This window comes from Triturus cristatus, chromosome 3_2 (assembly GCF_964204655.1).
Source record: "Triturus cristatus chromosome 3_2, aTriCri1.1, whole genome shotgun sequence".
In the NCBI taxonomy this organism is placed as follows: domain Eukaryota; kingdom Metazoa; phylum Chordata; class Amphibia; order Caudata; family Salamandridae; genus Triturus; species Triturus cristatus.
This window is the reverse complement of record NC_140584.1, coordinates 319,550,182-319,622,270: the sequence shown is the minus strand read 5'-3', so window position 1 is coordinate 319,622,270 and position 72,089 is coordinate 319,550,182. Positions and strand designations below refer to the sequence as shown.

General features: G+C 45.9%; 1 protein-coding gene across 2 annotated transcripts; it reads left to right on the top strand.

Moving 5' to 3' along the window:
- The first annotated feature begins 36,249 nt into the window (after window positions 1-36,249).
- FAM110D (family with sequence similarity 110 member D) lies at window positions 36,250-62,308 on the top strand. Of its 2 annotated transcripts, XR_014979885.1 has the most exons (3): window positions 36,250-36,506; window positions 56,704-60,881; window positions 61,035-62,308. XR_014979885.1 is itself a non-coding variant. In XM_085647781.1 (2 exons), exon 2 carries the CDS (start codon window positions 57,771-57,773, stop codon window positions 58,896-58,898), a length of 1,128 nt encoding a protein of 375 aa, XP_085503907.1. In that variant the 5' UTR covers window positions 36,250-36,506; window positions 56,704-57,770; the 3' UTR covers window positions 58,899-62,308. The 2 variants fall into 2 exon arrangements, 1 of the variants encoding a protein (XP_085503907.1); XM_085647781.1 differs by having other exon boundaries at window positions 56,704-62,308.
- The last annotated feature ends 9,781 nt before the right edge of the window (window positions 62,309-72,089 follow it).

The following is a 72,089-nucleotide window of genomic DNA, read 5'->3' as shown; positions in this document are numbered from 1 at the left end:
CTGTGATAGAGACCTCATTGTTGAGCAAGAAAACAGCAAAAGAAGGTTTCAGGAAAGGGGGTACACTACAAAGTGCTTAGATGCTGCAATCCTTAAAAGCAGGGCCAAAACTAGGGAATCCCTTCTCAACAAGAACTCAGACACTAACGATACAGTAACAGAAAATACAAATAAACAATAACAAGAAAAAGCGTTCAGGTTTATCTTTCAATTTAATAAACAAGAAAGAGAAATTAAAAAGTTGATTACTAAAAACTGGCCCCTGGTTCTAAGCGACCCTACTATCGGTCATCTGCTGCCAAAAAAAACAGCGATTACATACAGCAGGGCTATGTCTATGAAGGATATTTTGGTCCAGAATGACCCGTCTAGTCTCAATAAAAGTTCATGGCTAGCTCAAAAAAAGGGCTTCTTCAAATGTAAGGTGTGTAAAGCATGCAAACATGGCAGCAATTACACATCATACAAAACTCCTTTCAGTAATAAAGAAAATCCTATTACTAAGGCCCTCAATTGTAAATCTGACCATGTCGTCTATGTGCTGGAGCGCCCATGTGGGTTAAGCTACGTGGGTAGCACGATCCTACAAGGACAAAAGAGGGTACTCCAGCACATCAGAGCGATAAAGATCAGACATACCCAGTGGCCAGACACTTTAGTGAGGCACAGAATGCAGATCCCACTGGCCTGAGCTATTTCCTGATTGCTTCAGTCCCATTAAATAAGAGGGGAGGTGACAGGGAAAGAGCACTCAGGCTCATGGAAGCTAAATATATCATGAACCTAGATACTAAGCATCCAAAAGGTCTGAATGCCACTGAGGAACTCTACACGTGTCTATGAATGTCCCAGTTCTTAACATTCCAAAAATTTACTGAAAATTTACTGAAGATTAGTGTTACAAAATAACAATAAAAATATTGATATAGATAAATGCATTCTGTTTTACCTACTAGTTAATATATTATGCTAGCCGCCTCACCAACATATTACTCTATACACACATAGTTTTAACACATAGGGTGGGTCAACAGGTTTTTTACATAGGTATTTTACACAATTTTTTAAGCTGGGTTTTAGTAAGTTTAGGACGAATTTTAATAATTATATTGCACTTGCACTTTAAATTCACAACTTATAGGGAGTAGAACATAGTAAATTAAAGGTCCAGGAGACATATATACTGTCAAATGCGAAACTTGCATTTAATTGACAAAGTGTACATTTCAATGTAATTTTTCAGTTGACAGAATCAAGGTATTTAGAACGTGATGCATTATATGTCAAGATTTCATGCAATTTATTAATTCAGTCTATTTTAAATCCATAGGCATATCAACTGAACAAGTACAGCAAATTAGTATTAACTATAATTTGGTGATATATTAATACCGCTCTCTGAGATGTAACCAATTCAAGTATAATATTTTATAATTATTTTATAAATATTTTATAAATATTTTATTTGTATTTATGCAACCTTTAATAAGAACATCTGATTTGTATGGTTTTAATACTTATTTAACGTGTTCGTTTACCTTCATTTGATATTAATTTATGCACTGTCACTTTAAGCACTGGTTAAAGCATTATACAAAAAAAGCAAAAAAAGAGGAGAAAAAAAGTGTATAAAAAACCACCCACCTGACAGAGCGTGTCATGTGATCAAGGCCCGTAAAGGGCTGAAACGCGTCATTGCTGTAGAGGTCTCAGGGAAATAAAGAGTACATTTTGCTGCACTCATTTGTGGTCCGTGCTTCGTTGTCTCGAGGAGGTCGTACTTGCTGATGAAGTATATGCTAATATATATATATATAATTTTATGCTTAACATGTATGTAGGCTACTGCATAGTTTACATATAGGTTTTTTGATTATATGCCTATGGGTCTCTGTTCTATTTGATTTTATTGATCACAATGTGTAAATGTGATCATAACAATTGTATCGATAAGTGCTTCACTATTGAAATATTGGGGAAAAAATAAACCACAAATGAATAAATATAAATAAATTAAAAACAAGAAATTACCAAACATATTAATAAAAATAGATACATAAATACATTATTGATATGTACAATAACATAAAGATTATTTATTCATTTATTTACTTACCCAGTTTTGGCAACACTTGAAAACCTAAGTTTCTAAATACGTATTCATGCATGTACATATGGGACTTTATATAATACAATTTTGTATCGCTCTACTATTTTCCATATACATGTATACCTTTTCTATGTAGTTATGTATCTCTATATTTATTAATTTACTCCCACTGTAGATAAAAAGAATGATCAGCTCTCCCCAATTCACTAACCTATGTCTCATCGTATACCTCTTTCAATATATCCTCATATCCTCTACCTCCACTCTCTGCCTCATCCCAATCGTCATTTTACTACCATGATCTCCCAAATAAACCTTTCTAGTTTCTTCCCGCCTCTATTCCTCCTTCGACTCAACCAAAAACTCATTTTACTTCTATGACCTCCCAAATAGCCCTTTCTAGAGTCTTCCCTCCTCTATCCCTCCTTTATCTTATTCAATCCTACTAACAGTCTCACATGTCTACCACCCCAATGAACCATTTATATTTCACTACACAAATCCACCTTGGGGTCCGGAGTAGCGTGCTACTCGCCGAAAAGAGCCTCAATGCGTCGTCAGGGGTAGTAAGCCTATATAAATACAATTACAATTTCTCTCAGGTTCCTGAATATCATGTTCCACAAGACCTTTTTCACGCTCAGGTCTTCAACACTTCTGTGTGCTCCAATGTCTCCCGTTCACCAAGATGTGCCTGAAGCTCCTTTCTCTCTGTCATTCACTTGTCTCTCCTGACCCCTTTCAGGTGCTCAGAAACTCTTTACCGGGGACTTTGATCAATGAATCTCCTGCTCACCTTAGGCCTCCGAGGTCCCTGCTCTTCTCAGGCCATTAGAGCTCTTCCTCAATTTCACATCCTAAAAGTTCTTCCTGGTCACCCTGAGTTCCCCTGCAGGTTCTGCCCACTCTTAGATGATCAGAAAGCTCCCTGATAAACCTCAGGCTGACTGTACATATCTAAATGAGGAGATGTGGCCTAAGGACCAGAGCTGCCGACTTTGGAACTGGAGAACCAGGAATGTCAACTCAACATCCTGTGATTCTGGTCAAATCACAGAATGTAGCTGTGCCTACAAAAAAACCTGTGTGATGTAATCAGGTACTCACGTAAAGCACACCGATGCCTTTGGACCAACTTCGTGCTATATAAAAATGCAAAAAATGTCTTTCATGGATCCTCCTTTAACTTGTCACACAGACGCCTCTCTGCATTTGATGTCGTGGGGGTGAACACAGTTTTGTACTTGATGATTTTTATATTGTGAGAAGAGACATGATATGAATCGCCTTGACATGCTACAGGAAACCACTCCAATTGCAGACTTTCTTGTTCTATATATTATCTGTGCCCTTGCTCTCTCTTTTGTTCACTAACACATATGAACAGCGCTTCTCTCTTCTGTCTGCCATTTATCCTTCTCTGTCTGTCCTTTACTACTTTATTCTCACATTCTCACCCATTGCAACTATCCGATTGTCTATATTTTTTGTATGTCTATCCATCTATATCAACTTTTCATTCTCCGTCTACCTCACTCCTTCGTCCCCTCGATCTACATGACAATCGATCTAGTTTTCTTTCCCCCTTTATCACCTCCTGACTTTTCCCCCCTCTCTTTCATATGCTACCTCTTTTTCTGCCTCTTTCTCCACAATTAGTGCAACTAATTCTCACCATTTCCCTTACACCTGTCACACTTTCCCTCTCTCTGTCTTTTTTTTCTAAATCCATAAATTCCCGCAATCACTCTTTTGTCCCATGTGTAAACTCTATTTTGTTCTTTTCCTACCTCCTGCATCCTTACTCCCCACAATCTGCTTCAGTACTATTTTCTATCCCTCCATTCTTTAATTGTGTTTTCTTGTATCAGTCACAGCCATTTACATCTCCCCCGTGAACTCCTTTGTGTCCTGTTCTGTACCTAAAGTAATATATTTCTCTGCTTCCAGTGGCGTGCCTCGTGTATCGTGGGCCCAAATGCAAGGAAGAAGATTGGCCCCACAGTGTGTTTGAATTATAAAATATCCCAGCAATCAGGGTTTAGTGGCTCTTCGAGCACCTTGTCCCCTAGTGCCACTGCACCTGCTGCATCAGTGGAAGCTGTGGCCCTTTCTGTGTCCCTTTTATGTCCTTGATGCAGTAAGTAACTGCTTGCTTTAGCAAATCTCAACATTTGCATATGAGGACCATTCCCCATAGAAATTGAATGGACTCTGGTCCATGAGAGTGTTTTCAGTCCAGGGTGCTTCTAGGGGTGATTCGGGGAAGTGGAGGGGCCTTGCTCCGCCTCTGGCAGTGGACAGACTAGGGAGCCCTACTTAGCGTTGGATGGTAATGGAAAATCCATCCATTTCTGGAAGAAGTGTTGAAACAGAGGAAACGCTACTGGAGCATTTACTTTACGATACAATTCTTTTCTTGTATCCTGAAGGAAATTCTACTGGTGAATTATAACTCCAGATTTGACGCCATGGACTGCTGGACCATCAGAAAACTAAGGAGTGGGTTCAAGGCCCTAATCCCTCCTTTCCTTATTCTCACTGATCAGGAAACTTCTGACATCCTCTTCTCCATTTCTCCTTTGCATCGCCAACACTGTTCTCTCTTTGCCTCCCTTTGATATCTCATTTCTCTTCACTTTTGCTTCCCGCTCTTCACTCTCCTACTATACCAATCGTTCGTTCCATCCCCTCTCTACCGAATCTTTCCTCGTTTCATCTTCTACTTGCTCTCTTCCCTTTCTTTCTTCCTCTCTCACTCCCTCTGCTGATCCAGAATCCCTTTCTTCCCTCCTCTCTCTTCTCAACCACAATTGTTCTCTCTCTTTCCCTTACCCCCTAGTACGCCTCTCCACACCTCTCTCTCACCTTTCCACTGCTCTCGCCCCTAACCTTTTACACCAGGACGGTGGGTAAATAAGGTTTTTATAGCAACATTGTAAAAAAATATCAGTGCTTTACCGATTCTATTCATTTTTATCCTTAAGTGTAAAGTTATTGAAAATGTTTGGGGGTCTTAGTGTTTTTTCTGTTATTCCATTGCTCTTGAACCGTCCACAGCACCCTCCTCATTCATTAAGCAGGTGGAATTTCATTGAAATGAAATTCCCAATCTCAATCCGATAGGTCACTGAGTAGTTTTTAACACAAGATGGCCGACAGCAGGCAGCTGCAGCTTGTTTGTCTGATTGTGTGACCGGCCGCGTGGTACACAAGTTCACCCTGCCTTCCCAACCTAGGGGCAGATTTAGAAGCCCTGTACTCCACATTTGCGCCGCCGTTGCGTCACTTCTGTGACGCAGCGGCGGCATAAAGCCAGCGTCGTGCTGCGGGGTATTTACAATGTGACGCATCTAGGGAGATGGGTCACATTGTAAAGACCTGCGCCATATGAAACCTGCGTCAGGTTTCATGTGGGCATTTTGGCGCAGGGAGGGCGTTCCGGCGCAGGAACACCTTGGAAAAGTGGCTGAGTGAAATCTACAAGATTTCACTCAGTCACTTTTCCGACCCCCCTGCGTCAAAATCTTGCGCCTGCTTGAAGCAGGCGTAAGGCTTGACGCACCATGCGCCCGCGACACCACTCCAGCACTGCGCCAACCTTACTGCAGCAGATACGACACACATCTGCATTTCCTTGCGCCATGATGCACCGCATTGTAAATGCGGCGCATCCGTGGTGGCGCAAGGATTGAGATGTGTGTCGCAAGTTTCCTGGCGCATCCCTGCTGATTTGCAGGGATGCGCCAGGAAACGTAAATCTGCTCCCCAGGCTTGTTAATTGTGGTGCTCAAAAGCAGCAGAATCCGAAGGACGCGCAGTCACCTCCAGAGGCATTTTTTTGTCCCGGAGTTTTATATAGCGCAAACTTGACCCGAAGGTATTGGGTATCAGAACGCTTTACATAGCACCAGTTGCGTTACATAGGGACACATTCATTTTTGTCAGGCACGGGGAGATTAAGTGATTTGCCCAAAATCACAGAATGTTCAGCGTCATTGCAGAGAATTGAACTCAGTTCCCCAGATTCGAGGTCAAACGCCCAAGCCGTTAGGCCAACACCTTATTAAATTGGAGGTAGCCCACCACATGCTGTGCCTGTTGGGACCGGCCCATTGTCATTTTGAACGCGACAATCAACCGACTTAAGGCTTCCTCACACTAACACCTAAAGCTTCTGCAGCATGTTGGGTTCTGCACCAGCAGCAAATTCGGCCCAGGCATGTAGAGCGACTTTAACCACAACCAAATAAAAGCCCCACAGCTGGCCTCCACCACAGGTTTGTCGGGTAATGGCCAAATGCCCACCCTATGTATCCCACCCACATTGTAACCACAACTTTCTTTATCACCCTGTCCACTCAGGGCCAGATTTATGAAGATGTGATGCAGTGCAACACAGCAAGACAACTTTCTGAGCCACTTAACATGGAAAGGGCAGGAATACGCTTTATCTACTAAGATAAGGTGCATTCCTGCTGTTTCCCTGCGCCGTGCGCACACCTTCCTGCAAAAAAGCAGTCCTTGGAGGCTGTTTCCTCTTCTTATGTGTGCTACAGACTGCAGCACACACAGTGGAAAAAACAAAATAAAGTTATTTCTCCTAGTTGTTCCTCCCCTGGCAGTAAATCTGGGAATGCGCCAAAATCCGAGGGTAGATGCGTGGGAACATCCACACTCCACCTATAGAATGCCTTACCAGTGCAGAGTAACGCAAGGCAGCGACTTGTGCTGTGCTGCATTGTGTTACTCTAGATTTATTATGCCATGCAGAGTCACACAAGGTGGCTCTGCATGGCACAGTAGATCTCACTTAAGGCTTGCGTTGCTCTTGCGTCACCTTGCGTGATGCAAGGGCAACAATGTCCTTTCGTAAATCTGGCCCCCAGTATTTGAAACCCAGCATTCTACACTTTTCCGTCCTCTGCAACCAACCCAGGGACTCATTACCCTCCATCTCGTCATCGGTCTACTAAGGGACAAAGGGAGAGCAAGCAAGGTAGAGGAAGACGGCTAGCACTGTAGTAAAGCTTTATTTTCGGGCTTTATTTCAGAACTGGTGTGGCAATAGGAAGGTGTTTTACTTGCAGGGTGAGGGGCCTGGTACCATGGGAAATCAACATTTTGGGTCCTCCTCTCTTTTTTCTTGTCACCGGTTTGATAGATTGTTTGCTAAATTGACCCAAATAATTCTATGAAGGAGCTGAGGTGGATGACCTTTTTTATGGAAGGTTTTGTACAGATTGATCAAACAGTGTCAAAGGTATTATGAAAACAAAGAACACTCTTTCTATGGAAATTCGGGCCTACATATACCAACACAGTGCTGACCGCCACAATGATATACGAGCCACGAGTCAGAGTTATCATCATATGAAAAGCATTTTTTGATTTGCCAATAACTTTGATGTCTTTTGACGTATTTTCATCTTGAAAAGTTTTGGATGATCTTTCAAGTGGGGGCCAATAAAAAGGGGGGTCTCAAACTACTTTTTTCCACATGCTTTTTTTCATAGGAAATAATAAACAAGGATACAGAGAAAATGACTGAACAGATTTACACTAGACTTGGTAGAAAGTTAGATATTTATCCATAAAGGGTGCTTTCTGGTACTTGGTGTGAATCTGTTCATTCATTTTTTAGAAACTTTGGTTAAAAATGTATAGATCTATCGACAGTTGATCCCGCAAGATCGCACATTTAAAAATGTGAGCGTTCAGATTGACCAATAGGGTTTTTTTCCCATCGGGTGGCTTCCTCCTGTGGGACTCAAAGTCCAATGGGACAAGCGATCTGATTGGCTGTCTGCAACATGAAAGTTAATTACGCAAAAACAAATTATTAATTACTCGTTTTTGGTTAATTGTGGGATTGGTGTTAATTATGTAAATTATGTAATACTGATTTGTTTGATTTATATTTTAGGTGTGGGTTGCTATATTTGTAGGGGTATACGATGGGAAGTTAGTTAAGTAATAGTTAATTAACAATTTATTATTATTTTATTTATAATTATTTAATTAATTATTATTTATGTACATTATGTAATAGTTATATACTTTTGTTATGTTTTAGGTGTGGGCTGTTGGGTTATGGCGGGGGAAATAAATTAATTAACAATTAATTATTGTTAAGTCATTATTTAATTGATATCAATTATGTAAATTGTGCTATACTTATTTGAGTTACATTTTAGTTGTGGGATGCTGGGCTTGTAGGGGTATAGCGTGGGAAGGTAATTAATAAATAAATTATTAATTAATTATTATTTGTTAATTATCAAGTATTTACATTGTGCTATACCTATTTATTTGAGTTACATTTTAAGTGTTCGGATGTTGGGTTTGTAGGGCTCCCGGGTGATAAGTGAAATTAATAACAATTAATTTTTAATTAATTATTTAATGTATTTTAAATATGTAATTAATGGAATAGTTATTTTTTTTAGTTATATTGTAGGTGCTGACTGCTCGGTTTGTAGGGATACTGGGTGGTAAGTTAATTAATTAATAATTTAATAACAATTATTTATTATTTGATACACTTGTTTTTAACTAATTCTATAAATTGATTGTTTTTAGTTTCTTAAATACATATATGTGATTTTTTTGTTAATTGAAGTTTTTTTTATAAAGAGTGTATTATTTTTTCTACATTTATGGGATTACAAACATATATGATGTGTTTGAAGTGAAGTATTTTTCCTACTCTTCCTTAGACTGCAGTAGGAGTTATAAAATTACTGTCTTTGCTTATACAACATTTTTCCTACTGTTGCGTTGCTTGGAGTGGGAATAGTACATTTAACCCCTCTGAAATACAACACTTTCCCTACTGTTACAGAGAATGGAGTGGGAATAGTACATTTAACTCCTCCAAAATCTAACACAGTCACTACTGTTGCATTGACTGGACTTTTCCTATCTTTGTATTGTTTGGAGTGGGAATAGTAAATTTAACACCTCCAAAGTCCAACATTTCCCTGCTGCTGCTGTGGAGACTTGTGTGGGAATAGTAAATTTGACCCTTCCTGAATCCAATGCTTTTCACACTGTTATTTAGACTGGAGTGGAAATAGTACATTTCAGCCCTCTAAAGTCTAATGCTTTCCCTACTATGGCGCTGACTGGAGTAGGAATAGTAGATGTAACTCCTCCAAAGTCCAACAGTTAACCTATTATTGTGGTTACTGGAGTAGGAAAGGTAAATCTAACCACTAAATGTCAAGACTTTCCCTACTGTTGCATCAGCTAGAGTGGGAGTAGTATATTTAATATTCTTGGACTGCAATAGTTTTTATGATATTCATTAAATAAATGTTATAGCTTTAATTGTTTATTTGTATATTTTATATTATTTGTTTTTATTTGTAAATGTATGCTATTGTTTATAGTTTTTCTATATGTGTTTTGGGATTTTTAATATTTTATTTATTGTCAATCTGAATTGTAAAATAATTTCTTATTCAATTGTTCATAATTTCATGTGTATGTGTATTTATGTATGTATATATATATTCACAGAAAAAACCATAGGTTTCAGGCACGTTATAGTTAGGAATTAGCATTTAAAAAAACTCAGAAATTCACTGAAAAAAACATAGGTTTCAGGGATGTTATAGTTAGCTGGACTTTTCACTTGTACAAAACCATTGAAATTTCCCCGTTATAGTTAGTTCAGCTAACTATAACTCGCGCGCCCGCAATGCACTGCTGATGACGTCACATATTACATCACTCATGACATGGTCAGTGACATCACTCATGACATCACTGATGACATCTCAAATGACATCACTGATGATATCACTGATGACATCATCCAGTGAATGTGTGTTTTTCTGAAAATTAAATATGTTTTATATATGTATATCTCAAGGTCGATGGAAAATAAATGGGTATATAAGTGTCTAAATGGATGATTTGTTTTTGAAAAATTGATTGTGTAACTGACTGATTAAGTGTATCATAGTGAATACATGGCTTAGTGAGTAATGTTTAAATATGTAAATATCTGTATCAGTCTCTCACTTTGTGTATAAGTGGCTGCATGTGTTGGTGAGTAGCTACATGGGTGTCTATATAGGTTATTAGTTGTTTTTTTGAGTATCAGTCTCAGTGTCTGCATGGTTCGGTGGGGGGTATTACGTAGTGCATAATTGCATGAATGAGTGACTCACTGTTTGTATGTGTTGAAGACAGCATGTGTGCAGGACTGTATGGGTGGATGAGTGTGTGTATGGGTGTATTAGTGAGTGAATGACTGTCTCAATAGTGTCTTTATGAGTAACTACATATGTTTTAAACTAGTATATGTGACTATTGGTGTATATAAGTGAGTATATGTGAGAGTGAGAGATTGAAAGAGTTCCTGTATGAATAAGTATGTGTTTCTATAAGTGATTGTTTAAAAGACTAATTATGTGTAAGTTTCCGTAGAAGTAAGTGTGGTGGTGTGTGTATAACTGTATATGCAAGTAAATGTATGTTTGATTCTTTATTAGCATGAGTGACTATGTGTGTGAGTAACTCTATGGATGAGTGGCATTGTGTAACAGGATGTATAGGTGTATGAGTACATATGATGAGTGAGTACATGTATGAGTGACTGTATAGGACTGTTGGTGAATGAGTGGATGTGTATGTGGATCTTAGAATTACTGAAGAGGTTGTTGTAACTGGTATTGGTATGTCCTTTGTTTTGAAAATTGTAGTCTCTATTTTTGAATGTGTGTATCAAAGGTTATATTAGGGTGAGAGGAGGTCTGCCACTCTATCACAAGGATGATGTCATCAGTGATGTCATCAGTGATGTCATTTGAGATGTCATCAGTGATGTCATGAGTGATGTCACTGACCATGTCATGAGTGATGTAATATGTGACGTCATCAGCAGTGCATTGCGGGCGCGCGAGTTATAGTTAGCTGAACTAACTATAACGGGGGAATTTCAATGGTTTTGTACAAGTGAAAAGTCCAGCTAACTATAACATCCCTAAAACCTATGTTTTTTTCAGTGAATTTCTGAGTTTTTTTAAATGCTAATTCCTAACTATAACGTGCCTGAAACCTATCGTTTTTTCTGTGAATTTCAAAGGTTTTTTAAATGCTAATTTCTAACTATGCCTAAAGAGATAGGACATGTGAAGAAAGAAGAAAAGATGCACAGAAAGAAAAAAAAGAAGTGCAGAAAGAAGCAACAGAAGTCCTTAAAGACGAAGAAAAGTGCAGGAAGAAGGATAACGTGCAGAAAGAACAAAAAGAAGAGCAGAAAGAAGCCTTGTTGCAAAATCATCCTGTACCCTCAACTTTTTCAGACGGATACTGGTGGTAACTGAGTCTGACTAACCAGTCCTAGAGCCAGTGCTATGTTAAAAGACACTTAGAATACAGTGAAAACACCTACATACACTAGGGAACATTATGCGTTGGGGTCCCCCTGTGATTAGCATGACCTCCTCTGTAAGCCCCTAGTATATAATAGGGCAGGGGGATTAAAACTACCTCTTAAAACAGGCCACAAGGCATTTTTGCACACGTTAACTCAGGCCCCGTCCCCTCCCTTCACCACTGTGTAAACACGCCCTGTGTCCGTTTTTAGTTGGGAGATTAAGTTCATTTGAATCCTGAGGGTCCCTAGGGTCCAACTAGCCCACTAGGTACCTCCAGTAAGTGCCACAGAGCTGTGTTGCAGAGAGGTGTAAAAAGTGGCACGGCCTGGACCACCTCTCTGCAATGCAGCTCAGTGGCGCTTACTGGAAGCACTTGATGGGCTAGTTAGCCCCCAGGGGCCCTCAGTATTGAAGGGAAATTATATCCCCAATTTAAAACGTGCCATAGTGCGTGTTTGCACACGTCACCTCAGGCCCCGTCCCCTCCCTTCACCACTGTGTAAACGCGAACTGTGGCTGTTCTAAGTTGAGAGATTAAGTCCCCTTGAATCCTAAGGGTCCCTAGGGTCACTAGACCACTAGGTACCTCCAGTAAGCGCCACAGAGCTGCGTTGCAGAGAGGTGTAAAAAGGGGCTTGGCCTCAGAACACCTGTCTGCAGCGGAGCTCCCTGGCGCATACTGGAGATGCCTGTTGGGCTAGTTGGCCCTCAGGGACCCTCAGTATTGAAGAGGAATTAATTCCTCAACTTACAACTCACCAGGGGGCGCGTTTGCAGAGTGCTGCAAGGAGGGGGCGTCGCCTCCGGCACGATGCCAGTCTTTTATTTATTTTAATTTTTTAAGAAGGGGGGCTGTGTGGTTCCCCTTCTTATTCTAATTTATTGGCCCTGATGACCCCATCCCCCAGGGCCTGTCTCCTAATTATATTTTTTTGACCCCAATCCCCAGGGCCGGCCACTGTTTTTTATTATTTTTAAAACATATATATTTATAGACACACCTAGGACATGCTGGACAAACCGTACGTACCTATCACCATGACGATTTGCGTGATATTCATTAAAAGGCGACTATACATACAATGAATCCACTTGGAATGTATTTACACCACTAGTGAAGCTCTGACATGTCTGATGCCCTACCGTGCCTAATCCCGGTAGACACCCTTGTCGTTTATTTATACAAACATGGGTAGCTATTGACGGGCACATTTAATACACATGCACACCAAGCCATTCAAAGGGGATTCGACAAAAATTCGACCAAAACTATGCAAGAAACCCCCCTCACGATTAATTAAACACACATCCACTGCCGGATGTGTAATACTTTTTATTTTACTCTCTGGAAAGGGGACGTACATCACTTGAGAGTCACAGCGCGCTCCTGGCAGAGCCCAATGCTGTGTTACACCCACCATTGCCTGCTGAGTGCCACACACCTCTGTGTTGTATTCCACTAGCTAGTGCATATGCTATGACACTCTCTAGCCCATGTGCACTGTAACACCACCCCGTGAATATGTCATGCCACACTTGTCTTCGCACGGGTTATATTGCCCCATCTAACGTGCCTTCCTCGATGCCTATGTTATAACGCACAGTGCTATGCCATACATATTACAATCTGGGATCCATATCTTTGTCACAGTGCATATGCAACGTTACACTCCCCAGCACATATTTTATATTACAACTTTAGAGACTAGTTAGGTTACACAACACTGCCCTGTGCATATTACACTCCAAGGCGCATATCGCATAGCACGCGCTATTGCCTGTGCTATCTCGCGCTCTCCAATGAATCTGTCATTGCGCACAATGTATTGCATATTATATATCACGCCCGGTTCATCTTATATCACACTTTTTGGTGCATAGTTTATACCATACACTATATCTAGTTTTCATTTTCAATGGTGCTCTCAGGACTATGTTCTCTATAACACTGTGTTCACCTACCCTTTTCACGGGCATTACATTTTGCGATAGGGGGTGGAGGGTCAGGGAGTGTTTCTGCCAAGTGAGCCCGGAGTCACAGTCACAAACGTCCTCTTCTTCCTGAATAAAAGTGAGATTATGCTGCATACTTGTTCATATTTTAAGTAGTTCGCACAGACACACGTTTTAAAACAATAAAGTTCCTAATACCCGCCTTCTCTGAACAGTTAGCTTGCTGCCCCATCCCCCTCCTCCCTATCCTCTGTTATGTGAATCCATGGACTAGCCTCCTCCCTCCTGCCATGCATGGTCTGATGTGCTGCCACTGCCCTCAATTTAGTATGATGTACCAGTCCACTCCTCCTGCCCTCCATTGCCCAATTCTATGTCCCATCATTGACCTCCTGCTTAAACTCTTTGCTTAGCTTGCTGCCCCTATTCTCCTTCCCCCTGCCCTCCGATGTCTTTATGCATGCCCCTGCTCCATCCTTTTTGCCCACCATGTTCCATGGACCTGCCACTCCTATCTACTCTGAGTGTTCTGTTGAGCTGCCACTCCCCTCCCACCTACCTAGCATTGTCAGATGACTGTAACCTGTCCCTGCCACCTCCACCCTGCCGGTCCACATGCCATGCCCCTATCCTCTTCCTCCTGTCCACATGGTCCATTGTACTGCCACACCCTTCTGCCCTCCCTGGTCTGTTGTGCTGCAACTGCTCCTCCTGCCTGCCCCGTGCGGTCTGTTGTGAGGCCCCTTCCCCTGAACTTTCTTGTCTGTGCACAGGTCCTGACCCTCCCTTCTATCCTCCATCGTCCTTTGTGCATGCCCCTGCACCCTCCTTCTTGCCCATCATAGCCATTGTGCTGCCACTAACCCTCCCACTTGCCATGCATGGTCTTCTGTGCTGCCATGGCCAATCCCACCTTCCCTGTGTGGTCAGTTAGCTGCCCCTGACCCCCTCCCACCTTCCCTCCATGGTCTGTGTGTATGCCATCACAGTCTCACTGTTGCTCTTCATGGTGTGTCTTGCTTCTAGTGCCCATCCTGCCTGACCTCCATGGCTATCTTGCTGCTCCTGCCCTGCCCCCAGCCCTCTGTTTACATGTGCAGACCCCTACTCCCTCCCTCCTGGCTTGTCTGTTCCATTGTAATGCCCCTGATCAGTCCTTCCTGCCCTTTATGGTCTGTTATGCTGCAGCTTTCTCTCCTGTCTGTCCATTATGGTCAGCTAGCTACCATTGCCTCTTGCCCCTCTGTTGTCCATGTGCATGGTCCTGTCCCCTCCCTCTTGCTTTCTATGGATTGTTGTGCTGCACTCCCGTCCCGCATGCCCTGTGTGGTGTATTGTGCTGCTGCAAACCCTGATGCCTGCCCTGCAGGGTCAGTTTGGTGCACCTCTCCATGTCCCTCCTGTCCTCTGTTATCCAAGTCCATGTCCCTACCCCATTTCCTTCCATGATCCAATGTACCATACTTGCGAACATTTTGAACTTGGTAAGAGGGAGATTTTGAAAAAAAACTGGGGTATTGATTTTCCCCTTTGAGTTACATTGAAAAAGAGGAGATTGTAGACAGGAGACAGATCAAATAAAGCCCATTTGAGCTTAAAAACATTGGACGTTTCCTGGCTGAATCGGGTCTGTTGGCATGTATGGTTGTACTACCATTGCCTCTTCCTTCTGCCCACAATGGTCTATTACATTGCCACAGCCTCTCTTGCAAGTCCTGTATTGTTGGTTTGTTGCCCCTGCCCCCCTTTCCACTGCCCTCCATAGTCTGTTGTGCTGCCACGGCCCTTCCTGCCTCCTCAGTGTGTTTAAATTGTTGCCTTTGCACCCTCCTACCTGCCTTCAATTTTCAGAGTCCGTGCCCCTGGCCTCTGCCTCTCAACAGTATCCTAATGAACAACTAAATTGCTAACATTCTATATTTATTACAAAAGTGTGGAACGCCAGACGTCATCTTGATGTAATCAAAACTGTAATACCTAGAGCATTTCCTTTAGAAATGACATATATGAGAGGGTCTTATTGGCATCAAAATTATGGTTAGTGCTCTAAAAGACTAAAATAAGGACATATTTTCTGAGTTTTCAGATAGCGACAAAGCACTTTTAAATTATTTGTTATCTTTATGTTTTTTTATCCAGTTGACCACTTGATTAAATGTTGCACTTTGGGGAGAGGATGTGGTGTTACTTCCAGAACTGCAGACTTTGCAACTGGGGACCAGGTTGGAGTTTCTGCTTCAGCTCGACATTCTGTGATTCTGGTCAAATCACTTAGTCTCCCCATGTCTACAACCAAAATGAATTTGTTCTTGTGTGATGTAACCAATGCTCATGTAAAGCACTCCAATACCTGACACGTCTGCACTATATAACACTGCAAAAACACAAAATAATACGTGTTTTGCACACTTCTGTCATTGGGCTATATTTGGGCTACATCTGGGTGATTTTGGGCTACATTTGGGCTCTTTTGTCTCCGGTGGCCATTTTGGGAGATTTATTTGTTATGAAGTTTCCTAATTTCCTCGTGTACTGCAGTCTCCTCAGTAGGAAATGCTTTCAGTTTTTTACTTTGATTCCATCATGAAGGTATTCAGATATGTCACACATTTGCCATAAATTCTGAATGTTAGCACTCTAGTTGCTCATTAGATCACTGTAGTAAAACTACTGTTCACCATGGAAGTCTGCTTAAAAGTGCATGTTTCAGTCTGCATGTCAGAATTTTTTAATGAAATAGAAGAGGATTTGAGAAGTCACTCAAAATGTGCCCTCATTTTCTTTCTTCAGTATTAATCATAATTTCTATTGCAAAATGAATCCCCTCATTGTGTTCCTTTTTAAATTAAATGTTTTATGTGTTACCAGTATATTCCAATCAAGATGGCTTCAGGTGTGCCATACTTTTGTCATAATGAAGACAGTAAGCGCTCTAGTTGTTTTTAAGAACACACTGGGACATTCTGTCATTGGGCTATACTTGGGCTACATCTGGGTGATATTTGGGCTCTTTTGTCTCTGGTGGCCATCTTGGGAGACTTATTTGTTATGAAGTTTCCTAATTTCCTCATTTACTGCAGTCTCCTCAGTAGGAAATACTTTCAGTTTATTACTTTGATTCCATCAAGAAGGGATTCAGATGTGTCACACATTTGCCATAAATTCAGAATGTTAGCACTCTTTTTGCTCATTAGATCACTGTAGTAAAGCTACTGCTCACCAGGGAAAACTGCTGCTGGTATTGAAAGTGCATGTTTTAGTCTGCATGTCAGAATTTTTTAATGAAATAGAAGAGGATTTAAGAAGTCACTCAAAATGTGCCCTAATTGTTCTTTCTGCAGCACTAATCATAATTTTTATGGAAAAATGAACCCCCTCATTTTGTTCCTTTTTAAATTAAATGTTTTAAGAGTTACCACTTTACTCCAAGCAAGATGGCTTCAGGTGTGCCATACGTTTATCATAAGTAGGACTGTTAGCGCTCTAGTTGTTCTTTGGAACACTCTGGGAAGCTGCAGTAGAACACTAAGGAATCAACTGACAGTCTCTGCCCTTGTTGGATGTACATGTTTTACTGAGAATGTCAGACTTCATTCTCAAATGACTGAGAAAGATAATGTGAATTTACAGAAAATATGCTCTCAGTTTAGCTTATAGATCACCTTCCAAACCTCTGTGGGAAAAGCATGAGAAAATATTTTTCTCTCAATCATGATATCCCAGCAGAAGGCTTTTTCACATGGTGAAATCACCTTAGAACATACCACAATTCCTAAAATGAGTATGGTACCATCAACAAATGATTTATAATGTAACTAAAGTCTTAAAACCTTCTATTAACTGCAATGCTTTTTAATGAGGTGCTATCATGTATATTGGTCCCAAGATGGCTGCCAACACTTCTTGGATGAAGTGCTGACAGCCAATCAGATCTCAGGATGAGATGTGTGGTTAGGCTCCGCCCACATATATATATGATTTTACTTTTGATTTTCTCAGGAACTACTGAACAGATTGACACCAGACCTGCAAAAGGCACTTCCCTGACCTGAGGACTACCTCTCTGCCAAATTTCAAGTAATTCTGTTCAGCCGTTCGGGCTGTACCTTGGACTAAAGGGCCCTATGGAAAAATGCATGGGGAAAACGCGTTTTCGGACCCCCCTTTTTTCTCGGCCCCCGCTTGACGAATCACCCCGAGACTTTCAGGGTAGGAGCGGAGCGCCCCACCTATTTTGAAAATTTTGCGAGGATTCGTCAACCGGCGCCAAAGTTATTCCAAATAGAATGTTGCGGATTTCCCATGGAAACACGGTCCTAACTATAACTATCTACTGGCGACCGCCAGTAGAATATATATATATATATATATATATATATATATATATATATATATATATATATATATATATATATATATATATTCACTTAAAAAACCATTGGTTTCACACATGTTATAGTTAGGAGGATATTTCACTCGTAAAAAACCAATGAAATTCCACCGTTATAGTTAGTTCAGATAACTATAACTCGCGCGCCCGCAATCCTCTGCTCATGACGTCACATATTACATCACTCATGACATGGTCAGTGGCATCACTCTTGACATCACTGATGACATCATCCTTGTGATAGAGAGGCGGTTGCGCGAGTTATAGTTATCTGAACTAACTATAACGGTGGAATTTCATTGGTTTTTTTACGAGTGAAATATCCTCCTAACTATAACATGTGTGAAACCTATGGTTTTTTAAGTGAATTTGCGAGGTTTTTTAAATGCTAATTCCTAACTATAACGTGTGTGAAACCTATGGTTTTTTCAGTGAATTTGTACGTTTTTTTAAATGCTAAGTTATGTACGTATTATTTTTTTTTATATATATTTATTTTTCAATAAACTACGTATTTTTTTATGGTTTTTCACCGTGCGCGCACGGTGCGAGCAACCCAGCGATTTAAAAAAAAAAAAAAATTATGTTTTTTTCTGCCTTCTGGGTCCTTCAGGGACCCCCTGACAAAGGCTAGGGGGTCAGGAACTCTCTACCATGCCCCCTTTTCACATTCGCCACCTTCCTTTTCCACTCTCGCACTGAAAACAAACAAAATGGCGGCCGACACTTCCTGATTTCGACCGATTCGAACGTTGACTGACATGTAACAACCAATCAGAATTACGCTTGCGCACGTTAGGGTGCGCGCACGGTGCGCGCACGGTGCGCGGCTGTAGATATGTATGTGCTTTTAACTGCAATTTTCTCAGGAACTACTGAACAGATTGACTCCATATATGCAAAAGGCACATCCCTGACCTGAGGACTACCTCTCTGCCAAATTTCAAGAAATTCTGTTCAGCCGTTCGGGCTGTACCTTCGACTAAAGGTCCTATGGGAAAATGCATGGGGAAAATGCGTTTTGGGACCCTCCTTTTTTCTCGGCCCCCGCTTGACGAATCCCCCCCGAGACTTTCAGGGTAGGAGCTGAGCGGAGCGCCCCATTAGTTTTGAAAATTTCGCGAAGATTCGTCAACCGGCGCAAAAGTTATTCCAAATAGAATTTTGAGATTTGCTATGGAAACACGGTCCTAACTATAACTATCTACTGGCGACCGCCAGTAGATAATATAAATATAAATATATATATATATATATATATATATATATATATATATATATATATGTATATGTTCAGTACTCCTCCAAACCTCCTTCCCACTTCTGGAACTTGGCAAAGGGATCACAGCAACACAACCAGCAGGTAATCCAAGAAAACAGTGCTTTACTTAAACCAAAGTGCAAACATGAACGGTAGAGGACGGTCTACGCGTTTCGGCTCACAGCCTTAAACTGGACCATACAGTCCTGGAGCCCAGAGTGTATCTTTTAAAGTGCTAGTGCAAATACCCACATTACAAAATGAAGTCAGACTAGACAAAGATCAATCCTGATTTTCTTTAGAAAAAAGCAATCTTGTTAATCACAGTAATCCATCAACATTATAAGTTCATTTGATTTAAAGTGCGAGTGATTTTAGGGAGGGATGTACATGTGAAAAATGGAAGAACCTTGTAGGTTCTAAGTTTCTGTTACTCTGATTTTTTCAACTTATGCCATAATATCTTTCGCACGAAACCTATGGTATTCCAATTTCAGTAAACATATGTTTTTTGCGATCTAAAACGATGTGACCAGTCTCTGTTTATATAAATCATTCACTGTAAAGTACTCTGTGACGTTGTACCAAATATCCGACAATCATTGGAAAGATATTATATTTCAATGTTTGTTCTTGCCTATTAAAGTGACTAGTGCATTCATAGTCCTTGATCTAATTAAGGTCAATCTTAATTGTAAAATAATTTCTTATTCGATTGTTCATATTTTTATGGATATATATATATATATATATATATATATATATATATATATATTATCTACTGGCGGTCGCCAGTAGATAGTTATAGTTAGGACCGTGTTTCCATAGGAAATCTCAAAATTCTATTTTGAATAACTTTGGCGCCAGTTGACGAATCTTCGCGAAATTTTCAAAACTAAAGGGGCGCTCCGCTCAGCTCCTACCCTGAAAGTCTCGGGGGGATTCGTCAAGCGGGGGCCGAGAAAAAAGGGGGGTCCCAAAACGCGTTTCCCCATGCATTTTCCCATAGGACCTTTAGTCGAAGGTACAAGCCGAACGGCTGAACAGAATTACTTGAAATTTGGCAGAGAGGTAGTCCTCAGGTCAGGCATGTGCCTTTTGGATATATGGTGTCAATCTGTTCAGTAGTTCCTGGGAAAATTGCAGGTAAAAGCACATACATATCTATAGCCGCGCACCGTGCGCACACCCTAACGTGCGCGAGCGTAATTCTGATTGGTGGTTACATGTCAATCAATGTTCAAATCGGTCAAAATCAGGAAGTGTCGGCCGCCATTTTCTTTGTTTTCAGTGCGAGAGTGAACAAGGAAGGTGGTGAACGTGAAAAGGGGACAGGGTAGAGAGTTCCTGACCCCCTAGCCTTTGTCAGGGGGTCCCTGAAGGACCCCGAAGGCAGAAAAAAACATTTAATTTTTTTTTTTTAAATCGCGGGGGTGCGCACGGTGAAAAACCATAAAAAATTTTTTTTAAATGTAATACGTAGTTTATTGTAAAATAAATATATATAAAAAAATAATACATACATGACTTAGCATTTAAAAAACCGTACAAATTCACTGAAAAAACCATAGGTTTCACACACGTTATAGTTAGGAATTAGCATTTAAAAAACCTTGCAAATTCACTTAAAAAACCATAGGTTTCACACATGTTATAGTTAAGTGGATATTTCACTCGTAAAAAACCAATGAAATTCCCCCGTTATAGTTAGTTCAGATAACTATAACTCACGCGACCGCCACTCTATCACAAGGATGATGTCATCAGTGATGTCATGAGTGATGCCACTGACCATGTCATGAGTGATGTAATATGTGACGTCATGAGCAGGATTGCGGGCGCGCGAGTTATAGTTATAATATCCACCTAACTATAACATGTGTGAAAACTATGGTTTTTTAAGTGAATATATATATATATACACACACATTATGTATATATATATATATTATCTACTGGCGGTCGCCAGAAGATAGTTATAGTTAGGACCTATTTTTCATAGGAAAAGCATTTTTTGTTTTCCCAATAACTTTGGCACCGGTTGACGAATCTTCGCGATATTTTCAAAACTCGTTGGGTGCTCTGGTCAGCTCCTATCTTGAAGGTTTTGGGGTGATTTGGCAAGCGGGGGGCGAGCAAACAGGGGGGTCCCAAAACCTGCTTTCTCCATGTTATTTTCCATAGGAAACTTTAGACACGGCTACAGCCCGAACTGCTGAACGGAACTACACCAAATTTGCCATAAAGATAGCCCTTGTTTCAGAAAGAACTCTTGTTGTTACATGGTGTAAATCCGTTCAGTAGTTCCTGAGAATTAAAAAAAAAAGAGGTCAGAAAATCAATTTCTCATAGGAATCTTTAGACACGGCTACAGCTCGAACTGCTGAACGGATTTACACCAAATTTGGCAAAAAGGTAGCCCTTGTTTGAGAAAGAACTCTTTTTGTTAAATGGTGTAAATCCGTTCAGTAGTTGCTGAGAAAATAAAAAAATAAAAGTTTTGATATCTATGGCTGCGGTGGATCTGCGGACCCTCTACGACCGCGAACTTTGTTCTAATTGGCTGTCAACACTCCAAACCAGGAAGTGTTGGCAGCCATCTTGTGACTCGGTAGAACCGAGTCACAAGAAATCAGAATAAAAAACGCGAAAAACAAGAAAAGGGGGCAGGGTAGAAACACCCTGACCCCCTAGGCCTGCTCAGGGAGTCCCACAAGGACCCCCAGGGCCTAAAAAAGCTTTTTTTTTTTTTAAACGGCAAAATTCGCAGAGGATCTGCGAATCCCGTTGTGAATATAAAAAAAAAAAACGCGGGCTCCTGCGCTTCGTTATTATTTAGCCCCCGGGTGTGCCAAGTCCCGGGGGCATGGAGAAATGTAATTGCGGGGCCCAGGGGTACCCCCGCAGCCCCGGGGACTTTTTGTAAATATTTGCGGGGGGCACACGGTCCCCCCGCAGCCCCGGGGACTGCCACCCCCTGGCCTTTTTAAAAAGAAAAAAAACATAAACCTGTGTGGGGAGGACTCGAGCCCCCCCCAACATGCCCCGGGGACCGCCACCTCCCGGGGCACTAAAATGCAAATTTGGAGGTCCGTTACGGACCCTGAGTCTCGGGGACCACCACCTCCCGGGGCTGTGAATTGGATAGGAGGGTGGCCGCGTGGCCCCCTCCTGGAGCGTGTGATGGCCCTGGGGACCGCCACCCCCCAGGGCCGGCTCCTGCAGTGTCCCAGGGTGCCCACCCCGGGACACTGCTGTTTGCTATGGCAGGGCGTGGTCCAGGCCACGCCCCTTTTTACACCTCTCTGCCATGTGATGAGTGATGTAATATGTGACGTCAACAGCAGTGCATTGCGGGGGCGCGAGTTATAGTTAGCTGAACTAACTATAACAGGGGAATTTCTCTGGTTTTGTACCAGTGAAATGTCCAACTAACTATAACTTTCCCTAAAACCTATGTATTTTTTAGTGAATTTCTAAGGTTTTTTAAATGCTAATTTCTAACTATAACATGCCTGAAACCTATGTTTTTTTCAGTGAATATATATAGTTATATATATATAGCATTGTGTTGTATTGTTATTGCATTTATATAGCGCTTACTACCCCTGATGAGGCGTCGAAGCTCTTTTTTGGCGAGTAGCATGCTACTCCGGAACCCAAGAAGGATTAGTGTTGAATTATTATAGTGAAATATGAAAGTAATTTGAGTGGTGGATAGGTTATTCAGTTATTTGGATTCCGAAGGATAGAGGAGGGATAGAAGAGGGAAAAAGGTTTGCCTTTATAAAGCACTTGGTACCCCTGATGGGGTGTTGAAGCACTTTTTTTACGAGTAGCACGCTACTCCGGAACCCATAAAGGATTTAGTGTTGAATTAGTATAGTGAAATATGAAATTAATTTGAGTGATGGATGATATGTTAGTCGGTTATTTGGATTGAGAAGGGTAGCAGAGGGATAGAAGAGGGACAGAGGTTTGAATATATATAGCGCTTGGTACCCATTATGGGGTGTGGAAGCGCTTTTTCAGCGAGTAGCACACTACTCCAGAACCCATAAAGGATTAGTGGTGAATTAGTATGGTGAAATATGAAAGTAATTTGAGTGGTAGATATTAGTCAGTTATTTGTATTGAGAAGGATGGCGGAGGGATAGAAGAGGGAAAAAAAGGTTGCATTTATATAATGCTTGCTACCCCTAATGAGGTGTTGAAGAGCTTTTTTCGGCGAGTAGAACGCTACTCGGGAACCCATAAAAGATTAATGGTGAAATAGTATAGTGAAATATGGAATTTGAAAAGTGGACATGTTAGTCCATTATTTTGATTGAAAAGGATAGTGGAGGGATAGAAGAGTGAAGGATTTAGATTGTTTTCTTTTGGGGGGGGATGTCATAGCATTAGTGGGAGGCTTGGGATGAGTAAAAAGGGAAGTGGAGGGGAAGAGTCAGAGGGAAGAGTTTAGAAAGGCTTGTTTTGGGGATCAGTATAGTAAAAAAGGTGTTAGATGGTGCAAGGAGGGGTAGAGTAGGGGAGAGTCTAGAAAGGGCTATTTTGGGGGTCATAATAGTGGTATTGGATTTGAGATGAAAGAGAGAGTGGATGTAGAGAATATATTGATAGAGGTATAGGGTGAGAAATAGGGTAGTGCATTGGAAAGAGTAGTAGAAAGAGGTTTGAGATGAGTCAGAGCGTTGAGGTAGAAGATATATTGAGAGAGGTATAGGGTGAAAAAAATAGGGTAGTACATTGGATATGCTGAATTAGAAGAAAGTGATAAATATATAGATCCATAAGTACATGGAAAGTTTATAGATGCATAAAGGAAGCAAGTATATGTAGATTAAAGATATTGATAGAGAAATAGGGTAGTGCATTGAATATGCTTTTTTTCTTTTTTAGGAAAGTAATAAATACATAGATCCAAGTACATGGAAGGTATATAGATGCATAAAGGAAGTAACTATAAGTAGATTAAAGATGCATTCGATAAACTCTGGTTTTCAAGTGTTGTACTTAAAAATGTATTTATTTATTCATTTTTTTAACATAATTATTCGACATGTTTATACAAAGCAATACACATATATAGGTACATATCTATAGCACAAATAAATGCTTATATACAGCGGGATATGCTGTATATTTCTGTTTGCGTATGGTGCTTATGTGAGGAAGAGCCAGTTCTTGAGTAGTTTTCTGAAGATAAGGTGGTTGTCGGTGGATCTTATGTTGGGGGTAAAGAGTTCCATATTTTGGCTGCTTGAACAGAGAAGGATGTGTCACCCATGTTTTTTTTCTTTCATCTTGGGATTTTGAGGCAAGGTGCCACTCTAGAGCGGAGGTTTCTATAATGAATGTGTTTGGTGATTTTATTCCTGATGAAGAGCAGTTCCATTCCATGTATTGCTTTGTGGGTGATACAAAGCAGCTTGAACATGGATCTTCTGGCAACCAGTAACCAATGCAGGGCTTTCAAGGCAGTGGAGATGTGGTCTCGCGTTTTATATGCAAGAGTAGTCTGGCAGCCGAGTTCTGAATCCGTTGTAGTCTTTTCATAGTCCTTAAAGGTGATCTGTGGTAGAGGCTATTGGCGTAATCGAGTTTGGACAGAACAAGGGAGATGGTAGCTTGGACCTTATGTGGAAATCCCAAATGGGGGAAGATTTGTTGCAGAGTTTTTATAGTAACAAAGCTTGATCTTGCTAATTTGTCCACGTGGGCATTCATCGACAGCTTGGAGTCCATGGTCATTCCAAGGTTTCTTACTTCCTTCGATACTTTAGACGATGATCGCAGTTCATCAGGCCAGGCGGCAAGTGGGTCATAATGTTTCCAATCGCCACACATGGGTATTTCCGTTTTGGAAGCATTCAATTTGAGATGGCTCCACGTTATCCATTGATCCTCAGCTCTGAGACAACTGAAAATTGGCGAGTTTCCAATGTCTTTGGGGCATTCCAGTTGAAGGAGTATTTGGCTGTCATCTGCATAGTTATAGCATGTGAGGTGAAATTGATTGATCAGTGCCGGTAATTACTTCGTGTAGATGTTGAAAAGCATGGGCGAAATGATTGAGTCTTGAGGGACCCCAGCTTTTGTGGAGTATGGTTTGGACAAGAAAAGTGGGGTATGGATGACATTAGTTCAGTTTCGAAGGTAGGACATGATCCAGTCTAAAGCAGTCCCCTCTATGCCAGCTTCGTGGAGTCTTTGTACCAGAGTGTCATGGTCCACTGTGTCAAAGGCAGCCAAGAGGTCCAAGAGGAGTAGCGCAGAAACCCCGTTGTGGTCAACTGTGTTCTTCAGGTCTTCCCAGATGGCAAGGAGAGCAGATACTGTGCCTCTTCCCGGATGGAATCCCTTTTGGAAGTCTGAAAGTATGGCATTGTCTTTAAACAATTGTGATATCTGGGGAACGGTGCTCTTTCTATCAGTTTGCCCAGGAAAGGTCCATTTGTAATAGGTCTGTAGTTGTTAGGGTTGAGCGGGTCAAGTTTGTTTGTTAGTAAAGGAAATATTCCGGTAGTTAAGGAATCGTTGATGATTCTTCTTACTAGATTGGCAGCAGAGGTTGTTAGAAGTTTTTGTCTTGAAAGTTTGCAGTGGACACAGGTCAGAAGGGCTGCCGGCAGGCCTGCTTACTTTGACCAGGTCCATAAATTCATCGTGTGAAATGTGTTGGAAGGAAGGCAGAGGCTGAGTTAGAATATTCTTGGATTGTTATTTTGTAAAAGGGTTAGTGCTGATGCTTTGTCTCTGTTTTAAGTACGCGTCCAACGTTTCTGCTTTGTCCGTGTAATGATTTGCCAGTTTGTGAAATCTTGAGTAACGAGATGAGTTCCTCCTAGGCAATTTGGTTTACAAAATTCATTGAGTATTTTATAGAATTCTTTATTTACACATTTAGCATTTTGAATTCTGTCTGAATAGTACCTTTTTGCTTTGCTTTTTTGATAGCCGACTTGTATAATCTACAATTTTCTGTAGGTGAAGTTTGTCTTGTTTGTTTTTTTGTTTTGAGCCAGGCATGTTACAGCATTCTAATTTGTAGTTTTATGTCTTTTATCTTTGTATTTCTCCAAGGTGATTGTTTTCTTTTATTCTGTTGTGTGGTTTTGAGTGGTATCAGGATAGCAAAAGCTTCCTGTCGCAACTCATAAAGTTTTTTAACAGAATTTAATATTTCCAGATCTGTACTGTGTAGGACCTGGGGTCTCCAGGCCCTATGGGGCGGTAACGTGACACGAGCGGTCGGGCACCCAAAGGTCTGTGTGTAAAGCAACCATACAACACGCACCTCACATGGGACGAGGAACACACACAATAAGTGACGCCACACTGTTGGAGTTCAGTAAATACTCAAGTTTATCCAAGTAGATCACGTTAGATGCAGTTCATGAGGTAGCAGTACATTTTATAAGCTGATATTACAATTCCTAGCGATGTACATGTCAGTCAGGAGCTATAAATGCTGGTCATACCATAAATGCAATTCATGAAATATCGGTACTGCCTGAGATACAATTACCATTCACGTAGATGTACCCGTGCGCTTCACTCTCCTTTAGCGCCTTAGGGGGGTGATTATAGCGCTGGCGCGCTACCCGGTGACGACCTCAGAACGGGGCATCTAGCACAGAGAGCTACTCGTAATCAAGGACATTTAGCACTTCAGAACGGAACATAAATAACAGAGCGCTACTCGTAATCAATGACAGTTAGCCCTTCAGAACGGAGCATAAATAACAGAGCGCTACTCGTAATCAATGACATTTAGCACTTCACAACGGGGCATGAATAACAGAGCGCTACTCGTAATCAATGACATTTAGCCCTTCAGAACGGAGCATAAGTAACAGAGCGCTACTCGGAATCAATGACATTTAGCACTTCACAACGGGGCATGAATAACAGAGCGCTAGACGTAATCACTGGCATTCAGCACTTCAATACGGACCACAAATACAGAGCGCTATTTGTAATCATTGGCGTTTAGTACTTTGGAACGGAACATAAAGAGCAGAGCGCTACTCGTACGCCATGGCATTCAGTACTTCAGGACGGGGCATGAAGCAGGGAGCGCACCGGGACTGGTGGGGCGAGTCTCTCGGGCTCCGGTGCAGTTCGTAGGGCACCGCGCTTCAGTGCAGTCACGGGGGGCATCAGGAAGGGATCCCTCGGCGGGGTCTCTCTGTCGCGATGACAAGGGGGACTCCCACGGAGAGGGAACCCGGGCTGAGGATGCGGTGTGGCTCCCAACCAGTAGGGGGCGCACCAGGGACAATCCCAGCCTCCGGGCTTACCTCGATCTCGACTTCGGCAGGCGTCCGCTCCCGCGACGATGGGGGGAACTCGTCCTCGGCCTCGCGCACCTTCTCTCACAGCTGCGACGGCAGCGACGGGGCCCCGGGCTTCTCCACGGGCCTCGTGACACGGCAGGGTACTTCTTCCGGCCTCCGGGCCGCTGCGGTGAGCGCGCTGGCTTCCACGTCACAGGGGGGCTCAAATTAAGGAGGGGAGTTCCGCGCTCAGCGGAGCACGCTGCCGGGGGTCCCAGGCCAGGTCAGGGAGCGCAGGGGTCACAGCGCTAATACCTGGTCGATCCCCGGTGGTTCTTCAATCTGCTTTGCATAAGTCTTCAGGGGTCAGTCTGGACACGCAGTCTCAGCGCTTGGCATATAAGTTTAGAGTTCAATCTGGACACGCAGTCTCAGCGCTTGGCATATCTGGACACGCAGTCTCAGCGCTTGGCATATAAGTTTAGAGTTCAATCTGGACACGCAGTCTCAGCGCTTCAGTTTCTGTTCTCAGATGTTAGATGAAGTCTTGTTGGCGCAGATGTATCTGGCGCCCTTCAGGGGTTCTGTTACAGGGGGGTAGGGATGGAGAGGGCGACTAGGTCCTTCCTAGTCAGGCTGGCAGAGGTTCTCTGGGTCCTCCTACTGCTGGGCAAGATCAGTGGGTTTCACAGGGTCCCTCACTCACTTAAGAGGCAGCACCTAAATCCTGTCACTCTCAGAGGCATAAGTCCCTGGCTAGGCCCTACCGCCTACACTCCTGGTGGATTCTTCCAGCTCTGCTTCACCCCACTGGCCAACTCAACTCAAAAAGTTCCCTCCCTCACTTAAGTAGCCCTAGGTCAGGTGACCTCTAGCCAAGGCGACAAAAGTAAAACCCCACCTCCCTTCTAGAAGGTTCTAGCACATTCCAGGAGCTTCCCTATTCTACCTATGGGACAAAAAGGCAGGCTGGTGTCGCAACATTGTTGTGGGGTTCCAGCCAGCTCCTGGCAGCTAGGGTGCTACTAATGAAGACCACCCTGCAGTAGCAGGGGTCTGCAGCAGCCATCTTGGGAGAAATAAAAAAACAAAAAAACTCAGGGAAAAAGGGCCAAGTCCAACATACTGGATGTTAGTTGTGCTTCTAAGTGTTCCTAAATTGAGTTTGTTCCACGGATGATAGGTGGATGCATGTACGGTGGTTGTAGGTGAGTCGCTTAGTGTTGTTTTATGTTGGAAAGCAAGCAAATGGTGGTCTGACCATGTGACCGGAGTTATAGTTTAAAAGATAACTAGTTCGTTATTAGCATAAATGATATCTAGGATATGTCCAGCGATGTGTGTGGGTTTGAGGACAATCTGATGCTGGTTCAGTGTGTCTAGGCCATTGATTATTGTCTTTGGATGGGTCATATTGGGTTTGTCAAACCAAATGTTGACGTCACCCAGAAGGCATAGGTTGGAGTGTATTGTTATCAGGTTTGAAACTGTGTCTAGAAGTGCGTCTGGGAATGTTGCCTTGCTAGGTGGAGGTCTGTAAAGGAGCAGGAAGTTACAGGAGGAAGACGGTGTAGGATTGCATTTTGTGAGGAGAGCCTCACAATTCTTTGTGGAGATGACGTCAACTTTAGTGATATGTAATGTTTGCCTGAACACAACAGCTAGGCTACCTCCCTTTTTGCCTACACGATTTTGGGTGATCGTTTGATAGCCTAGAGGAAAAGCTTCATGCAGGACTGGAGCCATATCATCTCCCAACCACGATTCAGTTATGAATAGTATGTCTGGTTTAGCATCGGTGAGAAGGTTGTAGATGTGATGTTTGTTTTTAGAGAGTGAGCGAGCATTTATTAGTAGACAGTTTAGAAAATGTCCTTTGGTGACAGTGAGATTTAGTTTTGTAGAAGAGTGATCAGTATTGTGTGTATCTGTATTAGGATAGCAATCGTGTAGCTGTTCTGTAACGTGTTCCTCGTCCAGCAGGCTAAGAAGGCATTTTGATGGGTCTGCATGCGTAGGTGGTGAAGACAGTGTTTGAGAGTTAGTTGGTGTGCTGTGTTGTCTTTGTGGTGTAACCTTGTTGTGCAGTAGACATGGAAAAGCAAAGTTGTGATGTGTGGCACATTGCTTATATTGTTAGCATATGTTTAGGGAGGAAGGTGTGTGAGTCAGCGGTGGTGGTGCAGCATGTGGGTCATGTAGTAAGCTTTTAAATTGTCCAATGGATGAGAGGCGGTTGTAAGAGAGTTGCTGTGTTGCTGTATGTGTGTTAGGTGTGGTGGAAGAGAGAAAGCTTGGCATTGTGGTTTGTTCCTTTGTGTAGTCTGAAAGGTGGGTGTATGGTTGTATTTTATGACTGTAAGTATTATGAGGTGTTGTGCTTGAGAGATTTTGTTGTGCTGATGTGTGGGATATGTTTTGTTTTTGAGGAATAGTGAAAAGAGTTGCTGATGTATTTGTTTCATCAGATGGATTTATTTGTATACTATTGTTTGCGAGTGGAATTTGTAAGGTAAAGGGGGTGGTGACAGCATGCATTCCGTTTGGAATGCATGCTCTCATTGTAAAGAATAGGATTGCGACTGAACAGGGTTCGGTCACATCCACCTTGCTGAGCTGGAACCGATGACAGGAGGTTGTTCGATTACAGTACCCAACCGATGTCGGACGGACTTCGGTCCGTCCGACATCGGAATCTGCCTCTTAGTGTTAGATATGGGTGGACACTGGTGCTTTCCCTATGTATAGCCCAAATTTAGTGTGGTTAAAGGCTTTTGCCATCTTGAAAAAGCCCCGACATATGGCATGTTGTTTTTTTCTGCAGTAAGGCAAACAGGAGTGCCGAGTAGTCATCCCCACCCACTAACTGGTGCAAGGTAAAACTGTGGCATCCTGAGGCACTCACTTCCTTACACTATCTGTGTCTGTGAAAGATCAAAATAGGACTGGACCTGCAGTCCGTAACCTGAGAGGAGCCCTGGAGAACTAGACCTGCTCCCTCTTGTAAAAAAGAAAAATGTATGGACAGAATGTTGAACAATGTCAAAGATTCACCCCAGTAAAGAGATCTGGGCCTAAATCCATAGTTTCTTTGCTCCCCATGCCATTCCAGTTTAAATACAGCCATATGCAAATTAGTCTAGACCCTGCACCTCATGGGAACAGTCCAGCCATACTGCCAGGTCCTACCTGGACCAGAAACAAGCATCCTGAGACCGGTTTTGGGGTTTCACCCCTCGTCAGCCAGGCTAGCTTGACTACAGTGGCATGGAGAGCACAGACCCCACATCTGGACATACCCATCCCACTTGGGTGACAAATGCAAAAAGAACAATTGATGGACAGAATGTTGAGCAATGTCAAACATTCACCCCAGTACAGAGAGCTGGGCCTAAATCAATCGCTTTTTTGCTCCCCATGCCATTCCAGCGTAACTATGCAAATAAGTCTTGACCCTGCTCTCCATGGGAACAGTTCAGCTGAACTGCCAGGTCAGGCCCTCCCTAGATCGGAAAGAAGCATCCTGGGGCTTGTTTCGCAGTTTCACCCTTCATCAGCCAGGTTAGCTTGACTCCAGTGGGATGGAGAGCACGAGAGCCAAGTGGAAAGGTTATGCCCTGATGTGTGTCCTGTGCTCACTGCGCCACTGGATTCAAGCTATCCTGGCTGATGAGGGGTGTTACCACGAAACCGGTCCCAGGATGCTTATTTCCAGTCAAGGTAGTACCTGGCTTGGCAGTTCGGTCTAGACTGTTCCCATGAGGCACAGGGTCAAGACTGATTGCATATGGCTGGGTCTGAACTGGGGTGGCAAAGAGAGCTAAAGAGCGATGATGGATTCAACCCAGATCTGTGACTGGGGGTGAGTGTCTAAAATGTTTCAGCACTCTGTCCATCATCTACTTGTCTTTGCTTTGTTCACCCTAAATTAGCAGGGTATGCCCAGACGTGGGTCTCTTGTTCACTTTACCACTGGATTCAAGCTAGCCTGCCTGATCAGGGGTGTTACCCCGAAACCGGTGTAGGGAAGACCTGGCTAGGCAGTTTGGGCCGGACTGTTCCCATGAGGCAAAAGGTCAAGACTAATTTGCATATGGCTGGGTCCAAACTGGCATGGCGAGCAAAAAAACAATGGATTGAACCCAGATCTTTGTGACTGGGGGTGAATGTTTGCATCGTTCAGCATTCCGTCCATCATTTGTTCCTTTTGCTTGTGTCGCCCTAAATGTGAAGGGTATGCCCAGATGTGGGTCACATGCTCACTGTGCCAAAAGATTCAAGCTAGCCTGGGTGATGCCCTAAAACCAGTCCCAGGATGCTTGTTTTTGATCCTCGGAGGACCTGGCTCGGCAGTTCTGGCTGGACTGTTCCAATGAGGAGCAGGGTCAAGACTGATTTACATATGGATGGGTCCAAACTGTGGTGGCGTAGTGAGCAAAAGAATGCTGGATTAAATGCAGATCTTAGTGACTGGGGGTAAATGTTTGCATTGTTCAGTATTCCGTCCATCATTTCTTCCTTTTACTTGTGTCGTCCTAAGTAGGAAGGGTATGCCTAGATGTGGGTCCTGTGCTCACTGCGCCACTGGATTCAAGCTAGCCTGGCTGATGAGGGGTGATTCACTTTAACTGGTCCCAGGATGCTTGTTTGCGGTCCAGGGAGGGCCTAGATTGGCAGTTCGGACTGGACTGTTCCCATGAGGAGCAGAGTCAAGACTGATTTGCATGTGGCTGGGTCCAAATTGGGGTGGTGTGGTGAGCAAAAGAATGACGGATTAAACCTAGATCTTTGTGACTGGGGTGAATGAATGCATTGTTCAGCATTCCGTCCATAATTTGTTCCTTTTGCCTGCTCCCTCTTTTATCCAGGGTAAAGAGGTGAACTTCAAGGGTCACATGGCAGACCCCCTGTGTGGCTACAGGGGTTCAAAAGCGGCCTTTTCCCTGAAGTGCACGGCTGCCTAGTGGCAACTCGAATTGAACTAGCCTTTGCTGTTTGCCTCTACCTAAAACCCTCAGAGTTCCTAACTACCACTCCCTGAGGTCCTTGGGGCCATATAAATGTACTCCTGTGGTTGATGGAAACCTAAAGGACCAAGGGCTTAATTTAGTATTGGGTAGAGAGGGTACTCCATCTCAACTGCGATGTAATACCCTCTTCGTTAAACTCTTGGTCCACCTGGCTGATTTACAGGCAGACCTTATATATGTCAGCGACAGAGTCCAGGCCAACTTAATCGCTGACATATTCCTCCCCCAGTCCGAAGGAGTACGGGCCAGTGAAGGTTTACATATAACTCCATCTGCCTGGTTTTGAGAGGAAGGTGTAATATTTTGGGATTTTTTTTTTGCTATTCTTCACTGCCAGGTAAAACCTGGAGGTGAGGAACAGTAGGAAAAAAAGATTTAATAATGGCCCTCGCACCATAGGAGATACATTCTGTGGTGTGGGGTCATTAGTTTTTTTGTTATTTTTTTAACTGGAGTCAAGACTGCCTGCACATTGCGTCAGGAGTGCATTCCCAAAGAGTCAGGACTCGCTGTGTTCAAGCCAAGGGTGTCTTTGGGTGTGCTTGCACTTGAGTCAAAAGCGCCTGCCTTTGGAGACAATACTAACTGTATTGTAGTCAGGAGTGCCTATGCTTCGAGTCAGGACTTACTGTATAGGAGTGCCTAAGCTTCAGGTTGAACTGGCTGAACTCAATTCGGAACTAGCAGTATAGGAAACAGGGGTGTTTATGCTGGATGTCAGGATTAATTCTGAGTCAGCAGTCCTTTAGATGGTGCCAGGCTAGTTGTACTGAAGTCAGGAATGCCTGGGATTCGAGTCAGGATTGCATGTGTTGGGTGGCCACTTCCACTTACCTGTTCTAGGCTTTTAACCCCTTCAGCGCGGCGCGGATTTCTGCGCCACGCTGAAGATTCCGTGCGCGGGCGGGGCCATGACGGAACGGTTCCGTCATAAGCACAGCCCAACCGACGTGCATGACGGAACCGTTCCGTCAAGCGCGTCGAACGGGTTAAACTACAAAATGTTGCTGACAGGTGTGTTAGTCTAATTAGCTCAATGAAGCAAACGTAGACTGCAACACCCAGACACCATCAGGTTTTCATATGAAATCAGGGCTGGACTGGCTGTAGTGGGCATCGGGCATATGCCCAGGAGGTCCAAAGGGTGGGGACTGGTTTTGTTACTGGGGGGCAGCAATGCTGCAGTATCGAAACCCAGTAACAAAAGCAGCAGTGAGGGGGGCCGGTTTTGTTAAGCAGCAGTTCTTGACACTTGCAGCCCCCTGGGAGTGGGGGCCGGTCTGACAAAATTGCCAGGGTTGCTTTGGGTTCCCAGTCCAGCCCTGCATGAAACGCCACAACTAGAAATAGTATGCATGATAACATTGGGTGAGGTAGCTACAATCAGGAAAGCAAGTGGCTTCTCTTGGAGCAAGTAGTGCCCGAGCCTGTACTTGGAATCAAAGCAGCAGCGGCTCCCCCAAAAACGTCAGGAAAGGAAAAATAAAACGACACTCGTTTTAATTTTCCTTTCTTGATGAGTGGTGCCCTGGTGGTGACAAGCAGTGAGAGGAGTGGTAGTGCACTCCCATCACTGTGCATGATGGATTTGCTGGACAAACCATCATGCGCAGTGAAAACTCTCTCACAGACTCACAGTCTGTCCTGGAGTGCAAATCAAGGGTGATCAGACCAATCCTGAGGCTACCCTCTGCGCGAGGATTCACCTTCAGGATTGGCCGCAGGGCATTCTGAGAGCCTGTGCCCTCCTGAAGAGGTGAAGAGGAGCAGAAGAGCGCGACGGGGATGGCTACAGGTAAGTTTTTTACATTTTTATCACCCCCTGACCCATAGTGCCCCTCCCCCCATCCCACCTGCCCGCTGCTCCTCCAGCATACCGGCCGCTCCTGAGTCAGAGGTGCCTATGCTTGAAGCCAGGAGTGTCTATGCCTGTTCTTGGAGTCAGGCCTACCTGCTCTGAAGTCATGATTAAGTGTGGCTTGGCTTCAAGTCAGTGCTAGCTTTTCTGGAGTCAAGAGTGCTGGTGTCTTGGTTTGAATTCAGATTAGCTGTTCTGGAGTCAGGAGTGCCTATGGTTTGGGTGAAATAAAGAGTGCGAGTGTGTGTGCTTGTGCTTGAATTTGAGTACCTTAGTCTCTTTGCTGTACTAGGAGTGGCTGTGCTTGAAGTCAGCAGTGATAGTGACTTGGCTTGGATACAGGGAGCTGATGGAGTCAGGAGTGCTTGTGGCTTGAACTGAATTGATTTGTACATTTCTAAAGTAGACAGCTACTCACAGAGAGTGTCCCGGCGCATTTAGGTATGCCCCAAGAGATAAAAGCCATAATTCACCGCTAACCTCTGAACAAAAATGTCAATTCCCTTTTAAATGTAGCTTTTTCAGGTATCCATTTGAGGTGATCAGGGAGTTTGTTCCACAGATTCGCTGCTATAACCGTGGAAGAAGCGCCTGCCCTCCGCAATTTCCGAAAGCGTGGTGAGATGATAAAACCAACTGAGCGTGATCGCAGCAGTCTCCCAGGGCAGTAAGCCTTGATGCGGTCCCTTAAGTACCTAGCTCCCATGTTGTTGAGGGCTTGATGTGTTAGGGACAGAGCTTTATACCTAATTCACTGATGAACTGGCAGCCAGTGCAGTTTCGCTTGGTATACTGAGACCGACGAGTGTTAGAAGTGAGTGTGCTATGAGTCAGGAGTACAAGTGGCTGTGTGTGGAGTCAGTAGTGTCTGTGCTTGAAGTCAGCAGTGACAGTGACTTTGCAGGGAGACAATGAGCTGATGGAGTCAGGAATGCTTTTGGCTTGGCATCAGGAGTGATTATTGAGTTGTGAGTTAGGAGTGCCCTGGCTGAGCAGGGAGACAAGAGTGTCTGTGTTTGAAGTCGGCAGTGGTAGTGACTTGGCTTTGAGACAGGCAAGCTGTTTAGGAGTCAGGAGTACATGTGGCTTGTCGTCAACCGCGCCAGTGGCTGTGCTGGAGTCTGGAGTACCGGTGGCTGCACTTTGGGCCTAATTGTGAATGGCTTGTTAAATTCTGTCCCATGTATAAAGAGATTTAAGCAGCGATGGCCCCTCTATTAAGGCGGAGGAGTGACACACACTCCCACCACCACCGTTAAATAAAACGGGTTTTAATTCCTTATTATTATCATTTTATTTTAATCCCCCTGGACCCACCCCCAGGACTCTGATGAGTCTTGGTGCAGGTCCAGGGGGAGGACACTGCTGGTGGGGGAGTGGTGGGCACTGTTACAGTGTGCACGACGGTTTGGCCGGCTGTCTCAGGCCGGCCAACCCTCATGCGCACTGAAGCGCTCTCCAGCCCCAGCTGCGTTGCTGGGACTGGAGAGAGCAGGCCAATCCTGACGCTGCTTTAACGCAGCATCAGGATTGGCTGCAATGCAGTCGGGGAGCCTGTGCTCAGAAGGAGACTGGAAGAGCGCAATGCGGGGGCGGCAGCACGTTCAGATAAGTTATTTTATTTTATTTTTTTGAGCCTAAACCCCTCCCCCCCCACCACCACCACGCTCCTCTGGCCCACCTTGCCACTTTGGCAAGGGACGGGCCACTACTTGGTTTAAGCACAGGACGGAATTACAAGTTTGGTTTTATGTAAGGCATTGCTTTATGTAATGTTAAATAACCCAAAATTCATTGCATTTCCGCATGTCAAACCTGCCAAAATTTAACAGGGGAATGGATGCAGATTTTGGTGCGTTAAACGCCAAAATCCGCATTGTATTCCACATAAACTCATAATAGATGTTATTTACCACAACCGATAAATAACCTTCGTATATTTATATCAGGGGTGATAAATAGCCCTCAACTCGTAAATCCCCAGGAATCGGGAGCGCCTGTCCATGAGTTCACAGAGCGGGTGTTCGCGTCTAATGGGACTTGTTTCGGGCCTCCTGCTTGCTCCAGTGACACGGGAAGGGAGGGGTTAGGAGTGGCGGAAGAGCAGATTTCCCTCTGAGCTGCAGCTTGGACGGACATGCCGCGCGGCGCAGAGTTCCTCGCGCTGCACGCACGGCTCGCGAGCAGTTTCTCTGAACTCGAGGGATGAGAGGGTCTTCTCTCTGCCAAGGTAAGTCCACGCTCTCATAACTGCGAGGTTAGGGAAGACTTCTCTTAGCGAGGCTTTTGGATTTTGCAGATATGTTATCTAGTGGCTCGGGGGGCGTCTGAGGTGATTGGTGGATGGGTTGGGAGCGTGGTATCTAGGGCTCACCTGTGTTTGCCTTCTCTGTCTCTCTACGCGCACCTCCATGTACGTGCTACTGAACTTTATACACAACACTGGTGTTGTGTGTGTGTGTGTGTGTTTTTTTTTAGTACTTTTAGCTCATTTTGAAACAAACTAAAACCGTGACTCACAGAATGCTAGCTATCATTTGTCAAATAATAATCTGGCAGTGGGAAAGGAAGTTCAGTTTACTTAGAACTATTTATAAACCTGGTGACATGCGATTGTGCAGACTTCTGTGTAATTTTAAAGTAAAGTGAGAGCGTTAGACATTGACTTGGAGAACTGAGCTGCCAACTGTCCCAATGTCCTTTGCGAGGCCATCGGTCGGTCCTAGGTTTATAGCCAGCATCGCTAAGAATACTGGGACTTGTAGTTTCACTTTCTCGTTTCTATGTGTGCGGGGAGTTCGACATGCGAAAACGCCAGGTCTAAGAAGCAGGTCACACACAGCAAAGATGATGGTTAAGTCAGCATCTTCACTTCGTCATCGTGGTCACTTGACTAGTATTGGAGCAGCCCAATCCCACAGTTGCTCTCTCTCCGCCCCCCCCACCCCACCCCACTTTCCCCTTACCCAAAAACTCTTCGGGGAATCCGGTGCTCTCTATACAGCCTCTGAATTTAACATCTATCTCAGCTCAGGTTATTGGAGACCTTGTTGCAAATATAAAACAAAATCAAGGAGGCACTCGTTGCCACACCCACCTACCCCTCACCAAGCCTCCGTCTGCGGCGGTCTGTGCTCCTGGTAATCAAGCCCTGCTCTTGTGGCTCTGGTGGGAGGTCGGTCAGTCCCGGGCCTCGTGGAGCTGTTTTTAGCAGTGTGTATTTTGGTGTATTTTTGGTCTCTGCCAGCCCTGCTTTTGGAACTAGAATTAGCGCCTATCTGTCGCAGCGAGGCGCCCTGTGTTTAGGCAGGGCGTGTGTGCGGTGGATTGTGGGCCGCGGAGGTCAGGGGAGGGAGGCGGCATTGGGGGGAGAGGCGCCCCATGGAGTGGGGCGTGAGGGGAGACTTGAGATTGTGTACTTCAGGAGGAGGGCATGTGTCTGTGATACGAGGGTGCCCTGCCCACTGATTAATCATTGACTGCGCCGGAAAGGGGCACGGTGCCAGGGAATGGGCAACTACACTCCTTTGATCCTCAATAGATAGAAATAAATAATCTGTTTTTGTCATTCAAACCTCTCTTCAGTCGCGTCCCCACCCCCTCTAAGCTGCAGTTGCGTGCCCTCCCTGTCCCCTGTTGACCCCCTACCACCACGTCTCCATTAGTGCTGCTTCAGTCCGCATTAACAGGCCCGTGAGAACAGAAGCCCTTCTGACTGGTGCATCATGAAACTTCTGTATAGGTCACGCTGGGCCGGTGACCTCTGCCCCCTCACCTGACCAGGCGCCCTTATTGCATAAATCTAGGATCAAATGCAGACAGTCTCTGCCTGGGGCAGGCGCTCAGCTGATCCCAGCCTCGCAGCACTCACTTGTTGCGCCCAGCTAGTGTTATTCTGTGAAAACAAACATTCGGTGAAAACAAATCAAGCGCCTGTGTGAGATGTAACCCAGCTGCTGTGAACTCAACAATGTATTTAACTCCTCTTCAACAGACCCGACCGCTCCTAAGCAATGGCTGGCGGGGGACGGTGCTCATCACCAAATGAAGCTGTCTATTAGTGGATGGTGGTCGGTGCCCGGTGATTTATGTAGGCTGAAGAAACCACTTGGCGATCAACTGCGACCATGGACCAGTAAAGCTGGCCACCCATGTCAGGGCCAGTGGAATTATGCGTGAGGGTTTACTCAATTACGCGACAAGTAAAGGATGTTCCCTCATTATTTTTGCACGTTAACACACTCTAGTCAAATGTTTCACCTCTTTAAAACCAGTTTGACACCTAAATACAGCAATAAGCAGCAGAAAGATGACCAGTCAACCTATGCGTCGGGTCTTGCACTGCGCAGAAACATGTTGCCACATTTTTAGTAACTTTTGATCCGTTTGAGCTAGGAACAATTTTTTGTTGTACTTTTAAATCTGCAAACTGCAAATTAGGCAGCAGATGAGGGATTATGTTGGTACATGCAGGGCTTTAATTGGGATGAAAAAATGGAGGGTCTCTCAAATGGTCGTGGTCAATGTAATTAAGGGCGTGGCTTAGAAACAGGTAAGCTAAAAATCTGTGTTTAGCACAGTGTGCCGCCCGACTTGTATTTTGGTGTTCCTGGCTGTCATTGCGTCCAGATATGATACAAGTCGCATCATACCTACAAGTCAGGACTGTTGGCTTTGTCATTGGTTACTAGTTGCATAAGATAAATAAGCAGCAACTATGGCTTGTTTATAATATTGACAACACTTCCACATAAATCCCTGGTGACACCACGACAATGTTGCTGCTCCTTAGTTTCAAAAAGAGACGGGAAATCCAGAGAGAAAATGACTCTCTAAAGCCTAGGTACTCAAAGTACAGCCCGCGGGCCATTTGCGGCCCGGCAGACCTTTAGATGTGGCCCTGTGTGGAAAACAGCAGACGCAGTCAGCAGCCATTGTTCTGCCTGTTGTTCATTCATCGGAACCGCATTCATAGTAAAAACATTTTTAAAAAGCACTGGCATTGCCAATAGGTCTCACCTTTGGGACCTTTTAGTGTTTAGCCATGCAGCAAATGAACACACAGATGGAAGGACACTGAAAAAACATATATAAAAAATATGCTAAAAAAAGAAGAAAAAAAGTGAACAAATATATATCTACTCTCGAAGACCCACAGACTTACAGGAGGCAAGAGGTCTGCCTTTTGTGTTGTAATGAAAGCCTTCACGTGTATTGTGATGCATTGTGTTCATGGTTGTATAAGCATCTGTGCGAAAAATGAATTTTAATGTGGTTGACTGCATTTTAAGAAATTAGACCACAGCAGAAGATCCTCTAAGGGTGAGGGTTATGGAACAGCCGCAGCTCTCTTTGGAAGCTGGCTTGTTTCGGTCCAGGAGGCTGCTGGAAACCACAGTTTTCCAACAGGCCTTCAAATAAGCTCTTTGTCAACATGGGAACGATTAAAGAATGTCTAACCTAAGGTCATTCTTTGTACTGGACTAGACTCAGACTCCCTTGAATTCTGAACATCCCAGAGTGTTGTATGTTCAGCGCTTGGAAGTGGCCTATGTGAGTTGTAGTAGCTAGCACTGTTCAGAACTCCTCAATAAAAGTTCAACCATTGTCCATTTGAGGCATAAGAATGAAGCAGATTTAAATGCCTATTTATCTCCTGTTGCTTTTTTATGTGTGTGTGTGTGTGTGTGTGTGTGAAAACAAGGCATTTTTAATAATGTTTACTATATACAGTACATTTGCTAAACACCGGCGGGGTCACCCTCTCACATGGAGCAGCAGTCCTGCCTCAGTTTACCATGGTAGTTGGTGTTCCATATATTCACAATTCAGTTATTTTGCAAATCAGTTTACTTGCATTTCAATTGGTTTAGTAAGTCAGGTAGTCCCGAGTCAGTACAGGAGTTCCCTCGTACATCTTTCATGGCCTTTGCCACTCACCTGAGAAGAGAATGACTGGCGTTGCTCATATGCTGGATGTGTATTACTGCAGTGAAATGACAACTGAAGCATGATGACATTGTTTACCTTTTTAAGTTAAAAAATAATAATTTATTGGATAACAAAGTAAAACATAATAGCAAATGGAATACAATATACAAGTATAGGATAATGCAAAAAAAAATCATATATGAGAAAGAAACAAAAAAGAGGAAGGGGTAGGAGGGGAGGAAGAAGGAGCTATCAAATGGTATAACAGAACTTTGTATTCAGAATGTAATAATTGAGCTATAAGAATTCCTCTAATAAAAAACTTATGAAATAACAAGATATAAAACAGTGTATATCAATAATTACTATTAACTTCAAGGCGGTTTGGATACTTCATTGCAAGGAGTATGTATAGGTAAGAATTGAGCAGATAAATTCAGGAAATTAGTAATGGGTAACCATAATAAGTCCCGTTTTAATAGCAAGCGTAATTGGGTGGACATAAGCCCTGTCTGATCTGTGATTGTAACGTACACCAGGCCTGGAAAGAAACATTCGAAGCATTTTTCCATGACTTGGTGATTTGTGGAACGCTACAGCTAAGAGTAAATCAACAATCGATGCATTAATAGTGGAGGAGGACCATATCTCTGAAATGCTACCTAGAAAAATGTGGGGAAAAGAAAAGGGGAAATGTGAAGAGAAAATTGTATTAATTTGTTGCCAAACTCTGACCCAGAAAGCATGAATAGATGGACAAGTAAATAACATATGTTTAAGATCTGCTACCAAGGCCGAACAGGACCAGCAGGTAGAGGGGATAGAAAGATCAATTTTATGTAATTTGGCTGGAGTGATCAAAAGTCCATTATATACAAAAAAGTTTGAGTCGTATTTGCTGCCCTAGAAAACTTCCTTATTTTGGTCCAAATTTTGTTCCAAATTATAGAAAAGATTCATCCAAGTCCGATTCCCAGTCACATTCTTCTTTAGATTTATACCTATCTCCTGTTGCTTTTGATACCAACATTTTTGTAAACACGCCGAGTGTTTTATGACATAGTAGCTGCAGTGCATGGGAATAAAATCATACACCCAGGATCACATTGTGCGATTGAATATGTAGTTAACCCAAGCACTCAACCTGAGACGGCCGGATCACCACACTATGGCCAATAAAAGGCGTGCCCAAAATCACCCAGCAGCCCCAAGAGCATGAGAAAGTGTATCCTCGACCCACTTTCATGTTCTCAGACAAACCGTGGTTATCTGTGACTTATGCACGTTGAACATGGATGAACATCGTTTTTGGCCACGCATTTGCCCAAGGGCTTGACCCACGGATCGGTACCAGCCGTGTACTCGCTCTGCAATGCATCCTTGAAGTGTAAATATTTCCGCATCCAGTTTTATTCTACTGCTTAATGACTCTGTGTAAGACACACAATTGATGGACGGAATGCAGAACAAATCATAACATTCACCCCCCGTCAAGAGATCTGACTGTGTGTCATCAAATACTGGAAGCTGCGTTCCTAGCGAATGTATTTACATTTTGTTAAAACGAGTCAAAAAGTCGGAGTAAAGTGCAGAGTGCTGCACAATACAACGTAATGGTGTGGATATGTAATACTCATCGTAAATGCTATGATGGCCCTGCAGGGTCGCTCGCCTCACCCTCCCTTAAGTCTCGCTGGCATTACTGCCCATCACTAAATTTCAGATATGTTATTTAAGGTACTTCCACTTCATTCTTTCGAGATGCTTAGTAAGTGAACACAGATGCAAAATACATGCATGCGTTGCTGTGTGTAAAGGGTAGTATGTAGTTTGTGGCTGTCTTGAAATGCCCCCTTGGCCTCTGTAATGTTCTGTGGTCCGGTGGCGCTTGCGCCGGCACGAGGGTCATTAGTCTTTCCGCGATTGTCAAATAAAGCTCCCGATAAAAAAAAAAAAAAAAAAAAAAAAACTAGGGAGACACTGCTGACCGCCGGGGGATCGATGGAAACAAAGGGCAGATTAATAGAAAACCGCGGCCTCTTTCGCAGTCATGAAATCATAAACAAATCATTAAAAAGCCGGCAACGCAATGGTGACACTGATGGATGGATGCAGTCCCTTTACGCTTGCTTCATACATTGTTCGCCCGCATTAGCGTAACGGCATGTGTGAACACTGTGTATAAACTACACAGCGGAATAAAGTAATTTATGGGCCCTATAAATACGCCCTTGTTTAGCTACTCTGTTAAAGGGGCCGGGGGTGCCAGGGGTAAAATAAGCACGCACTTGAAAAAAGAAATACAAATATAGTGCCGCGTTGTTACCTTACGGTTTTGTCATGATGTTCAAGAATTTTTTTTTTGTTTTCTTTCATTGTTACTATGTTGTTGCCGTTATGGTGTCTAGCTTTTACTTTTGTAATTTTTGTTACTGGGTCTTAAAGCTCAGCTTACGGCACTATCATTGTACATTATAAATAAAAAGAAACTAAACGCTGAACCATTTGTTGCCTAAGAGACAAACTACCAGTTCCCAGTCAGAAACCTGACATATTTAAATGACTTTTAGAACAAGGAGGCATTGCAGCTGCTCGCTCCCGCAGGCACAACGCCATGAGATGCGAGGAATGCAGCTGCAGCATCCCGCGAGTGGTGTGCACGTTGTAAGAATGCGGCCGTGAAAGTGAAAGCGACGAAAACCAAGCTTTGAAATGTGACCCGAAGCAGATGCCACACTGCGTGCCTCTGCTCGTAACCGCAAGGTCTAGGCCGTAGGCGTCAACATTCTAAGAAAAGGTGGGACAAAAACCCACCTTTGCCCAATTGCATGCTGTCTTTCTTAGAAAGACGCACGCAAAGGCCAATAGGCTGTCAGCAACAAAAAAATACATGCACGAGCGTGTGGTCACACTCGGAAGTCCTTACTAAAGCCTCGCTGAGCAGCGCATGCTCGCTGGCTCAGGCGAGACCTAAAAAGGCAATCAAAAAAGCATGCTTAAGAAATTAGTGATTCGCCTCCTCACATGTGCCCCCTCCCCTTCTTGCTCAGTGACGTGAGATGCAGGGGCTCTAAGAAGGGGTGAAAATATAATAAAGCCTCGTTAACAAGTGAATGGTCTTTTAACGACCTGTGAAGTACTCGGGTGCGGCTGGCAGCTCAAACTGTCTGTGTGTTTGCCCGGGTAGCTGTCTCAGCCCGGGCTGACACACACAAGGGGGGGGCGGGCTGAAGCTCTTTGAGCCATATGGATGTTGCGCGCCTGACATGCAGGTTGCTGGCTTTAATTTCCAGTCCAGCATAGACCTCAGCACCAGCCACTGCGGGGGGGGGGGGGGGGGGAAATACTGCTGTGGTGCAGATCTTCAACCTCAGTAACCAAACAGCTGTAGTCACCGCCATGAAGGCGGTCCATTAGCAACATCAGTCAGTCATATCCGTGCCTTTTCAGCAGCACCAATCTGTGTAAGTTTTGAAGACTCCCAAGGTAAAGGCATGCTTTTTATCCATGTTAGCACGCTATGCCTGTCCAAGAGTTCTCCCTCCTTCACCTCCCATAGGGCACATGTAAGGATAATGCCTTCTGAACAAGACAGCTGAAGTTTAAGCTATGAGCCTCCCTGGTACCGAACCAGTTCCCCCTCCTTAGAGCTGACGGGCCTCTGTTAACATTCCTAGTTACTGTATGATGCACGCTGTGATTCTGCCTTGTTCTTCAAACAGGTCTCTCAGAGATGTGGTGCGGGTGCGGAGCATGGTGTTAACGGAGGGATCTCAGATGCTCAGTGACATTCAGTGTGATTATATGCAATGTGTCTGTAACGTCACTGAGTTCCCGCTTTACACAATGAGTAGGAATGCGTCCAAGTGTGACGCAGTGACTTGTGCCCCAGTGAGGGCGAAGTAGACTAATAATTGATTCCCGTCCCAGCTGTAGATTGGGGGCAACCATGAACTAATTAATTAAATGAATGGACTTATATTTATACAACTCGACCAGCAACCAGACTGCACTTTTGGCCCCGAGAAAACGTTTGTGAGTACCCATGCTCTAAAGGATCACCACATGCACATGATGTACCTGCTGTCACTGCAGTCCGGAAAAAAAAGAACGGACTGCCTGTGCCAGGGCACAAAACCGAGCCCGATAGAGACCCGTTTTGAAGCCCCCTTAAAAAAACTGCGGGTGCCCAGGCCCGGCCCACTTAAAGCTTTGGGTACATGCGGCAAATACATACTTATGCGTAAAACGCAGCAGCCGCAACATTGCATAAGTCCAGTGGTCCTCCCAATGTTGACCTTTTTTGTTGGAGGAGCTACAGTGAGTGCCCAGCTGTGAGCCCTTGTGACGTGTGAGGGATGGTGACCAACGGTGATGTATGAGGGCCAGCACCCTGTGGTGAGCGATGGTGACCATTACTGATGTATACGAAACCGTGTCCAGTGGTGAGGGATGGTGATAACTGGTAATATGAGCGACGATACCCAGTGGTGAGGGATGGAGTCTTTTGGTGATGTATAAAGGATAGAGTCCAATGGTGTGGGATGGTGACCACAGATAACTGAGGTATGGTACCATATGGAAAGGAATTATCTATTGGTGGTGTATGAGCAATTTTGACCATCAAAGAGAGATGGTAAACCTGATTAGGGACAGTGACCAGCGGAGAGACGTGGTGTACAGTATTAGGACCAGTGACCATAGGGAGATAGGTGGTGTAAATGAATAGACATATTGACCATTAGAACCCCCTTTTGTGGGGGTTGGGGGGAGGCGAGGAGCAGGCAGGGGCTACTGGGCCTCGCCCATGGGAGTTGAGCTTGCCCGCCTCTGTTGTCCGGAGACCCGTCCTGCTATAGCTCTGCAAACTTGGGAGTGTGAGCATTTGCGTGTAGGTAGTGTGGGGGTGCTCGAGCTCAGAGCTCAACAACCAATCAACAGATAAAAAGAAGTTAATGTCCATCCCAGTGTTTATCTTTGTAAGAAAGTACTTTAATAACCAGGTCAGTCATTATTACACACTACAGTTCTCATCATCAACTTGTCAGTTTTTCTGGTCTCTGTAGTTGGGAAGTGCTGCACCTACCCTAGTCCCTCTCGGTTCTACCTCTCCCAGGCTCACTCACTCGCCGGCCACTGGGCTCCCCCTCTCTAAGGTCACTTCAGGAGTTCCTCGAAGAAGGCTCACATGTAGTTTCACCCACTCTCAAATGTATACGTGGGCTCAGTCTCAAGTCTTTGCAGTCTTATCCTGGAACGTTTTAGTGCCGCTCAGCACTCCAATGGTGCACAGGCACTCGGGGGGGCCCTGGCACACTGGCAGCCTACAGTTGAGCTTATTCGGCACTGGGTACAGAGCCGCCTCCATAGCGCCTGTTCTGCCTTTACTTTGCTGCTGTGCCATGGAGACCCGCAGCCCTGCCATGATCAGGGCCAGACTGAGAACAGCAACCAGCCCTGGCTGACTGCTGCTCGACCGGCCCTGGGGGGGGGGAGGTGCTAGAAAAAAGCACAGCTCCCACTTTTGTTACAGGGGGCCGATATTGCAGCATTGCTGCAAAACCGTCCCTTGGTGACAAAACTGGCTCCCATGGCCAGAAAACCAGTTCACGCCCCTCTGGCCTACCGGGGAAATGCCCAGTGCCTGCTACGGCCCGTCCGGCCCTGGACATGATTTCAGCCCCAGTAAGACTGTCAGTAAGTGGCAGCTGTGGCCCATGCCAGGGCCATCTGGACAGCAGTTCTTGCTCTAGACATTGCCTTCAGTGCTTCCGTCAATGTAGCTCTGCCAGTGTCTTTGGCATCTTGGCAGTTGCTGCCCCACATGGTCCAGACAGTGGTTTTGCAGATAGATTCACAGGCCGTTCAGAACAAAGTGGGGTTGTTTGGATCCCAACCAAACCGGAGATGTGGATCCACTGTCTCAAACTGTAGAACCAGTTAGGGTTGGTTCATCTTTAAGGTGTCCTTTCAAAGCTGTTCTCCTCACACAGCCTTTGAGTGATGCAGTGTAGTCTCAAGCCTGCTGCACCCACAACAGCGGCACAAAGGGGTGTGAAGCTTCCGCACCCCGCTGTCATCAGTCCAACGGATGAAGTAATCAGGCAAGCCTCACCTAAAGTCTTCCTTACTTTTCACATAAAATTCGGCATCCAGCCCCACACCCCTACCACTCACCAAATGGCAGTGATCAGGAACACTGCTCAGCAGTCCCTTGCCAACCAAAGACTCGCAGATCATCCAAAGAGACCGGTCTCCACTCTCTTCACTCAAGGGTCTAAGTTCCCTCCCCGCAGTGAGCGATACACTCCCTCTGTCCAGGGGGAAGAGTCCTCACCCTCCATTTTGTGCTAGGCCAGACCAGGAGCATCCAGAATAAATCCATTACTGTGGCTCACCCACAAATCATACATGTAACACATAGGCTACACACACTAACAAGCTTAACATGCATGAAGGATGTTAACACAAAAGATTGGGCAGGCACGTACAAGCAGAACTTTGCATGTGTTGACCAGACGGCATCCTCTCTAGTGATCCAGATGAAGGTGTGTTCACCCCACTGATCTTTAAAACGTGGTATGCCTACACTGCTGCTGTATATTTACTATAGCCACTGAATGGGACTGTCACCATTTGTTGTAAATTAGAGCATGCTAGGTACACCTCTCCAGGTCACAGAACAAGTCCAGAACCTCTCACGGCAAGGAACAGGCCTAGGCCTCCGAGCACACCCTTGGAGATGGCAGGGCCGAAATAAAAACGTAAGGATACCAGATACACACAGTTGTGCACTCATGGCGGGCAAACGCACATGTTCACCATGCAGGGTACATTCCTGTCCCAACAGTGGCCACTGGGAGAGAAAGGTGTGCATGATTAATGACCGTGACTGTTGGAAGAGAGTTGCTGTACATAAATATGGGCATTGAACATAAGCAGGAGATACTACCCCAGGTGACGCACAATGTGGTGACTGTCAGTCACTTTGGTGCGCGACATTGACTCCCATTGGTGCAGCTCAACTATAGCTGTCAATTTTCCCAGGTGCATGCATGACTAGCTGCTACAGTCAGGCTTTCTCTTTGCACTCTTGAACTTTTAGTCCTGGTTTTATAATGGGATAAACAAAACCACAAGTCCCCGAATGCAAAGAGAAAACCTGGACTGGAGAAGCAACTCACCGTGGACCTGGGAAGGTTTGCAGGTCGGAGGCCCATTACCACCAGAACTCTGTATCCAGCGGCCAAACAAGTGAAATGTGAATGGTTTGGGACCAAAAGACAGAAAGGGAGATTCCCTGATATGAACATATGTTGGAGACAAAATGCCGTGTTTATACAGAAAATGATAATTTGCAGTGCGGGGATTCTGTAAACACATACAGGATCATTAAGACTGGTGACCGTGCTTTAACCAACCGTGTGAGGTTAGAAGTCAGTATGCCTCCGCTCCCAGGGGGGCCACGGCCCCTGCTGGAGGGGCGCAGATCACAGCTCTCAGGAAGACTGTCGCCGGCAGTTTTCCTGCCCTAGCTGCTTTAGAGACTGCAGGAAGGCTCCCAGCCCTTCCTTCCCATGCCTCACTCCATTCAATTTGTGCCTACACAGAATTCTCCAGAACATCCTGCTTGTGAAGGGTCATCCGGGGTAGGGCGGCGAGAAGGCCTTGGGAGCGGGAGTGCTGCTGGAACAGAAATACCAAACTCCGAAACGTCTAGTGGCGAGCACCTTCATAGTGTGTGTGTTGGGGGGTTGGCTGTGGCAGAAGCTGAGAAAATCCTCCACTCTCCCAGCTAGAAGGACCCTGGGGCTTTGGGACTGGTGGTAGCAAGGGACAGAACGTGCATTTATTTGCAGGAACCCCTGAAAGGCGGGGCATGGGGTCCTGCCCCCAGAAGCCCCTCAGAGGCCTGCCTCTCACCCTCCGAGGCATGCCGCAGTGCCTCACAGGTTGAATCCTTCTCAGTGTAGCTCGATGTGTCAGGCAGCCCATTGAGGAGTATCAGAAGTGGAAAGTCAGATCCACTTCAAAGGAGAATCCAAATAGACCAGGGAGGGGAGTGTAAAACATCTTCTTTATTTAGCTTTCGACTCCATTCTATTTAAAAGCTGCAGGCTGAGCAGAAATCCGTGCAGATGTTCTTAGGCTCTGCTCCTTGGAGTGGAATTGGGTAGATGCCCCTGAGCAGCCTCCACCCCCCCCCCTTCCTTCCCCACGCCCTCCAATCAGCCTCCGTGGACTGGGCTAGACTGCAAGTCACCCTCACCTGAAGTATTCCTGCGGTCCTCTTTAGTCCCTAAAAGCTTGATGAAGCTTCGTTTATCTCGCATTACTTTGTGTGCCTCCAGCGCCCACTCCAGACCTGGTCAGTCTTCGTGCATGCATTTGCAAGGGAAATGAACGACCAAAAACACAGCACGGGTGCCCTGCACGTTCTGAGTACAACCCAAACCAGAACTTTAAGCTCACTTTGGAGTGTAAAAAGATAACGCAGTAACTAATGGAGAACAAGTTTACCTTCGAAAGTAGTTAATAAATATGACATTAGAACAGAAATATTAAGAGAAGGTTCTTTTATGTTGCTGTGAGCAGGGTATATAATTTATCTATATTTAGCACTAAAAAGGTCAACATCTGCAACTGTTGCATAAGACTCCACTTATAGGTGTTCTATAAAAGAAATTCATGAATCTGATGCTTGTAATACAGAGACCACCAAAACCGTTTATGATAGCCGAGCGAGATCATGTATCTACTCCAATGCCATAGCCACGGGTTCAAATCCTTATTGAACCACTCAGATTTTCATCCATCGGAAGTTGACAGAATGAGTACCAGTGACTTACAAAACAATTAATTAATTTGTCAGTAGTACCAACAGATGTACTCGGGGTGAATGTGCACTACTCAAATATGCCTGACATCCTCCACAAATTGCCACTACAGCAAAAGTGCAATGTCCCTCTGCAAAATATTTCCTTGATGATTTAACTTTGTCTCCAATGGGTGGACACTATGCATATATACACATGGTCTCTTGTTTTAAGCAAAAGTTGATATTTAGCTGCACGCACAATGATGTCTATTTGCACCCTCTCCACCACATGCTTATGCACAGCAGCACTTGCCACACCTTGCTTTCATCATATGGTTCTAAACTCATACACCTCACTCAAGTAGTCCACTATAGAAACATTTGACACTAAAACAACCTAAGCTTTTGGTACAAAAAGCAAGTATACGGGGAATATGGGAAATGTCCGGTGCCTCAGTTATTTAAACTGGAAAGGTTTGATTGATTTCTGAAAGACCAGATCATTTTTGATTAATCTAAAGGAGAACTGAGGATCATTCCAAAACATTGGGTCCTCAAAGCAGAATGACCACCACCCACTGCAAGGTTTATTTATCCGGAAACCAGAAGAAGACTATGATCCAAGATGGCATTTTATTGTAGTAGATTTTATGAGTAAGCCAGAGGGTCTTAAACCTGATTCTTTGGTCCAAGGACAGCCTGTGAAGCCTACACTTTCAAAACATCCCATGATCCCTTTTGGTTAGTTTATTAGAACAGTCTTACCTCATAATTCTGGATTTTCTGGGGCCTAGCACTCTGGGCTGCTGGGGGGCCTGTTAGATTTGAAATGTTATTTCCTTGATGTACATGTTGACACCGCCCCTTTCTGCGATGCTCTAGCCCTGTTTCGGCTTAAGTTAGCACGCATGACGTTCTCTTTATTGATGCCATCTTGTGTTACTGTTAAGATCGAGTGTCTGTCTCAGAAATACTTGCCTCGGCAGAGAAGCTGGCCTGTGCCACCACCCTGTGCACTCAAGGTTGAGGCTTCACTGCACTAGTGAATGTATTGTTCATTGCTACATGCTTTTACTGTTAAAAACACTCGTTCTCATACCTTTCAACGGTAGAGAGCCACTGAGTGGCCTTGGGACTGTAATATCATGTTCTTTGCCCAGTGACAATGTTCATCTTGTGTGCCCTCTTTGTTCAACCTGGCCGGAGTTGGAAAATTCCAGTTAGGGCGGGAACCTGAAGGTGTTTGGATTGTATAACTGGTTCTGTCATGCCTAAGGAGGGCAGACCCCTCGGCAGTCCCCCACAGAGACTGATCAGATTGGACTCCGCTGCAGCGTATTAGAATAAACTAACTGGTTTGCATTCTCTACTGCCTGATCGACACTTCATTTATTGGGAAGGCATATAGGTGGTTGTGAGTAACCCGAGTGACCCGTAGCGGGTCACTTCCTTCAGTCCTTAATTCAGGGAATGAAAGTTGCCAACCTTGCTCTAAAGCATGAGGATAACCGTAGCACAAGAATGACTAGCAAGGTATGGTAGAATTTTCCTATGTGTCTTCAGTAACACAAAACAGGGGTTAGCAACTGAGGAAATGTAAGAGGCGAAGGAATGGATTTTCATTGAGATTCACACTAATTGATTTGACCTCTGCCACAGGGATTGGTGGGTCACCCATGGAACAACCCATGGTTGCGCTGGCGAAGTTTCTCTACTGAGAAGTAGGAGCTCTGGCTTTTTGGTGTTTATGGTTAGAAAGTTGTGGTCCATCCATTGCTGGACAGCGTCCAAACAATCATTAAAGTTGGGTCAAGGATCTGGTGCTTTTTGGTTCAGCTGAACCATGATCTATGTGTCATCTAGATAGGAAAATGGTTTGCATCCAAATGAGTAGGTAAGGTGTAGCAGAGGTTGAATGCAGAGATTAAATTGCTTCAAAGACAAGGAAGAACCTTGCAGCACACCACAGTTAATCACGTCACATGGCAACCAAGAGGTACCCAAGCTCAACAATAGAGAGAGCCCCATCAGTAAGGATCTAAACAAATTGAAGATCATCCTTTCAAAGCAATATTTCAAAGATTTCCCCACGCCTAATGCCACCTCAATCAATCGGGGAATTATAAGCACGCTACTCACCCGTGAGGGTCTCAAGGCGCTGGGGGTCCGCAGATCTGTTTAGCCGAAGAGCCAGGTCTTGAGGGTCTTCCTGAAGGTCGTCAGGGAGGGGGCGTGTCTCATGTCTGCCTGTAGCTCATTCCAGGTCTTGGCTGCACTGTGAGAGTAAGATATTCTGCCTGCTTTGGCTCTGTGGATGCGCTGGGTTTAGGCCAGTGCAAGGTTGGAAGATCGGAGGTTTCTTTTGGGTACGTGGAAAGAGATTCTGTTGTTGAGGTATTTGGGTCAGTTGTTGTGTAGGCATTTGGACGCGTGAGTGAGGATTTTGAAAGTGACTCTTTTCTCCACGGGGAGCCAGTGGAGACTTCATAGGTGTTGACTGATGTATTCGTGTTGGGGGATGCCGAGGACGAGTCTGGCGGCGGTGTTCTGTATTGTCTGGAGTTTGCAGAGTAGGGACTTGTTGATGCCGGCATAGAGTGCATTTCCATAGTCCAGTCTGCTGGTGATGAGTGCGTGGGTGACTTCCTTCCTTGACTCAGGGGGATTCACTTGAAGGTCTTGTGGAGGGTGTTGAAGCAGCTGGAGGTGACAGCGTTGACCTCTCAGTTCATGGTGAGTGATGAGTCGAGTACGATGCTGAGGTTCTTGGCGTTGTCTGAGGGGGTAGGTGGGCTTCCGAGGGTGGTCGGCCACCAGGTGCTGTCCCATGCAGAAGAGGTGGTACCAAGGACGAGGACTTCTGTCTTCTCGGCGTTGAGCTTCAGGCAGCTGTTGGTCATCCAGACTGCAACGTCTTGCATTCCTTTCTAGAAGGTGAGTTTGGCAGTGGTGGGATCCTTGGTGAGGGAGAGGACAAGCGGTGTCGTCGGCGTAGGATACGATGTTGAGTCCATGTTGTTGGATGATGGCTGTGAGGGGGCCATGTAGATTTTGAAGAGGGTGGGGCTCAGTGATGAACCCTGCAGGACTCCGCAGGTGATTTTTGTGGGGTCAGAGAGGAAGGGTGGGAGTCTGATCCTTTGGCTTCTTCTGGTGAGGAATTATCGGATCCAGTCAAGGGCTGTTCCTTGTATGCCTGTGTCGTGTAGTCTGGCGACTAGTGTGCGGTGGGAGACGGTGTCGAAGGCCGCTGAAAGGTCGAGTAGGATGAGGGTTGCGGAGTGGCCTTGGTCCAGGAGGGTGCAGATGTCATCTGTGGCGGCGAGTAGGGCGGGCTCTGTGCTGTGGTTGCTTCGGAATCTGGATTGGGACGGGTCGAGGACGGCGTTCTATTCAATGAATTGTCAGTTTTACTGTTGACTGTTTTCTCTGCAACTTTGGCTGCGAAGGGGAGGAGCAAGATGGGCCAATAGTTCTTGAGGTTGGTGGGGTCAGCTGTGGGCTTCTTGAGCAGGGGTCTGACTAATGCACGCTTCCAGTCATCTGGGAAGGTGCCTGTTTTGAAGGTGGTGTTGATGGTGCATTGTAGTTCGGGTGCGGTGACGGCCACGGCTCTGTGGTAGATGTGAGGGGGACAGGGGTTGGTGGGGGCCCCCGAGTGGATGCTTTTCATGGCCGAGGCAGTGTCTTCGGCCGTGATCGGTGTCCAGTTGGAGATGTTGGGCTGGCTGGTGTTTCTGGGGGGCGGGGGGCCGTATGTGGCGCCTGGGGGATGGTCGATGAAGGTGTCATAGAGGCTTTTGATCTTGAGGTGGAAATAGGTTCCAAGCTTGTCGCAGAGATCTTGAGATGGGGTGATATCTGTGGCTCCGCTGCATGGGTTGTTGAATTCTTGAATGACACTGTAAAGTTCCTTAGAGTTGGCCAGGATTTTGTTGTGGATGAAGTTCCTCTTGGTGGCTCTGATCTGGTTGTGCTAGTCCATCATGTCGTCCTTGTAGGTGGTGTGGTTTTCGGTTGTCTTGGTGTTTCTCCAGTTCTTCTCCAGGCGTCTGCAGGTGCGTCTGGCTTCTTGGAGAGCTGTGGTGAACCAGGCGGCTTTCCTGGGGCGTTGTCTGTCGGGGGTTGCGTAGCGGGGCGAGGTCATCTGCGTAATTGGAGATCCAGGTGTGGAGTTCTCTGGCTGCGTCAGGTGCCCAGGTGTGGTTGTCTCGGGTGAGGGCGGAGTTAAGTTGCTCGTCGGTAACCTTGCTCCAGTTCCTTCGTGGTGGGCGTGGGGCTGGTTTGGGTGCCTTTGGTTTGTTGATGGTGAAGTGTACGCAGTGGTGGTCGGTCCATGGTGGCTGCATTGTGTGGCTGAATTGGATGCTGTTTCCTGCCGCGAAGATGGGGTCGAGGGTGTATCCTGCTCTGTGGGTCGGTGTGTTGATGAGGAGTTTGCTGGTGAGGTTGTCAAGAAGGATAGTGGAGTTTGGGTCGCTGGGGTTGTCGAGGTGGAAGTTCAGGTCTCCAATGAGTATGTAGCCTGTTGAGGCGATGGTGTGGGGTGCGATGAAGTCAGTGATTGTGGTGACAAAGGGTGTTCGTGGGCCTGTAGACGAGGGTTCCTCAGTGTGGCTTTGGGGGTGGTCTGGATCTGGAAGTGCAGGTGTTCGGCGGAGGGGAAGGTTTCGCTGGAGGTGGTGAGGCGGAGCGTGCTCTTGTGGGCGATGGCGGGGCCCCCTCCTGGGTGGTTGGGGGGTTCTTTCCTCTGGATCTTGTATCCATCTGGGATGGCAATGCTGACGTCGGGGGCGGAGGATGCATTGGTCCAGGTCTGTGTGAAGAAGGCGATGTCAGGCGAGAGGGAGTCGAGTAGGTTCGAGATTTCCATGGCATGTTTGTGTACGGAGTGTTAGTTGAGGAGGATGCATTTTAGGGTGTCGGTGGTGTTGGAGGCCGGGGTGACTGTGTGGCTGTGAGGGTCTGGCGGCAGTGGAGGCAGGAGAACTGGCCGTGAGTCGTGTTCGGCGAGGTCTGTTGGCATTCTCGAAGTCTTCCAGGGTTGAGTGTGAGGAGGGTGGTGGTGTCGTAGCGATGGGTAGTCGGAGGTCCAGGGTTCCTGGTGCTGGCCGCAGACGGGCACAGGCGAGCTTGCCTTTGGCACGCCGGCAGCACGCCCGTTGCGCGAGTGCGCAGCAGCTGCCATTAAGTAGGGGAGGTGGGAGGGAGGAGAGGCTGGGAGGCAGGAGCAGGGGAATTCCGGGGGGAGGGGCCGCAGGGGTAGCAGCAGTGAAAGACTAAAGGAACAGGCAGGCATGAGAAAATAAAAACAATGGTGGAATTAGAGCAAGACACAGATGGGCACAATAACAGTGGCACAACAGGGAAAACTTAAGAAAAAAAACGGCTGAGAAATGTTATGGTGGTTGCAGGCAGTCTGGTCCCAGTTGGAGCCGGCAGGAGGCGCAGGAGCGGGCAGCAGCCTCGTACCTCCCAAGGAGGAGTTCCCGGTCTGGAGGCAAGAGACGGCACAGCGGCACTGCGGGAGAGAGTGGACCTAGACCGAGGGTCGGAGGTCTTACCTCCGACAATATCACCCCCTCACAAGACCTTTGCAAAAAGCTCTTGGATTTCTTCAGTAACACAATCACCCAAATATACAGCAACTTCGACCCTCAGCCAGACCACAGCACTATCACATCTCAACTTCCCACCATGGCTGATTGACAAACCCTGACCTCTTGGCCTGTCATCAACCCCATCAAAATCACTGATACCATGAAGACCATCCACTTGGGGCTTCCTCCTTGCCCCCACCACTACTGATCAGTGAAGTACTACCACCCATCCTCAATGCCTCAATCAGCTCAGCCACATACCCAGACACCTGGAAACATTCAACCATCATGCCCCTGCTCAAACAACCATCCACTAACCCATACTTCAGCTACAGCCCATTCACCCTCCTACCATACATGACAAAGGTCTTAGAGAAACTAACCGACCCATACCTCAGCAACAAGCATCTGTTCGTTATCCAATAGGTGTTCTTCTTTTAGAACCATGCACAGTTGTTCATCTCCCAGCTTTTCTAAAAATGTTCCTAAGCCTGGTAGAAGTGGTATCGGAGAGATTTTTTTTTCTTACCTCTGACTCCAAATTACATTTTTGTCAGTAGTGTGCTGAATGTAACTTGCTTGTATGAGGCCTGAACCATTCCAAAGATGTAAAGTGAGTTTCAACAGTTCAGTGATATTTCCTGCCAGTGCATGAGCAAGGGATTGGAGCACATCTGGATAAGGGGGGGGGGGGGGGAAGGGGAAGGGTCATCTGGGGGAACCCAAGTTAACAGAGGATTAGATGCACTTTATCCTCTGCTCGCAACCTGAAGGTGGACCAGAGTAAATGAGGGTCTACCTGTAGCACAGGGTACAGCTTTTGCTCTACTGCATGATCCTTTCACCCTGAAGAGAAATCCTATTGAAATACAGTTTCATCAGTAAACCATGTGCAAACATTTCAAAGAATTAAGTTGTAGATGAGTTATTGTTCATGCACCGTAACAAATATTTTCACAGCTATTACCACTAGTTTGTTTTGTAGCTGCTACTATTCATGAGTATCTATTCTTTGCTCTGGCGGAACTATATATACTCACATCTTGTGCTTGGTTTCTGTGCATTGTGTTGTTTTACACGCAGCACCTTTTCAAACAGGGATTGCATTTAAGATTTTCTGAGGCACTAAGCATATCAAAATCAAGAATATTTGAGGTTAACTGGAACTGTGCGTTACCACCTACTACCAGGATGTACATTTTCTGCATTCTATGGATTTGCGAGCCTGGTCATGAGGTACCTTGTCCCCAACAGCAAAACAATTATCTCTTGAATTAACATCCCATCCTACGAAAACTGTAAATGTATTGTATACTGATAAAAGCCGGGTTATCCCAAATATCTTGAAAAGATGTTTACACCCTATTCAACTGCCCTCAATATGATTTTAAATCCCATTTTGCTAGTGATTGTCCCAGACGTTGAAGCACAAAATTATGCATCAAATTGAGTATTCAAATCAAACATTTAACAGTGGCAGGTGACCCTAACAATAATTGTGACTAACTTTGATGATGGCTTCGCCCCAACCCCTCAAAATATTACCCCCTCCCCCCCCCCCCAAAAGCTTGGGCCCAGATGCGCCCCTGCCCCCCAGGGTCTGAAAATGAAGATAATTGCACTGACAGAGAAAAACTCCCTCCCACTGCCTCCTCTTGAACCGCACATATACATCCCCCCCCCCCCCCCCGATGAATTGACCCCATCACCTGATGAATTGTTCACCCCAAAATGATTTGCGGTACTTGTGATTACTTCATACCTTAATAAAGTGAGTAAAAGAAATAATGCAAGAACAATATATATGGATTATGACATTTCCTTTTAAGAAATCATTTGACAATGTATGCTTATAATGGAATGCAGCACATTAGCATGCTTCCATAAACCCTCTGAATAGTAGTTTTATTTTTTTCAAACGTAATTATAGAACATGCCAGTTTCAAAAAGCTTATGATTTGCCTTTCAGTTCCTAGAACTTTGTGGGTTGAAATACAGTTCCCAGAAGCCTTTGGATAGTAGTACAGTTCCCAGAAGCCTTTGCAGTAATTCTGATCATTCTTTGTTTATTTTTTTAGCGTACCAGTGAAATATCTCTGCACGTGAGGTTAATGGCCTGGACACAGTTTGAATCGGCTACACAGCAGGATCCAGAGCACCCTTTCCACCTGTAGGTCTCTGGACCTGGAGTGCTCCTTTCGCACCACATCTTGCCCCTTTCAGTGGGACTGGCTGCTCTGGAACTGGACCGGCGACGACAGCAGAGGTCAGACATTGGAAGAGTCAGGCCAAAGAACCAAGAGGATACCGCTAAATCGCTATATTGTCCGGAGACCACAGCATCAAGGAGAGCAGTGATGTGAGGATATTGCAAAAGAGCAGGTGATGCACAGCGTCCCATCCTATGTGCAAGCCACTTCCCCATACTAGCACCTGCAATTAAAGGAGCATGACACGCGTGCTACACCGGTCTATGTAAGAGAGTCCTCACCTGATCGCAAACAGTTCAAAGAAGTGAGAGGCATCACTCGAGTGAAGACGAAATCTTGCGTCCCCCAAGAATTGAGACAACTGTTCTGTCTCTCAGTCCGAAGACTGTACCACGTACAAGCCCTAGCTCCCCCACAAGACTGCCTGCAGTGCCGCAGTTAATGCAAGATGGGCTATCACCATGTAGACTGACCTCCAGCTTTCTTCAGATCTCCTGTTTCTTCAAATCCTTTAATTACATCGCCCCAGGCGGCAGATTTTCACGTCCATTGGAAGTCCTTAAGCAACATCATGGTCTTCAAGAACAAGCTTCAATCCACCCTGCGACCCTCTCCACTTCATTCCGATCTTCTTAAGAAGGACTGGGATTAAGCCTGCGGATACAAAGCCACCTGGTGCGACAGCGGGTGTCAGTACTACATGAAACACATATCATGAGAAGCACCACTACTGCATCATGAATGGTGAACGTAAAAGAGGACTCGCCATGAAGACCTCGCTGCATCCATGAGTCCAGGGTTTCCCCAGTCAGACCAGGGCTCCTGTGCTTCTCCAGAATTGTATAAGAAACCCCCAAATTTGTCTTCTGCTCAGGGATACCCTCTTTCCTCTGTTTCACTTCACATAGGCAGTTGGAGCCCAAGGACTGGTAGCCATGCTGAGGACAGCCCCTCTTCCAGGCTCAAGTTCTCCCCTTGGACTGTTGAACAGGGGGCCGGAATATCTGCGCAGACAGCTAGATGGTGGGAGCGGAGCCCGGAGCCCCAGTGCCGTGGAGCGCCTGGAAGCCGACAAGGCCAAGTATGTAAAAACGCAGCAGGTGATCGACAGCAGGCAGGACCCAGCCTTGGCCACTACACCATCCTGCAGCCGGAAACTACTCTCTGTATGGTCTGAACCAGGACCACACTGTGCCACAAGCCCTTCTAAGGCCACATCTTCACGACTAGGTGCTGTGGTGCGGCGAAGCAGTGGGCGGCGCCAGCTGAGGCCGGACTCCCTCATCATGTACCGACAGCAGCGGGACTGCAAGTCTGTGAACAAGGAGAATGCCAGAGGCCTCAGCCTGGTGCGGAGGCTCTTCCAGAGTCCCATGAGGGAAAGAAGTGACGCCCTGGTGGACACTTCCTCTCAGTCAACCCCCATTAATTGGATTCTGATGGATAGGGCCGAAGCATCGTCTCCCATCGCATCTTGCGGCAGCCCAAGGGCCCAAAGGGTGGCTCCCCCATTCCTCGACATGGACTTTCCAACTCCACAGTCTCCAGCTCTCACTCCACGGTTCACAAACTCTGAACATTATTGTGTCCGATCTCCACATCCTAGGGGTCGCTCTCATTCATCTCTGCACTCCAAGCATCTGTCTTCCCAACCAGAAGCACTTGAAGGTTCTCGGTGTGTGAATCCCCAGGAGCGGCCCCTCAGCCCCTCAGAGGAGGACCATTTTTTTAATGCCTGTGGCATGGATGAGCCAGATCTTCTCAGGAAGGATAACATGTCCCCTTTGCTGGAGCAAGATGGAACTAGTTCAATAAGCAGCTGGGAGTCCAAGCATAGTGTCTGTTCTCGAGACAGTGCTTTGGAAGAGACCTCATCAGCAGAGGAGGGGCCGCTTGGCCGGCCCCGAACACCAGTCTCAATCATTGAGAGGAATGCACGAGTCATCCGATGGCTCTATAGTTGCCAGAAAGCCCAGTCCGTAAGCCAGAAGTCCATAAAGGAAGAATCCCCCAAAAATGAATATATCAGGCCTGAGTCCACAAAGAGAGAGTCCACCGTGTGACAAGAGACCAACTGCTTCTCATAGAGAACTGACTCAGCCCATCCTCAATTGTAGCTCCTACTTGGTATGAGAACAGAAATGCAACATCTACAGCAAACACTGAAAAGATCCTCCAGGTCTCAAGTACTAATGGCAGGCCACCCAGTGAGAAGGGACTCGCCTCCTTAGTGTGGCTGCAGGGCCGCGGACCAGATGGAGGCTTCCTAGGCAAAGGCTGAGAGAGGCAAGTCCTTTCTACAAAGACACAGCACAATGTGTGAACACAGACCTACTGCTATCTGCTAGACATCAAGATATGAGACAAATGTGTGAGTCTACAGAGTGAATCAATAGTGAGTCCTCTTCCAAACCAGAGAGACGTGCTCCACCAACAAGACTGTGAAGGCTACCAAACATGCCCTCTCTTTTAATGATACTGTAGTAAATAAACTCTTGCTTCAGTTCGATTACATTGTGTGAAACAAGTATCCAATCCTTCTAATGTTACACTGTTTTATTTCATGTTTTTCGAAGGACAAATATTGAGTGAGCTATCTAAGGCAATTCCTGCTTCTTCCCTGTGTGTGATCCCTGGAGCTGCTCCATCCTTCTTAAAGCCTAGACTGGGCTCGTGTATTTTTTTTCAAGATTACATTTTTGAGTAGTTAGGGTTGAGACTGCCACCCAGCCGATCACCTGGACTGTACCCTGCCTTACTGCTATCTCTTTGGCATCTTTCTTTCCCCTTTCTCTGTCCCCTCACCTACTGTCCTGCACCTTCCATGCCTTCCTCCCACCCGATCCTTTTCCCTCTCCATACCTTCAGTATTTCTCTTGTTGCCTCCTCTAGCACTATGCATATCCCCCACCATATGTTGACATGTATATTTCCACTTCAACACCACCCGTCCTAAGCAAACAGGCTTAAGGTGCACGAGGTTTGGGATATACCCAGCTGAACAAGTCAAAAGACACAGCAACACTTCTATCCAAAAACCATACACGTTGGGAGAGTGTCTAGGCTAGGAAATGCAAGGTAGCTGCAGTACAAAAAGGATGAAAAAATGTATTTGTATTTCCAGCCTGGCCTAGGTGCACATGCAAAAAATCTTACATGAGACAACAACTACCCAGTTAATTTCTACTGCAGGATTTGTGACGTGGGGACAAGACAACACGGTTTTTAGTTAATGCGGAGGCAACGCATTTTTAGTAGACTTGTTGTTGCCCTGTATTACTGAGAAGATCTCGGAGAAGACCAGTGTGCCAACCGTGCCACTTGGAAAAAGTGAAGACCAGTCCCAGATGTTTGGCAGATCTGTCTCACCAAGTGATCTTTGTCCATTCAACTCCATTTCCAATTTGTGTTACCCATGCTGCCTCTGGGCAGTGTTTCAGGCCACAGCGAGGTCTTATTCTCGCCCGAGGTACCATACATGTGATCTCTAGCGTTGTTTGTTTTCCTGCCCTGGTTGTGTCGCCCAATAAGCAATGCATTGCTCTGTCTGTATAGCCTGGTGGCCTTTATATGGCCATAGTGGTGTCCACAGGTGCAGGCATGCGCTAGCTCCTTTCCCTGAGGCTCAGTGTTGCTCTAGCGTGCTTCCGGAAGGTTCTATACTGCTTTACCCATGCCTCCCAGTAAGCTCTGTCTTACTCCTACTGTATCTCTGGTGGCATCTCTGTTTGGGGTCATTAATGTGGTTGAACAAGGTTGCACTGGAGATGCATTTCTACCATGGGTCCTTAATGCATTTCTACCATGGGTCCTTAATGGGATTAAAACCTGCTGGGCTGAGGTTGCCCCCATTTCAAGGGTGTAGATACAGAAGTTGAAGAGGTGGGCCGAGGTTGCACCCTTTTCAAGGGTATAAATACAGAAGTTGAAGAGGTGGGCCGAGGTTGCACCCCTTTCAAGGGTATAGATACAGAAGTTGAAGAGATGGGCCGAGGTTGCACCTCCTTTCAAGGGTATGGATACAGAAGTTGAAGAGGTGGGCCGAGGTTGCACGCCTTTCAAGGGTGTAGATACAGACGTTGAAGAGGTGGGCTGAGGTTGCACCCCTTTCAAGGATATGGATACAGAAGTTGAAGAGGTGGGCCGAGGTTGCACCCCTTTCAAGGGTATACATACAGAAGTTGAAGAGGTGGGCTGAGGTTGCACCCCTTTCAAGGGTATTGATACAGAGGTTGAACAGGTGGTACGAGGTTGTATCACAACCTCAGGATATTACTTGCTGCACGGGGCTGGGCCGAATGAGATCACTGCCCCTGGTCCAACAGGACTATGCTGCATGGCCCTACTTAGCTCATGGTTGCTTAGCAGGGCTTTGCTAAGATTGTGAGAATGTCTTGAGTCGTTTGATTGTTCAAAGGGGTTAGTCTAAGGCTACACCACCATTTTCAATGTCTTGTCGTTAATGATTTCTTAATATTGTTATCGAGACTGAAGATTGCTGGCAGGAGGTTGCAGCTCTGTATTGGGTCATTCATGATGCTCTCCGTGCCGGCCTCCTTCTTGTGTCGTCATTGAGAGTGAACATTGCCGAGTTGAGGTTGGACTCTATTGCAGGTCATTCATGAGGCTAGGCTGGGCAGGGCCGGCCTGACGTCGTGCCTCTGTCTTGGCTCATACACGAGGGAGAGCAGTGGTTGGCTGCGGTTGCTTTCCGCCCCCCGTGTGCTGAAGTGAATGAGCGCCATCTGTGTCCCCCTCGCCCTGGCTGTCACTGCCCCATCTCGTCTTGCCCCTCTGTCGTGTTCTTCGGACCTGCCTACCGCTGTCTGCCCCTCCTCTGCCTTTTGAGGAATGCTGCAGCTGCTTCAAAACATTGGGAAGAAACTGGACTCCTGTCGGTTCCCCGTGAGCCAGAGGTCAAAGGCCAAGGTGCCTCCTGAAATCCAAATCTTCCCTGGTGGTGTCCAGTGTCTTGTAAGGCTTCACTTTCGCCCCCTCCCCTCGGGATTCTTCGCGGTGCCCTCTCACCATTTTCAGTGTGTACTCCATTGTATATGCTCAGTGTGGCTCTCCTTGTCTCTCCAGCCTTTATACCTCCTCTCTCTCCCTTTCCATGCCCGCCCCCCCTCTGGTGTGACCCGCTCTGCTCAGTTCCCCGTCTCACTCTCTCTCCTGCTTGTTTCCCTCCTCTCCCATCTCTCACTGACTCACCCTGTTTTTGGCTCTCAAATACTGCGCTCCTCCCAACTCCCCACTTCTTCCTTCCATCGTCTGCTCCTTTTCCATTCTTTCTACCTCCCCCTCTCTCTTTTTCTTCTCCCGCCTCCCGTTGCCCCCGCCTCCCCGTTTCCTGAAACTTCTGCCGCAGATGTCGTTCAAGAAAGATGATGCACTCGGTGTATTTTTATTCACCCTCAATGTGTTTACATTATCTGTTCACAATTGTCAATAAAATGTATGTTATGTTTTTAAAGTCAATCTCAATCTTTAATGCGGTAAATGTTCAACACCTTTGCCCCTATTACTATGGTAAGTGGAGTGACGTGCTCTTTTGCCTCACTAGAGTGAAAAGATTCTATTGGATCGACCGACGCGCCACCTGGAGGCGGTTTATTTCAGTGCCCTGCCTCCCATTTAAGGGCATTACTCTTCCATTCCACCTGGGCCCTCTGATGTACATGTGGCCTTCTCTCAGGGTGGTGTTTATTGCCTCATGTGATTTTTATAGCGTTTCAATTTCTTAACTTGTAAAGCTTATTTTATATACTTCACATCTTCTCCACCTGCCCACCATATGTACCTACTGTGCACAGTGTGGGCGCATCCCAGTAATTACCTAATTCTCAAAGAACTGTGCCATCCTAAATCCAGCTAATTGAGCCCCAAAAAATAAACACATTCGCGTACGTAAAATATCATCCTTTTTTTTGTAGGATTGGGACCTGTGGAATTTCACCCTGATGGTGCATTTGTGGCTACAGGCGCAGTGGTAGCAGGTAGCCCAAATATTTGGTGGAGCAACCAACCCAAACCCCGAATTCCCCTTTCAGCCAAAATTACACATTCCCCTCATATATCCCGATCACTCCTACCCACCTGGAACACCCCACAATTTGATCCCAAAAACACGCAATACCAGCATCTTTGCTAGGTCCCAAATCGCGCGGAAGTCACATCTAGTAACTAGACCCAAAACACAACCTCCCATGCATCGATTTTCGTCAAACAACTTAGACAGCTGAGATACTCTAGTTTGTTGTGTATCACAAATCCTATACACTCGCAACCAGCAGGTACGCCCTCCAAGTTCAGCCCAAAACATGAAAAATTAAAAAATTTACTGGGAACAAAAATACACAAAATCGCATAAATAAACTTGGTCCAAAACAACCCTACCCATGGATCGATTTGCCCCCTCCTTGTCTCCCCCATGCCCCCCCCCCAAAAAAAAATCACATTATTTCACACCCCCAGCTATCAGGAACAGTATAGTAGCCAACTCAATAATAAATAAAAAAACAAGCATTTGCAATGCAATCGGTCTCGCCTTTGGGACCTTATATGTATTTAGCTATACAGCACATTAGCCTAGGTGCTGAAACATCTACTGTTCTCTAACATGAAGGGAATGTAAGCACCAAACGGCGTGACACTCCAGGTATAGGAACACATGGAGAAATATATCGCCTTTCAGCGGGAAATGGTATTGTCCAAAGCTCTGTTTTTAATATAAAATCAGGGCCTTCGGTGGTCATATCACTGAAAATGCAAGACTTGAAAAAATATTGTCTACGGGTGCTTGTGGAAGACCATTTCTATGGATTGGCATCTAGAGAATGCTAAAGTGATTCTGATATTTTACTGATCTCTGCTGCTCGTTGTCACAAAGAGGCAGTTGTCAGAAAAATAGAAAAAAGAAAGTCCCTCAGCAGAAAGCAATTCTGGTATTTTACTGACCTCTACTGGTCGTTTTCTATCAAGACAGTTAAACAGAGGCAGTTGAACAGAAAAAAAAAGTCCGAAAGCAGACCAGTCCTAGGGCTGATCTCCAGAGCCCACAAAGTGCCTACACATATAAGTATATACTAAAGTATATAGGTGTATAATAAAGGATATACAAGCAGTCTCGAATGCTCGACTTAAAAGTACTTACCCACTCCGCTGACTCGCCTACTCCAGTCCTCTGCTTTTGTCCCTCTGCAGCAATTGAAGTCTCCAGATGCTGCTGATAATGTTGGGCAGCATGAGAGCAGTGCTAGGATTGGCTGGAGGAGGTTGCCTCAATGCTCTTGCAGGCTCTGGGGCTTGTTCCTGCTCATCACGACAGCTGGGTGGAGTGGTTTAAAGTGTGCATGTCAGGCTGGCCGTTGCAAGGCAGGCAGCCAGCCTGACATGCGCACTCTAAACTAGTAGAGTGAGCCCACTCCCCTGCTGCCAGTCAGCAGCAGTGGCCCTGCCCCCAAATACGGCTGGGGACAGGGAAAATAAAATGGTAATAAATTGAATTTATTACCATTTTATTTTTCACCTTTGCTGAGTTAGCAGCAGGAGGGGTGACCCGCCTCCGCCCTAATGGAGGGTCTGACTCTGTAAAGACTTAATGCTACTGTGGTATCATTTCCCCACTTGAGGAGATGGTACCTACTGGCTAGAACTGACTACCTTGGAACATGGGGAACCAGATTCGAATACTCTAATTCTCTTGGGCCAAGGTCCAGCAATAAAATACTGACAAAAAGTAATGGATTTGTAGGCATTCTTGTACCTGCAAAAAGAAGATGAATACTACAAACTTGTAAGTTTGGGTGTGTTGATGTATCTCCTGCAGGTAGTTTCCTACCCTGGAAAAGCAGACACACTTGTTCCTGTCACGGTTAAGAAGCAAGTGTGTTTAAGATATATCATAGAGGCACAAGCGTCAAGTCTATTCTAGGGGCTTGCATGATGAAGGGTGGCAGCACTTTCCTGAGCTGCTCCTCCCCCCTATATGGTCAGTGCAGAGCAGTGTGATGTCATTGCACTCCGGTGACCATCATACCCCACCAGCTGTTTTTATGGCTGTAGGGCTCAACGTGGGAAGAGGGAGCACCCATATCTTTTTAGGTCTTGTCTATAAGCCAGCTTTTAGCTGTCTGAATGCGAAGGCCTCTTGTGGAATATACCCTTAATTCACAGTGGGCTTAGAGCCAGTCCATTGCTTAACATTGGTTGGCTTTATTATCACTCTCATTTGCTTGTGTTGCTTGGATATGAATTTACCTTGAAAAAATGAAGACCAGAGGCATTTGGCAAAACAGAAACAAGTTGGTTTAATTAAACACAGTGGTTGGGAGAGAATCAACAGGGCCGCGTCTGAAGACAGCCTCAATGTACAGATGTTTTGGCCAATCATATATACAGTTTGCGAGGTACAATAAAATGATTTCACATTAGAGAGCATGTGGGTCCGGGCCTAGTCATAAATTATAAGTACAGCCATCTGATAACAGGGACACAGGTGGGCCTCGACCTCAGGGAGAGCTAGTGCGGGCCAGTGCCTGTGTCCAGATTTCCAGCATGGGGAATGCGTGATCACTATGTGTGATGTGCATGTTGTGTCCTGATTGGCTGAGTGTTCCTAACTACATGTGGCATCTAAGTTTGTGGTATTTTGAGAACATGAGCCTTTGGCCAAACGTGTTTTATTGGGGCCAATTTCCTCTGAACGGTTTGTGGTGTAGGAGCCTATCTGTGGGATCGATCAGGGTTTGCCCTGGTTGCACGTTTGTCTTCTGGCTTAGTGTACCTCCACCTGTGACCTATCAATCGGTAGGCCTGGGTTTGAGTCGCAGGGCTTGTCTGATCACGTATCTCTGAATCGGGGTTGATGGGGAGGTCATCAGGGGGGAATTCGACAGCAACAATACAAGTTTGTGATTATGTGTACATAGAACATGGCGGTCATTGATCTCATATTTATAGAAATTCTCATTACTATGCCTACAGTTGTCATAGCGTATAGCAAAAAATGTTCTGCTAGTTTTGACAATGTTATGCGCGCCTAGTTTATGGCGTACACCGACATTGCATTTAATGGTATTGCCGCTGTCGCGCATGCATATATATTAGTGTACAATGACATCAAATTCACCATTTGCTTCTTATTCAATGTCTTACCTTCCTCTTCCTGTTTGCCTCACCACTTCAGCATATCTTTTTACCCTCCTTTTGATTGGCTGAAGTGTATCCTTGCACTGTTCACAATAAGGAACTACTTTTTTCTTTTTCATTCAGCAATTCTGAGAGTGCATGTGTTTGTTTCACAGCTATCTCCCTCTTGTGCTGCTTCCCACCAAACACCAACTCCCTCCCTTGTGCTCTCCGTGTTAATCCCTCACTGCTCCTCTCAAGCTCTCCTTTGATTTCCCCATCCCTCCTTTTCCATACAAAAAAAGATAAAAAAAATGGATCTTCTGCAGGCCCAGTCTCTAGTGCCTTCTTTGCTCACTCACCCCCTATCTGATCCACCACACCCACTCCTGCATTGGGGCCTGAACCCCTCGTGATCCAATAAAAAAAAAAAAATGTATTTTATTATTTTGGAGGGCCTAGCAGCTGTTTGCTGCCGTGCTGCTCTTCAGTGTAAAATTATCTTTAATGAAACGAAAACAAAATAAAAATTCTATTTACAAACCCCCAATTCAAATGGCATCCACCAGCTCGGATCGAGAGAAAAAAATGTTTCCAATCTTATTACCAAGGCGAGCACTTGTCTGGTGATGCATGCGTTTGCATACGTCCTCATCCATGCAAGCGCCTAGGGAATAATGGGGCCGCCATTTCTAGCCCTTGCCTCTCTCCAACTGCACTGAGTAAGATGTCATAGTAGCGGAAGTGGCATGGCTTTCTCCCAAGGGATGCAGCAGCAAGCTTATGGGGGCTTGGGGAGGATACAACAAGTTATGCTCCCCAGGGGAATGTGGGTGAGTGGTTTGGTCCAAAGGGATGGACATTGCTTGGGCTGAAGGGAAAGGGGCATTATATAGAGGGGCGTTAGTTTGAAGTTCCAGCCACCATTTTAAGGTGACCACAGGGCAGAGGTGCAACTAGAGCCAAATTTCAAGGTCTAAGAATTTTTTGGAGGGGGGGGCGATTCCTCAAGCAATAGGCAGAGTGGAGCTGCAGGGGGCACTAAGAAGCGGTGAAAACAACAAAGCCTCATTAAGAAGCAAATGGTCTTTTAAAGATCTGTGAAGTACTCGGGTGCGGCTGTGTGTGTGTCGGGGAAGCTCTCATCCCGGGCTGACACACAGGACGGGGGAGGCTGAAGCCCTTTGAGACCAATGGGCGTTGCGCGCCTGCCACAGGGACAGGTAGCGGATAGGAGAAGGGAGAGTTTTTTGTGTTGTAGATTTGTCTTGTCAGCGGCCTTGGTGGAGAATGGAGATGGAGGGTTCGCATGCCCTCGAGGAGGTCCGGATGCTACAGGAAGCCGGCCACACAGATTTAGGCCCTGTGAAGAAGACCGTAGATGCGTGCCGGGGCTGCTGTGGCAGGCCTTCGAGGGCAAGGCGTGGCAGTTTTGGCCTGCTCACCCACACCAGAAACCACTCCGGATATGCACAACAGGTATGGAGGGGGAAGTGGGAGGTGGCATGGGGTCGGTAGTGCGGGCCCCTGTAAAAGGGACCCAAGTGGCAAAGGCCCCAATAATTAAATATAGCGCGATGGGGGAGCAATGAGCACGTCTGCTTCGGCGGGGGTCCCTGTACATGTGATGACAGTAGGGAAGCACTGGCTGACGGCGGGGCATCGAGCAGCGGGGGAACGCGTGTTGCACGCTTGAGGTGGGAGTTTTGGCCTCCAGATTGGCCCACAGGGTTTTGGGGTGTTTTGGATGCTGGAAACACTTCCAGCCCAAGTGAGTGGTGGTCCGAGGGGGATGGCCGTTACTTCCAGCATGTTGGTCACTATGGCATATAAAAGCCGGGGGGGGGGGGGAGGAGGCGTGTGAAAGCAATGGATGTGTGAGCAGCTTGTGGGTATGGGGTAGGCAAAGTCTTGCCAGACATAGTGAGGGCCCTGGATCTGCAATTGCCAGGGCCAGCCTGGTGTGGAGCGACAGCGAGTAGGAAAGAGGGGGCAGTAACAGGGCCTGGGAAGAGTTAGGCAAAGGCAACCTTGACATTTTCTGTTTGCCTGGGGTCGAGTATTCTACCCCTATTCCACCCAGCATGGGCGAAGGGGACAGGGGAGAGCTGTCAGCAACGTGGGGGAAGGAGGTCCTACATCCGAGGCATGGGGGCAGTCCTGGGAGCCAGTGGAACGGCGGAGCTGAGAGACTGGGTGGTCAGCATGGCAGGCAAGGCATTTCAGGGCATGGGTAGCTCGGTTTGGGTGCCAGGTGAGGTAGAGAGAGAGGGAGGCATGCAGGGCATGCCAGTACACTGGTCCTTAATGCAGCCCCGGACAGCTGAGCGGACTGTGGAGAGCACGGTGTGGCTCCCATACTCAGATGTGAAGAGATGGCATGGTCTGGTGTGTCTGCAGGGCTGCCCCGGGCCCACGAAGGGGGCCCTCCAAAGAGGGCGGCCCCCCTTAGTGCCACAGGATGGCACACGAGTCAGCCGCCCAGTGTTTTGGGAGGCGGAGTTAGAGGGCGATCCAGAGGCTGTAAGGTACAGCCGGGTACCCTCTTCACGAGCACCACAAGAGTGCAAAGGCCAAATATCCTCAGGAAGGTCCTCGCGTTGGACCCTGGAGAAGAGACTGCGCCCCTACGGGCGGTTGTGGAGCTGAGCAACCGGGGGTTGCCTGCAACGCTCCGCCCCCTTTCTGGGGGGGCGCGAGTAAGGTGGTGGACTGGCGGTCCACCGGAGGGAGGGGCTATCCCCTCTCCCAAATTTGGCAAACACTGGTTGGCTAGGGCCACGGTGTCATTTGGCTCATCAGGTGGGCAGGCAGCGAGGGGCTGCCTGCCCTGGGATCACCCGTAAGGTAACCCACCATGTTATTTGTTATACAAATAAACCTGCAGCAATTTTCTCCACAAAGAATTTGTCTTGTCTAGTTATTTCTCCAGGATATTGCTGTGGGAGGGATGGGGAGTGTTGCCGATATTGGCCCTATGGCCTGACTGCATCGTGGGACAAAGGTGACGCCAGTGATGGAAGGCCTGGAGGGGCCTCTTCAGAGAGCAATTTGGGTGGGTCTAGTGTGGTCCCTCACAAGAAGATAAAGCTGCGCCCTCTGCATGTATGATGAGACAAATGTGGTGGATGCCCTGCCGGGCAAGAGTAGTGATGCGTGGCTGGAGTGCGTGGGGTGTGAGGATGGAAGGAACGGTTGGGGAAACAGTGAATTGGAAGAAGGGGAGTTTGGTGAGATTGGTGAGATTGAAGTGTTGGAGGAGACCCAGGTGGTCTCTTCAGGGAGGGGGGTGCTTCTAAACAGGTCTCTTTTTGTTCTCCACAGGACAAGGTGGACAACAGGAGGGCTCTAGCACCTCACTGCTGGCACAGCAGGACAGCTAGTTTCAGTTTGGATGCCGATCCTGCACCCAGATAAGCATGAACAGGAGAGGCCTAAAATGGTTTCAAAAGGGGTGGGGGCTAGGGAGGAATAGGGGCACAAGGACATGAAATTGCAGAAGGGCAGGTTTGTGAGAGATAGAGGAGTTGGGGTGGATTAGACAGGGACAGTTCCGTAGGTGCAGGCAGGGGTCAACACAGATAGTGGTAGCAAGGGTATCGGGAAGAAGAGTGAGGAGACTGCATGGCAGGATGAGGGAGGAGTGGCGATAGACCGGGCGGACAAGTCTTCTGGGGCCGCAGAAGGCGATGAGAAGGAAAGTAAGGAGCGTAGGGTGAAAAACTGCCCTATATGCGTATCTCAAATCCTTTATGGGCTCATCTGATGAAGGCAACGAAGGACAGGATATTAAAAGGGAGTACAAGGAGGTCTTTCAATTGTTGCACAGAGAGATCAGGGAAAAGAAGGGTCCAAGGAAGAGGAGTAGGAGCTCACCAAAGGCCCAGGGTACCAGTTACTATTAAAAAGTGGTCAGCAGCTTTTTTGTTTTATGCCAGTATGTACTGTGAAACATTCCCATAGAATTGTGTGGCGCTGGTTAAGTACATCTGTGTGATATGGAAGACTCACATCACTTTTGGGGGATACGCTTGGGCGAGGTATGACATGGAATTCAGAGCGCTTGGCAGACAATGCAGAGGAAAAACGGGAGGTGTTAGACTATGATTTGTGGTTGTATACCATGGGTCTGGTGCTCCTCACACTGACGGCATGTATGGCTAGTGGGCTGCCATTGATGGATCAGCCCTTTCAAGGGCCGATACAGCAGCAGCCAAAGGACAGAAAACTTTAGGAGAAGTGTGTTGGGTATACAACAGTTAGGGATTTCTTCCACTTGAGACACAAGTGCTCCAGATGTGTTAACAGGCACCCGCTTATACATTGTGGAGGGGTTGCCAGGGCGCAGGGGAGTCAAGGGGACAGTGGCAGCAATCAGGGTACAGAGGGGGTGGTCGTGGACTGGCAGGCATTGGAGAGAAGGGCTTATATGCCAATTAAGTTGGACAGGCTAGCTTTTTGGCTGCAGTGATATGAGAACCGAGAGGACAGTGATCAATTGTTGACAGGTTTCCGGGAGGGTTTCAGGTTGTGGTATAAGGGTCCAAGGGAGCAGAGATGGCAGAAAACTTGAAGTTGGTGCAGGAGCATCACGGTGTTGTGGAGAGTAAGTTGAGCAAAGAGGTCTTGGATGGGCAGATGGTGGGCCCATTTGAAGACTGGCTGTTGGAAAGGTTGATTGTTTCACCAGTTGGGGTGCTACCGAAGCAAGAGAAAGGGCAATTTCGCTCGATTCAGCACCTCTCTTGCTCAGTGGGCCCGGCCATTAATTTTTTCATCACAGAAGGTCTTTCCATGGTGTATTACTCTTCAGTGGATGCGGCATTGGATTGGGTGAACATGACAGATCAAGGATTAGTTATATCAAAGAGTGAAATCAAGACCGCGTTCAGGCTGCTGCCAGTGCACCTTCAGAATTTTGAACTGTTGGATACACAGCGCGGAGGATGCTGGTATATGGATAAGGCATTGCCCATAGGTTGTTTTAATTTCATGTGCCTTAGTTGAGAAGTTCAGTTCCTATATGCGATGACTCTTCACATTTGTGTGTGGTTTTGACTCGTGACACACTATCTGGATGATTTCTTCCTTGTGGATCCTCCTGGTTCTATGGACTGCCAGCAGATGCTGGTAAGGTTCAGAGAGCTCATGGCAGATGTGGGGGTATCTGTGACGGAAGAAAAGACGGTGTGTCCAGCTACTGGTTTGACCTTTTTTGGCATCAAAATTGACACAGAAGAGGAATGCTAGGCTTCCGAATGACCAAAAGGTGGCAATGTTGCAATCTATTGCAGGAATGTAGAGTGGTGCAGGTGGGTAGAACATTTTGCCGGTGACTGGGACTGGCGTTGCCGGGGCTGTCCTTGCCCCACCATTGGCTGCGTTTGAAAATGGGGGTTAAGGAGCACTTACGGATGTGGCAGATTTAATTCACTTATTTCAATGGGGTGTCATTAGAGAGCCTTGGTAAAGAAGCAGAATGGGAAATGCAGGTCTTTCAGATGCTGCAGGTAAAGTGGGCTATGGCCTTTACTGGCAAGGACTCTGGTGTGTGGAACAATGGCCAGAGTTGGGGAGAGAAGAGCATTGCTTTCCTGGCATTTTTTCCGTTGGCAATGTTGAAAGCCATGAAGGCAGATTTAGAAGAGATGAGGACTTTTAGGGCCGGGGCGTGTTTTCTGTGGACATCGCTGGTTCCACGCCATAAGTGGTGAGGGACAGAGAAGCTGGCGGCCATTGATATGGCATGGAGGAAAAGAAACGGAAATTCAGAAGTTTTGTGCAGAGAAAATGCTGGGGAGGATAGTGATTTGGATATAAATTTGAGGTGGTGTATTTTTTCAGGGACGCTGGAGGGCACTTGTCTGCCATGGGGATGGATCCCTATCTATTTCAGTTGTGAGAGACTGTGGGTGAGTCGCTGGGTGTGCAGTGGTGGCCTTTCAGGTTGAAGGTTGGTTTGTGAGATGGCATGAGGCAGAACAGCTCCAGTATCTTTCTTTTTTTGTGTGGGGCATTTGAAGAGAAGCTTTTCAGAATTTCAATATGTTTGTATTGTGTTCAGGGTGGAGGGGAGGGGACAAAAGTTCAAAATGGGGAGAGTATTTATCTTGCTGATACAGGAA

Excerpts from the sequence above, each read along its gene's own strand:
- FAM110D (XM_085647781.1), top strand. The coding sequence starts at position 57,771 with ATGCTGAGGACAGCCCCTCTTCCAGGCTCAAGTTCTCCCCTTGGACTG.